This window comes from Salminus brasiliensis, chromosome 18 (genome assembly GCF_030463535.1).
Source record: "Salminus brasiliensis chromosome 18, fSalBra1.hap2, whole genome shotgun sequence".
NCBI lineage: Eukaryota > Metazoa > Chordata > Actinopteri > Characiformes > Bryconidae > Salminus > Salminus brasiliensis.
This window is the reverse complement of record NC_132895.1, coordinates 24,233,013-24,305,101: the sequence shown is the minus strand read 5'-3', so window position 1 is coordinate 24,305,101 and position 72,089 is coordinate 24,233,013. Positions and strand designations below refer to the sequence as shown.

At 41.2% G+C, this 72,089-nt stretch overlaps 1 long non-coding RNA gene across 1 annotated transcript; it reads right to left on the bottom strand.

Moving 5' to 3' along the window:
- Positions 1-35,785: 35,785 nt before the first annotated feature.
- Positions 35,786-70,487, bottom strand: LOC140539839 (uncharacterized). Its single transcript, XR_011977847.1, has 3 exons — positions 70,213-70,487; positions 37,692-37,817; positions 35,786-36,137 (listed from the first exon to the last, which is right to left on the bottom strand). It is a non-coding gene; the product is annotated as an uncharacterized lncRNA (long non-coding RNA).
- Positions 70,488-72,089: the final 1,602 nt, after the last annotated feature.

Below are 72,089 nucleotides of genomic sequence, written 5' to 3'. Positions count from 1 at the left end.
ACTGAAATTTAAAAACAAAACAAAAAAAAAAACAGTAAAAAAATTAATGCAAATGAAAATTGTGATAACCTTTTACTGCATGTGGTTTGACTGCAAAAGACCTTCAGCAAGATTTGGTGGCAGCAGGCACTGTGGTTTTTCGTTTGCACAGTAAAGCAAATACTAAGTGAACTAACTGAAAGGTCTCCAGGTCCATACAACTCTCCGGATGCAAAAGCACAAGAAAAGTAATCTCCAAGCTGCTCAAAGATACCAGATAGCCAAGTGGGATCAGCGATACGTCGGAAGGAGGAAGAATGAAGCAGTCACTGAAAAGAACACCCTGTCTACAGTGAAGCACGCCGGTGGCTCTGTGATGCTCTGTGGTTGCTTTGCTCCCTTTGGCACTGGAAACCTGCAGAGTGTGGAGGGCAAATATCAGGAAATCCATGGAGAAAACCTTATGCCTTTTATTGGGAGGCTAAAGCTTGGGTGTCACTGGACCTTCCAACAGGACAATGATCCCAGGCATACCACCAAGGCTTGGTTTTAGAAGAAGTCTGGGAAGATTCTGGAGTGGGTCCATTGAAAAGTTTTTTGGGATTTGTAGGCAGTCACAACATAAAGTACTAATGACACATAGTACTTTGAAAAGGTTGAATAATTCCAAGACTGCTATCATCCTTAAAAGTGGCATTTTGTGTTGAATTTGGGAAAAAACACTTGTTATATTGGTACTGTTTAAGCTACAAAAAACTGTACTTTTTGTTCAAAAGCATTGAAGAAATGCTTAATTTTCCAAGAAATAGAACGGCACCTTGAATTGATGTCCTCTAAAACAAATTTGTCACTTGAGAACAAGAAGCCATTGCAGGCAATCCTTGTTGCAAGTAACCCCTAATATTTCATTCTTGCATCATCTTCAACTTTCTGGTCAGGGCTGTGCTGGGTCCGAAGATATCTGGAATCACTGAGGGCAGGGCAGGAAAACCCCCTGGGCAGAATGGCAGTCCATTGCGGTGTACCACACGCAACCATTTACTCACACACTCGCGCCTAGGGTGCAATTTAGCATAGCCAATTCACCTACCATGTGTTTTTTGGAGATGGGAGGAAACCAGAGTATCCGGAGGGGAAACAAACCCACATGGACACGGGGGGGAAAAACGCACCAAACGCCTCACCGACAGGGACCAGAGATCAAACCCACAGCCCCAGGCCTCTATGCTTGTAACAAACCATTCTGAGCAATAGGAACTACTTTTCCTTCCACCCTCTTTCTCTGCTGATTATGTTTCACTCCACTAAGTAGTCCTGTGGGGGTTACTGGGGGTATTGTATTTGCAACACCCCGGAAACACATGGAATGCAACAAGATCTCATAACATTCATACATATTTGATGATTCACAAGGAGTTCCTACTCACTGGTGGTGAAATTGTGCCAAATACGCACAATCCAGCCTGTCATGTACTTAAAGAAGAATTGAGAAAACAGCTGCATCACTGCTTTTTCTCTGTAATATAGCTTTTTTCATTTAGTTTTTTTGTAACTAATGAATGAAACTTAACGTTCTACTGAGGTTATGGTTAAGGTTAGGCTTAGGGTTAGGTTAGGTTATGGAAAGGGTGCGGTAAAGTTTAGGATATGGTTAAAGTTATCCATGAGGTTAGGAATAGGTTAAGTTTACGTTATTAGGGTTAGGGTTTGTTTAAGTTTAGGTTAGGGTTAGGTTAAGTTTAACCTGGGTTTAGGTGTATTAGGTCAAGTTTAGGTTAATGTTTGAATTAGTTTGAGGTGTAGTAGGTTGAGTTTAGATTGAGGTAATAAAATTACATTCTTTTTGATTTCTGTGTGTCTGGGTTGCATCATTAATTCATGCATATGCACAAGGGTCTAACTAAATATACTACACATTGTACAAGACCTGAAATGGTATTTTACTCACATTTTGTTCTTATTTATTTTTGAGACCAGACTGTGGGAAGACCAATGACCTATATATAGTGTATTTGGATTCTGTTCTTTAGATTCTATTCACTTTGGACCATGCTGTAGGTCTAAACCTAATGATCTCATAAATACCTTTTTGTTTTTTTTAAACCAGTCTATGGAATTTCAGCTGCTGACCACATCAGTTTCTACATTCACTCTTTGACCACTTTACTAGATACACCCTGTTGGTTGTGCAGTTAGTCTACACTTTTAGAAATACATGTGCAGTCACCATTAGTTCTATTGGCAATGAAATCAGGTCTATTGAACACCGGTGTAAATGTGAGTAAGAAATACAAGCGATTTTGTTCATAAACATACACTATACGTACTATTGCACTGTTCAAATATTCAAGCTATTAATACAAGTTTGGAATATACAGATGTTACACATGGCTATTTACATATCTGCACTAATAGCAGAGTTCCATTTGAGTTCAATAGTACCTCCATGTTTGTAATCCATATGCATGAGCATGTCTTTAAATGAAGCCTTTAGCAGATTCTTTGTTAGACCAAATTTGGTGATTCTATGGCACTGCCTAAAGAAGTATTTGTAGCACCTTTTATTTTAGAAGTATATATCTCATCCATGCATGTGCTAGCAATCCTCTATACCAAAAGTGGTCATTTGGTTTTCCTGATCAGGCACACCTGCTTTAATTCGCCTGTTAATTGCTGGGTTTAGTAGATCTGTTAGAGCAGGGAAATCAGCAAACTGTGCCCATCCATTTCCCACCCCTGCTCTAGACCTTTTATCTCCACTGTACATTGGATGTGTTTGGCTGGTGGACTATAAATAACCCAGCTATATCAGTGAGGAGTACAGAAAAGAACCTCTATGGCAGGAGAACCTGATGAGATGGCTTAATAATATGAGTGTAGACACCAGGTTGGTAAGAAACTGACAGCTCGGAGCGTATTTCTTGTATCCACAGATTTGCAATACTTAGAATTTAACATTTGAAGCTAAGAACTGCCAGAACCGCTTGAGATGTCGCACTGTAAGCACAGTTGTGAAATTTCCGGAGTCTTGAATTCACTGAAATCGCTGTATATCCTCTTTTTTTTTTTTTTTTTTTTTTTTTAAGCCAGCCCGAGCAGGCAGTGTGATGGCTTTCGCTCGAAAGTACAAACCATTCATCTCTGTTTTGTCGAATCGCTTCTGACAGGCGTTCCGGCCTGCTCGGCAGGCGGAGGGAAAAAGTTGGAAGGAGTCACCAGGGACCCGGATCAGATGCTACCTCTCCACCCTCCCCACGCTCCCTGGGGTCCCGTGGCTGTCTGCCGAGCCCTTTTTTTTTTCGTCACTTTTTCTCTCTGCTCCTCAGCCCTCCTTTACTCTGTGCTGCTCTGAGCGCTGCTCCTCTCTCGTTTGCCAGCTGTTATCTAGGTGCCCCAGTTTTTGGGAGATCCAGCATTGCGCACCAAAACAATCACAATATTCCTCCATAGCCTGACCTCCAAACAGGGGTGATTGGGTAAGCCTAGAGAGCTACCAAAGTTGATCTTTTTGGGATTTCTTTGGTCTAAAATAAAGTGAAAAGTCTAAGGCTAAATGTTCTGGTTCTCATCCAACAGAAAATGATCAAATTAAACCCCAAAAGGAAAAAACTAAATGGAAATGAGTAAAAAAAAATTAGCCCCGTTCTCTCAAAACAAACAACTTTTTATTATTATTATTTTTTTTATTCCTAAGGTTTTTTGAGAGTTAATGCAATTATACAATCATGTGAAAAAGTTGATAGCCCATTAAACCATTTCTCTTTTTAATGGATTTACACACATCTAAATTTGTAGTAAATTCTAATAAAGTAAAGTCTAATAATGTAATATAACTAAATCAACAAATCTGAAGAAATATCTTTTACATCATTTATAGAAACATCATTTATAAAATGTAATTAATAAAAATGTGCGGAAAACATTAGGCCCCCTGATGCCCTAATAGCTGGTATTTTCCCTCTTGGCTGAAATAACTTCAGTTAGACATTTCCTATAATTGTCTGACAGTCTCTAAAATCATCTGGGAGAAAGATTTTCCCACTCCTCCATGCAGAATTCTTTCAGCTGTGTGACTTTTTAGCTCTAGTTTAGACAGATGGGACAGTCCTATATAGAACCCCATTGGCTTCTGCCCTCTTCCTCCAGTAATCAAACTTGAGAAAAGTACAAAACTATCAGTACAAACATTTTTCATACTTAACTTCTGAGTAACTTGAAGAACTGCAGTGCAGCAGAACATGTGAATGCATCCTGTGTCTCTCAGTACATGACCAGACTGTTATTAGACTGCAGTCTTGTTGTCGGGACTGAAATGAAATGATTTCACCCCACCATTCAGACGTGTGTCCAACTGCAAAGCAATCCAGATGCTGTCTCTAACTGGAAACTCAGTAAAATCATTCTGGTGTAGGAGTGAAGATAGCATAATCCTTTATTAGCCCCACAGTGGGGACATTCACACTGTCACAGCAGGAAAGAAATAGTAAGACATTCAGTTACAAAAGTAGGTAAATTTAGCAGTGTGTGCTACACTTACAGGTTATTGAAGGAGCTGTATTTCCTGTAAACTATATTGTAAGTGTGTGCGTGTGTGGTCTGCTGGGAGCAGTGCTGGTTGTAGAGTCTGACGGCAGCACACTTTGGGGTGAAGCAGCTTGTCGCTTGGAACTGCCCAGTGCTGGCAGAGTCTCATGCATGGGGTTGGGAGCTGTTCTATTAAAAATACAGATCCAGTAAATTTTTATTTATTTATTTATTTATTTTATTCCCCCCCCCTCAAATTCAAATAAAACAAAACCCTTTTGGACCCCTCCCCCCTCCCCCGAATCTCACCTGCTGTCATTTTTACTTATAAGCGACTTGCAATGGGGAATAGAGAGTGAGGAGTACATATAGACTATTTCTGGTGTAGCGTTGTGTGCTTGCCTGACTGGGAAATTAAACACTAGTGTAAAACAGGGAAGATGGTGGTCTTGGCTATACCACCCACCCAACCAATCAACATTTTTCTAAGTTTGATCCTGGATTTTCTTTTTTTTTTTTTCTTTTTTTTGCCATGTTTGTCATTTGTCAGCATAAAAAGGCCACTCTTTGCATTACTACTAATAATTTATTTAAGTAATTGCACTTATAGTATAGCAAAACCATTAATGATACCTCTGTGGATTGAGGATTGCATGGGTATTGCTACTGGTATACTGATGTGTGAGATACCAGTTTTTCAGTGGAATCGCCCATTGCTAGAAGGAGTGATTGAAATTCTGTTTCCAGCGACAGAGGATCCTACTGCTATCTGTTATCTGCGTCCTCATCCATTAGAAACGAAGAGTGTGTGTGTGTGTGTGTGTGTGTGTGTGTGTGTGTGTGTGTGTGTGTGTGTGTGTGTTAAAGCAGCTCAGTTCTGAACATAAATTTTATAAGAGCGGTGGTGAAAGGCCTGGCCGTGCGTTGCTGTTGGAATGGCGTCACAAAGCAGCTCAGACGCACGCCATTGACTCCTTCATCCCAGTGATTTAAACAGCTAGAGCAGGAGAGGAGAGAAAGGGCTTTCGGGGGTCATATGGAGGACTACATATATCTTGGCTCTCACACACACACACACACACACACACTGGTACTTGGATTTTGCTTTTATTGTAGCTTGGCTGGAGGATAAACTTGATCAACTGATGGCTTAAGCAAGCCTAGAAATTGACTCTAATGTTGGAATTGTGCAGATGTTCATAATATTAAAATATCAATCACGGTATGGAAAAAAAAGACTAATAATAAAAATGCTAGTTTTAGTACTATTTGTTGGCAGTATTGTTAGTAATTGGACAAGGCAGTGGTGGCACAGTGGTTCGAGCATGGGCTATCGATGACAGGGTGGTGGGTTCAATACTGTCACTTGAGCAAGGCCCTTAACCCTCCCTGCTCCCTGGGGTGTGTGTGTGTGTGTGTGTGTGTGTGTGTGTGTGTGTGTGTGTGTGTGTGTGTGTGTGTGTGTGTGTGTGTGTGTGTGTGTGTGTGTTCACAGCACGGATGGTTTAAAGGTGAAGGCCAATTTTCATCTGTGTCCAACATGAATGGTGAAGATTAGAAAAAACAGCCAAACTATGAATCAAACAAGCGACTATCTACTCAAGTCAAAGGCAGCTGAACTCGACAGCGACCCATCCATATTACTAAAGAACCAATGGTCCAATGGACAGTGATGTGTAGCCAGAAAACTCCAGCTAACCGAGGCTCAAATCAAACCCGTTTAAAGGGGTAACGCTTTGTGTCTGAGAGAGATCAGAGAGTCCAGTGAATAGTCTTGGGAGTGTTTTCCACTGTGTTCAGTCATATGTAGGAGACTGGCTCATCCAAGTTTACTAGCTTTCTCTTTTACTTGAACTTGAACAGCTACGGTCGGCTTGTTTCTTCCCACCTGTTTTCAGAGCTTGACTTCACCACTCAGTAAGCTCCCACATGTTTTGGGGCCTGGATTCTAGTTGTCTGTGAATTGCAGCAATATATAAGTTTCTCCTCTCTTCTCTAAAAGGATACTCTGAGTTCCTCTTGAATCTGTTTGTACTGTCAGTACAGAACAGTGCGCTCTCGTTTTTGTGTTGGAGGCATTCACACTGAGCGCCAGCACAGACACCCGGTCTGTCTTTTTGCCACTCAACATCTGTAATGTCACGTGCATACCCTCTATTGACCATTTCTATTGATCTGTTTTTTATTTTACAAAAATGATCACACAGTGTGAAGCTACTAGTAAAACGTGCAAAACATTAAAAGAATAGGAGCAGAAGTAAAAGCATACATTGTTCTCTATTGTATTACCAAAGGTCTTTTTGCTTATAGCAATGGCAAACCATTTTTGGTGCTTTTTATATATATGTAATATGTATTCAGAAAACAGTAAAAGTTCAAAGCTCAAGGTAATTTAAATACAGTTCAGATGTTGAGCAGAGCAGCTGTGTTCTAATGGACTTGGCCGAAAAGGGATCACTGCTCTACACCACTCACATGGAGCCTGTTGTGTGTAACAACGCCCCCGATAAAAAACCTTGAGCTTGCATATCGGATATGACGTGCTGAACATTTAAAAAATTCATGGTTAAAAGCGAAATTAGACCTTCCAGCAGTAAATATTCCCCCAACTTTAAAAGACTCCACTCTAATTTAAAGAAATATCTAAAGGTAAGAATTCATTCAGAGTCGAGCTAGAGCTGCTGTACGATTAGCCGTCTGCTGGATGCGCTGCTGTGTAAACCTTTCTTTCTGCTACTAAACGAGTATCCATGTCTATTCCAGAGTCATATTTTAGTACTAACAGTATTAATCAATCACTATAACTTGTGAGCTAAATCTTCTATATCCTCACTGATATATTGTAAAGCTTATCAAAGCAGACCAGCTGTTTTTCAGCCAGATGTTTCAGTTCATAATTAATAGATTAATATAAATCATCAAAAATCACTTGGAAAAAAACCCACATTTTTACATTCGCTTCATTGATTCACACTGATTTGATTAAAGTTTTTTTTTTTTTTTTCACAGTGAAGTTCCCCGTTTGGAGACAATGGTTTGGTACACTATATTGCCAAAAGTATTCTCACCCAATCAGTTTCATGGCCACAGATGCAGTCTGCTTCTCCAAACATTTGTGAAAGAATGGGTCGCTCTCAGAAGTCCAGTCATGAAATTTCCTCACTACTAAATATTCCACAGTCAGCCGTCAGTGGTATTATAACAAATTCATTGGGGAACGACAGCATGATGACAACTCCGATATGAAGTGCTAAGACGCAGAGGACGCTAACTTTCAAAGACTCCAGCGCTCCAAACTTCATGTGACCTTCAGATTAGCTCAAGAACAGTGCGTAGTGAGCTTCATGGAATGGGTTTCCATGGCTGAGCAGCTGCATCCAAGCCTTGCATCACCAAGCAAAATGCAAAGCATCCAATGCAGTGGTGTAAAGCATGCCACCACTGGCACTGCCAGGAGAACGGTACTTGTCTGACTGCATTATGCCAAGTGTAAAGTTTGGTGGAGGGGGGATCATGGTGTGGGGTTGTTTTTCAGGAGTTGGGTTCGGCCCCTTTGTTCCAGTGAAAGGAACTCCTAATGCTTCAGCATACCTCTCAGCAAGAGATTGGTCAATTTCATGCTCCCAACTTTGCAGGAACAGTTTGGGGACAGCCCCTTCCTGTTTCAACAAAGTAAGGACATAGACGAGCAAGAAGAACTTCCCGGTAGAACACCTTTGGGATGAATTCGAGCGGAGACTGTGAGCAAGGCCTTCTCGTTCAACATCAGTGTCTGACAAATGCGCTTCTGGCAGAATGGTGGTAAATTTCCATAAACACACTTCTAAACCTACATTTTAAACCGTAACCAAATACATTAGTAAAGTAACCCTCCCAACTCCGATCAGCTAATAGGTTATTGCTTTGGTGTGTGTGTGTGTGTGTGTGTGTGTGTGTGTGTGTGTGTGTGTGTGTGTGTGTGTGTGTGTGTGTAAAAATATATAAACTTTTAATGCATTAACCTTTTTTTATGCAAATTATTCTTAGCAAGATCGGCCTAAACTTCCTCCTGTAGGTCACACTCTGTACGGTTTTACAGTGGCGCTACTGTTGAGCTCAGATGGTAGATTACACTTTAATGCTGAAATATGGATTAAATCTCATAACTCAGCTGCACCTCTCTTGGCTCTTAACTTGATCCAGCCCAATGACTGGGCCTGTTCCTTTATCTCTTAAGTTGGTGAAGCATTTTCCCTATTAAAGGTCTGAGCTTCAATCTCTCAAAACTGGGCTGGAATATTAAAAGAACTTATTTTTGATAAGAGAATATTGCTGTGATTAACATGATTAACTTTATAACATATTTACACCACTATCTATCTATCTATCTATATACACATACACATTGTATAAGCCTATGTACAATTTTTCCATGTAGATGATTTAGCTCTTGTTTCAGCTGAGCGCTGATGAGCAAAGCTTTTTGCATATCAAATTTCCAGAATAGTGTGTTTCCTCTTGAGCCTAATAAAGCTTTATACTAAATGTATTAAAACTGTAGTGTAAATATATGCGATTCCATTTTACATTCAGCACTCCCTACACTCTACTGCCAATTTTAACATTTACATACAGTGATGATCTGTGGCAACATTGTTGAGAACAGTCGGCTATTTTTGAATGTCTATTTTTAAATAATCATGGTATTCATAATATGATCAAATCTGTATCATGGGACATCACACTGGTAATCGCACTCCTCCGTCTGCCATGCAGCAGCTTACAGAACGGCGCTGCTGATACACTGTGTTCTGTGTGACGACTTCAAGGTCAGTTTAGTTGTTTAGATGTCAGGTCGTGTTAAACTGCATATTAGAACACATAAGATCATGGGCTCTGTCACATCAAATGTATTTACTGCCTACGTGTGTGATGCCTATAAAAGCAAGAGCTGCATATTTATCACAGATCAGGCCTTGGGTTTTTCCCCACAAGACCCTGCACTGAATGATGAAGCTCATACTCTGTGCTAATACGCTAGGATCTGAAATAGACACGTTTTCTATTTCTTTGACTGAAGACATCTGCGTACAAAATGAGGTCCTAATGAGTGAACAGTCTGTAGGTGACCCAGAACTCAATTCAATGATGCCAAATAGTTTTCCTCTTCAGTAAAATGCTGTTTTCAGAGGTGCATTATCTTATTCTTTGTTTTTTTTCAATGCTGGTTCAGAAAACACAAGGTTTGCTTGAACACTGCTGAAATGTGGTTCCACTATTCATGAATATGTCTGTGGATAAGAAGCCTGGCACGACGAACCTTGAGAACCAAAACTCAGCATTCATTTTTCCCTCTGCCTTACCAGACATACCAGACATGGAAAGTCTGAATGCTTTGGAATACCGCAGCGCCCCCCAGTCCCTTTTTTGTATTATTTTTCCTAATACAGGTACTACAAATACATCTCCTCCACCAATGAGGAAGGTCTTGTGATGCTTTCAGGTGTTCTTGGCAGCTTCTAAAGGAAAATTATAACATCAAATTGTCACTGACTACTTTTTGTTTTGAATGGTCACTGTGTGTACAGAACCCTGTAGCTGACCCCAGCACACTGTAGCTGTTCTGTACACTGTGTGAATAAATCTGGACAAATGGACCAGTAGAAAAGCTCTAAATTACTTGGAATTGACTCTATTCAGGTCAACGTAAAAAGGTTTCTCCTGTAAAATCACCATTTCAGAGATATGTGATTTTCATTGGACAGCAACTATATACACTACGCCAACAAATTCATCTCTGTAATGGTGTAGCATCCCAGCGATTTTACTCTGATTTGCATCAGTCCTAACAACCCATCTTAAATCTGCTAAAATTGCTTTTATTAAAAAAATATATAAAATCTAAATATATCCTGAGCCACTGCCCACAGGCCCAAATAAGGACTTCTACCTCACTTCCTGGTTGTTTATGTTCATTCCGGTTCATTTGTGTTTATCACTGTTCATTTGTTGTTCACGAGTTGCACCTGGGACTGGGAGCATTTAAGGAGCTCCATGACTGCCACTTAAGGAGCTCCAATTCACTGCCGTGAATTGAATCTCCTTGACTCTCTGTGAATCCTCACGCGTTGGTGGCATGTTCAGGTTGGCAAGAGTCCATTCTTAGTCGAGAGATATCGTGGTCTGATTCGAGAGGCAAGCGTGTTACGTTCGCTTCCTGCTCACGCTCCTAGGCGACCCCAGCTCTAGGCAGTCGTTACATACTCCGATTTGGCTTGCCTTGTTTTCTAGTCAGGCTGCTGGCTCTGCTGCTAGTCTATAGTTACTCCTGTGGCCCGAGCTAGGCTCGCGGCTTTACGTTCAACCCCTCTTTAGTTTACCCTCTCTTTATATCCCGCTCAGCTCCCTGCTTCTCCCAGTCCCAGGTTTGTTGTTTTCACCATCTTGTTTGTCACATTCTGTTGTGTTCCCCGTTTTGACCCTTAGTTGCTGCACTTTGTTTCTCTTATCACCTGTTTTTGTGTTTTGTTATTTTAATAAACAATCTTGCTTTGATTCCATCTATGCAAGTGTTCATCCCTTCTTGGTTGGCCGTACATGCCATGACATAAACGGCATAATAACTCAATAACTTGCTGCATTAATACAGAATTCAAGTTTTGCAAATAAAATAATTCAGTTGTATTTACTCAATAATTGGGGAAAATTGCATTTTTTATTTTTAAGTTGACTAAAATAAATAGCATCCTTAGAACATTGTTGGGACAGATGGGACAGGACGTCACACTTGGCCATAAAATAGTGGGGAAATAGTGGGGCTGGGGAGGCATAATTCAGCAGTGTATGAACGCTTGCAACTGTCTAATGATAAACATTGAAATTACAACGATGCTCAAATACACATTCAGTCTAGGACCAAACCGGACATGGAGGGCATGGAGTCTCCAGGAGTGGGATAACCACTACACTTTTAGTGTATTCTCTATTGTACTTTTTCACCATGCATGTCTCAGCTTTGCCAAGTTTGCAATGTCAAACAGACGGCCCCCCCCCCTGACGTGCTGCATTTCTTACACTTGCCTGGGGCAAATTGGAAAAGAGCTGAGCAGTGAAGGAGATGGCAGCTTCTTCTAGCATTTTAGTGCTTAAACACTTGCAGTGCTGACACTCTTTTCAATAATGCATCTTACCAAACAAAAATAAGGCTCCACTTGTTTAGACGTGACTGTATTTGAGCTGTATAAAAGATGCTTAGTGTACAGAACTTTCTGTGGCTAGAAAGTTAAGTGTGACTCCTGAACAATTAACCCTTAGCTTGAGGCCTACACAATTAATTCTGGTAACTTCTGTTACTTGGGCCTTTATATACAGTGTGAGTGTGATGTCCATTGGTACTTGTTTCAGGAGATATCCCAATGGTTACAATTGCACCAGCTGTTAGCCATGCTTTGCAGGAAGCTTCAATCTGCTCTGAACCAGACCCCAGCGCAGTGACCCTTTACCAGTGTCTTTGGAGGTCTGGACCCCCATGTCCAGTGAATGCTTTCTCAGCATGTGAGAAAAGCTAGACACATGTTCAGACTATGACCGACCCTAGCTCTGAGGGTGATTGCGTTTCCGCCGACTAATGAATTAACAAACCCAATAATGGAAAAACTACTGCTGGACCCATGTAGCATTAGGCCTATATGGTAATTAAAAGGATGATAATGCAGAAACATCCCAATACTTAGCCAGTACTTGACCAGTAGTTTGTATTACATGAAAAACATATATTTTGTCCCCCAATTTTGGTTCTATATATTCCTTCTTTATGCAAATGCAGTTCAGCTACTTTACCCAGCCTTAACGTCACATTTTTTGATGGGACAAGTCCAATTTTACCATGCCCTGAGCAACTTCCTCAAAGTTTCTGCACTCCAGGGATGGCCTGCATAAGAACATTTAAGTAAGGAACTTGCCCTCAAAGCGTGAGACTACAGTACCGTAATTGCATATTGATTGGTAAACACCACTGCTGTTTGCAAAAGGCCAGCAGATAATTTAACTGTCTACATTCTATAGTCTACTAACAGCGGACCTCCCTGAGAGGTCGCTCCAGTAGATTCTGGAGTGCATTGCTGCCTGGCCTATTCAACGGCTTTACATTGGAAAGAGTACTCAGCAGCCACCGAAGGCAAGCATTTTTTTATTGAAGCGTATTGGTATTTGAGATGCCATATTTGGTATCAATGGGTCTGGGTAGCAGAAAAACTTCATATCAGAGGGGGAAAAAGTAGCAAATCTGCCCCTAAACAGCACAACACACTGATCTTTTTTATCATTATTATCAAGACCGGATTGTTTTGTCCAGATTTTGTCCAGGCTCTTCGGTTAGGCTTCTTAATGGCTGTGTGGAAAGATTGCTTACACCATTCGAGAGCAAGGCAAGCTTTTTTGGTGGCCCATGAAACAAGTTAATATGCATGCCCTTCACCTCTCTAAAGACCATGTTATTCAGTGCATGGTTGAGGTAAACACACTGTTGGACCTCCAGCAAGAAAATACATCTGTCAAGATGCTGTATTGAATATAACATACTGTAGCATACTGGCAAGCCTTTGCTAGAACCATGTGACTGCTGCAGCTTAGGGTGAACCAATGTGCTGGGAATTTTAATGCCTTGCTCTCTGCCTATAGCTACACCCCACCACCCCCTGCACCCCCACCACACAACATATTTCAAGATCCAGGAGTGAAATTACACCAAAGGCTCTGGCAGCCACCATGATTTGATTTATGATTGGCGTGAACAAATTAGGATTTTGGAATTAGCATAGGATTCCTATAGGTGGTCATGTTTCTGCAAGCAATCTTTCCACACGGCCATGATTTGTGGCCGGGGGATGCTTCGTGATTCACCAGAAGATGTTGCTGTTGCTCTGTGTAATTTTTCTGCACTCTGGTGGGCTCGTCTCTCTCTCTCTCTCTCTCTCTCTCTCCCCCCTCATGATGAAATTGGGGAAGAAAATGAAACTAAGAGGCTGTGGTGCGTCGAGTTTCCCCCCATTACTTTTCCTGGACGTTTGCTGACTATTTGTTTCATTTGGCTGAATGGCAGCATTGGAAAAATGTGAGAATTGGTGCTCTGAGATGGTCTCAGGAGATTCTACATCAATTCAGGTGAAGCAGATGTAATCTAGACAGAAGAGCTGACTAGATTTCTCTAATATGGAGTAAAGAGACTGGTCTCTTCCTTCACGAGGGAAATTCAATAAGTGCTGTAACGTCTCAAGTGTAGCATATTAGTGTGACTAGCGTAAAAGTAACAACACAACAAATTGATTCGCATGTAAAAGGCCTTAGAGAGAAGGATATAACCCTTACGTGAAACCAACGGTGGTTCTTCTAGGTCATCTTTCAAAGAACCATTTGTAGCACCTTTATTTTTAAGCATGTAGGTAAGATTTGTTTCTTGCGGAACATTGAAGATTGCATATTTGGTATCTATGGGTGTCAAGTCCGTATCAGCAGAAACACCTAGAATGGATATCGGGGAGGAAAAAAGAATTAATCTGATCCAATACGATCCAACACACAGTCATGTAATGCTAGCTGTGTGTTTCTTTATTTTGATCATTATTATCAAGTGCTGTCAAGATGGTGACCACTCCTGGTGACCACTTGGATTATTTGTTCAGAATTTACCGTCTGCTTGGATCTTCGGTTAGGCTTCTCAATGGCTTTTCTCCTATTGTATCAATTCATCTGGTTTCTAGCCCTTTCTCTTTTCACCGCAACTGCTCCAAACAGAACTGTCCAAGGTATTCTCAAGGTCTACTTTTGTCATTGTCAAGCTTTCACATTCAACAAGAACCACAGAGAAGGACAATTCAGATATTTCTTTGTAGGGAAAAGTCACTACATTTCAAGCTTCATCCTTATTCTTCAAATGCCAGTTATTTGATTTCTTGGTAGATAAGGTCAGGGAAAGAGTTAGGTTAAGAAAAGGTTATGGTTAAGGTTGGGGATTAGTTTATGTTTAAGGTTAGTGTTAGGGTAAGGGTTAGATTAAGTTAAGGTCATGGGTAAGGGTTAAGGTTAGGGTTAGGTTATGGTAAGGGTTAGGTTATGGTTAGTTTAGATTATGGTAAGGGTTAGATTATGGTTAGTTTAGATTATGGTTACGATTAGCATATGGGTTATGGTTAGGTTTGGGTTAGGTTAAATTTAGATTATAGTTAACATTAGGGTAAGGATTAGGTTATGGTTGGGTTAGATTATGGTTATGATTAGTGTATGGGTTAGGTTATGGTTAGGTTTGGGTTAGGTTAAGTTTAGATTATAGTTAAGATTAGGATAACGGGGTTAGGTTATGGTTAGGGTTGGGTTAGGTTAAGTTTAGATTATAGTTAAGATTAGGATAAGGGTTAGGTTATGGTTAGTTTAGATTATAGTTAAGATTAGGATAAGGGTTAGGTTAAGTTTAGATTGTAGTTAAGATTAGGAGAATGGTTAGGTTATGGTTAGTGTAGATTATGGTTATGGTTAGGGTTGGGTTAGGTTAAGGGTTAGGTTAAGTTTAGATTATAGTTAAGATTAGGGTAAGGGTTAGGTTATGGTTAGTTTAGATTATGGTTAAGATTAGCGTATGGGTTAGGTTATGGTTAGGGTTGGGTTAGGTTAAGGGTTAGGTTAAGTTTAGATTATAGTTAAGATTACGGTAAGGGTTAGGTTATGGTTAGGGTTGGGTTAGGTTAAGTTTAGATTATGGTTAAGATTAGCATAAGGGTTAGGTTATGGTTAGGCTTGGGTTAGGTTAAATTTAGATTATGGTTAAGATTAGCGTAAGGGTTAGGTTATGGTTAGGGTTGGGTTAGGTTAAGGGTTAGGTTAAGTTTAGATTATAGTTAAGATTAGGGTAAGGGTTAGGTTATGGTTAGGGTGAGCGTTAGGTTAAGTGTAGGTTGAAGGTTGGGGTAAGGTGTAGGTTTTGGTGATACATTCAGTGGCTGCTTTGTAACAGTAATGGTTTGCATCAGTAATAAGTGCTCATATTGTACAAGGTTGGATCTATATTTCATTCTATAAAAGTGAAAAATAAACAAACTTATGGCTTTCAAACAATTGTTAGCAGCAGGAAAGTGAAGGAACAGCACTTTCTCCTCCTTCAACCTTCATGACTGCGGTGCACCCCAATTGCTCCCTCAGCACTGAGATGGCTGCCCACTGTTCCGGTTGGGGTGTTCTCACTGCTTTACTCACTAGTGTCTTAATGTGCATGTTCACTGCCCTGGATGGGTTAAATGAGGTTGAAAATGTCCCCCAGTCCTGCCTCTCTCATGATATTTTCACTGTACAGGTTGAACAGGTATGGTGATAATGTGCCAGTCTGTCCAGTTTCTATCATGACAGTAGCTATCATAAACCCTGACGCTGGCCTACAAGGCTAAGAACAGACCAGCCCCTCCATACTTGATGGCAATGGTCAAAAGCCGATCTGAACCAAGAGCCCTTCGAGCTTCAAGTACGGCTCGGCTCGACCCGCCATCCCTTAAGATCCACGGAAGACAAGCGTCCAGGCTTTTTTCTGTCCTGCATCAAAGTGGTGGAACGAACTTCCCCTGGGTGTCCGAACAGCAGAGTCGCTCACTGTCTTCAAACCCAGACTGAAGACCAACCTCTTTCAAGAATACTTGGGCGAATAGTAGAGTGGCACCTTATTGACTTGTGTTTAGTAGTGTCTAAACTTAGAGGTATCTTTGAATGTTTAGCCTATTCAAACTAGCTGAGGTTATTCTTGGGTAAATAGCAAAGCACTTTTGTAAGTCGCTCTGGATAAGAGAATCGGCTAAATGCCTTAAATGTAAATGTAACACTTTCGGTCTGCTGGCAGGGTCATGGGCTGTTTAAGGGGTTTAATGATTGACACGATCAAAGCTTTTGCTGTTAATGAATTTTAGACTTTGTAGTTCAGGTGGCATCAGTATCAGTAGTAGAAAAGGAAAAAGTGGTATGGCGCCGTCTGTGGTTGTTAAACTGCACATTGTCACCTGGCCCCACAATGTAAACAGAAGATTTTACTTTTTCTTGTGAGGGAAATTCACACTCTTTAAAATGAAGTTCAAGGGTCTTACTTGTAAACAACCAAAAACTTGTGTAATCAGGTCTTGTAGCTGGTCAAGGTAGCTTCTGAAAGGCATTATCAAAAGGGATTGATGACATAGAGAGTAATGAATTAATTAAAGAGAAAAAATGATCTGTGGATCTGTCAAGCTAACTCACCACTCTCTTACTCTCTCTTTTTATCTTCAACCCCCCCCAAAAAGCTGTGAAGTACAAAAAGAGAACACTGTAGTCTATTCTTTTCAACATGCAGATAAAGCGAAAATGTCATCTCCCTGCTTTAAGGTCACAGTATTCTGGCAAATTAAGCCAACTTCACAGACACTTTGGGTGCTAAGCAGTAACAAAGATTTCACTTCGATTCAAGCAGATTCACTGAAGTTGAAGTCATTATTTTTCCCCCCCAGAAATGCTTAGGCTTCGCACTCTGTGCCTCATGGGACCTCAACAACTGTCTCACCGCAGCGCGCCCTTCCTTCCGCTCTTAGTTTTGTTTGCGGAGGACGTATATTAAATGCGACGTACCCACACAGAGGTTACGATTGGCACAGCAGGGCGGCTGAGGGCAGGTGTTGAGCTCACACCAACCCCCCCCACACACACACACACCCAGACACACAGTTGAGGAAAGCCGCGGCACAGGAACGCCGATGGTCCGAAGGCGCTTGGCGGGTGTTTTTCGGAGCGAGAATCAGTTTGGAATACTCAGCTGAGCATCAGTCATGCATGCGAAGCAGTCACCGAGGACAATGTTGCCCACTCATGCATGCTGCTCCTGAGGGAGTTGAGGAGCAGAAAGCGGGCGTGTGTGTGTGGTTGAGGTTCAGGGGGCGGGGAGGGGGGTGGGGGTTACAAATAGAGATAAGCTGGAGGGACTCCAAGTATTGCGACAGTGCAATCTCTACCCAGGAGAGCGGTGTCATTAGGAGCATTCTCTTCCCTTGTGAGCCGCTCCCCCTAAGTGTAATCTGCATTACCAAAGGCCCCGACATCGGCCTAATGATCCGATAAGAAATTAGTAATGAACCCCGGCAGTTGTGACTTCTCTCAGTAGTGACTGCTGTAAGGTGGTCTACAGGAGGCCTTGTGTAGATCTGCGGCACTTTGCTAAGATTTACACTTGTTGGGTGCGTAGAGGGCGAGGTTAGTTGGATGCAGGAGTGAGGAAGGACCACAGCTTTACTACATCAAGGATTGGTGCAGAAGATGCATGTTTAACAAGATACTCGTAAGTGTAGAGGACTGTACAGATGGGAGGATAAACATAGGGCCCTATTTTAGTGATCTTGGGCGAGCCTCAACCGTGCACCGCACAGCTTGATTCAGGGCGTGTCGGTGAGTCTTTGCTATCGCAACGGTGGGAAAAGTACGTCTTGCACGGCTCGAAACTCACAAAAAAGGCATGTTCTGAGTGTCTAAATTAATCATGGGTGTGTTTTTGGGCGCAGTGTGCAATAAACCAATCAGTGTGTACGTTGCCATTGTCTTGCCAGGTGTGGTCTGACTTTGGCGGATAGCTATTTCAAAGGCGCAAAGCAGGGGTGTACATCTCTGTTAACATTTCGCTGCCAAGATGACAATGAACATCTGACTGTTGACGTCTGCCTAGGCAGTTTTTTTTTGTCAGTGGTGCACCTGTGTTTTGCGTTGCCAAAATAGCAATGCGCCATAAATTTACCTGAACATATTTCGAGACCACCATGGCCATCAGTGTAGATATATTCGCAAGCACCATTGCTATGTAAACGACGCAGGTGGAAGGCATAAAAATGGAATGTTGGCGGGATGTAAGATGTTAATAAGCATCGCGATAGATAGGGTCCATACAATGAATTGCTAGATTGGTCATTCCAACCCTCTTTAGCATACTTTAGTATGGCATTGTACATGTCCATATATAGTCATTGACGTTCCATTTTTCTAAAAAAAAATAAACATAAATATATAAATAAATACATAAAAAATAAATAAATGTTGCATAAACAGATAAGCTTTGCTATAATTTGGCAATTTGGCAAAGGCCAGAAATGTACTTGCAAATACGCATATACGCAAATGCCACTGCCTGGCCAACGCTCTGCAAACACACAGCCCTGCTGTACAACCTCTGGTTCTTTGGGTGATACCACAAAAGAACCACTTTTGCTTCCATCAAGAACCATGTTTGTCATAGAGTGTTGAGCGTAAAGGAACCTTTAGAAGCTATAAGGAGTAGCTCAATTTCTGGGCCTCCTCCCATCATCAGGGGGAGGCCTAGAGTCACACCAGCCACTAATCAAGCCCAACGCACAACACCTGGACAAAGGGCTTGATTAACTCCCAGATTCAGTCGTCCAGTGCTGGATCTTTTGACTCTCTCTGACCGTAGTGCTTAGTGACTGCCACAGTCTCGAGTAAAGGTTGAGTGGGTCTTACTCTCCTTTGTGTTTCTCGTGTTTTCCTCCTGTCTAAGCTTCAGATTTCCCCCCAGATTTTCCCCTCTTTTCCCTGCTACATTTTAGTTCCCTCATTTCTAATTGAAGGTCCTTTTTAGTTTCCTTTTTTGGGCCGTTTCCATAACTGCTGCTTTAGTGAAGCCTTCAATCCCCGCTCTGAGTGGCACCCCATTACAGAGGTTCACATGATGTAAAGGTTCTTCACACTTACAGATCTCTGTTACAAACATGGTTGTTTATGGAACTAAACATTGATCTACTATGAAAGAACCATTTGAAGCACCTCTATACTGAAGAGTGCACGTTACTGTGATGGTTAAAACACTCCACCATGACAGTTGACTGGTGCAAGACAACTTAGCTTCCCTTCCGACAACATCTCTGAGCGCAACTATGTGTGAAACCCAGTTCACGTAGCTTGAGGTGTCTGCTTTCGCATTTGTGTGTGTTTCAGGCTTACCGTTGGATGGAATTCAGTGTTTTCTAATGACTATAGGTAGCCAAACAAATTGAAGCAGACCTCTGATGTGCATTACATACATCATTTTGTAGTTAGCATCATGTTCATGTTAGGGACTCTGTGGCTAAGCTGAGTCTTTCTGGGAAAAATAGTTGCTGACATGTGCCGTTTACATCTACACATCTGTCACTTAGATCATATGAGTTACAAGGTCTGCAAAAGGGGAAAATAAGAATAATGCTGAATGCCAGCCAACAGTGCTGTGTATCGCACTGACATCGCAAGACCGGCAACCTAATCAGAATATCCCAAACAATCCAGCAGGCTTTGTACAGTGTGGCCGTTAGGTTGCCTGGTAAAGTAGTACAGTTACATTTACATTTACGGCATTTAGCAGACGCTCTTATCCAGAGCGGCTTACAAAGTGCTTTGCTATTTACCCAAGAAAAGCCTTAGCTAGTTAGAATAGACTAATAATACAAAAGATACCTCCAAGCTTAGACATTACTAAACACAATACAATAAGGCGACCATAGAACTATTCGTCCAAGTACTCTCTGAAGAGGTGGGTCTTCAGTCTGCGTTTGAAGACAGCGAGCGACTTGGCCGTTCAGACACCCAGGGGCAGCTCGTTCCACCACTTTGGTGCCAGGACAGAAAAAGCCTGGACGCTTGTCTTCCGCGGATTTTGAGGGATGGGGGGTCGAGCCGAGCCGTACTTGAAGCTCGAAGGGCTCTTGGTGCGGATCGGCTTTTGACCATTGCCATCAGATACGGAGGGGCTGGTCCGTTCTTGGCTTTGTAGGCCAGCGTCAGGGTTTTAAATCTGATGCGGGCAGCTACTGGAAGCCAGTGGAGAGAACGCAGCAGTGGAGTGACATGGCTAAATTTTGGGACATTGAAGACGACCCGTGCCGCTGCATTCTGGATGAGTTGCAGGGGCCTGATGGTGCGCAGAGGGAGACCAGCCAGAAGAGAGTTGCAGTAGTCAAGTCTGGAAGTGACGAGAGACTGAACAAGCACCTGGGTGGCCTCTCTAGAGAGGAGGGGTCTAACTCTCCGGATGTTGTACAGAAGAAATCTGCAGGACCGAGTTACGTTTGCAACATGACTTGAGAACGATAACTGATCATCCATCACTTCACCAAGGCTTCGGGCTTCAGTAGAGGGAGTGACCAGTGAGTTCTCGAAGGTGATGGCAAGATCGTTTCTTGGTCCAGCAGTTCCCGGGATGTACAGCAGCTCCGTCTTGCTGGGGTTGAGTTTGAGGTGGTGAGCTGCCATCCAAGACGAGACGTCGGCGAGGCATGCTGAGATACGGGCAGAAACCTGTGTGTCAGATGGTGGGAAAGAGAGCATGAGTTGAGTGTCGTCGGCGTAACAGTGGTAAGAGAATCCATGGGAGGATATCACTTTACCAAGAGAGCTAGATTACAGTGAGAAAAGAAGAGGACCAAGAACTGAGCCTTGTGGAACGCCAGTGGAGAGACTACAAGGAGCGGACGTGTCGCCCTGCCACGTTACCTGGTATGAGCGTCCCTGCAGGTATGATGCAAACCATTGCCATGCAGAGCCGGTAATTCCAAGACCGGCAAGGATAGACAGGAGGAGACAGTTGGTTGTAGATGGAACGTTTGAGAATCTTTGAGAGGAAAGAGAGAAGAGAGATAGGTCTGTAGTTGCCGATGTCCACGCTGTCTAGAGTTGGTTTCTTTAGGATGGGCATGACTCTGGCAGACTTGAAGGCCGATGGTACCTGACCTGATGACAAAGAGCTGTTTATGATAGAGGAGATGAAGGGGAGGAGGTTTGGAGCGATTGTTTGGAACAGAGGGGATGGAACAGGGTCTAGTGGACAGGTGGTAGGATTATTGGAGGTGAGAAGATGTAGGAGGTCATCTGTGGAAAGAGGAGAGAAGCAGGTCAGAGAAGAGGGAGGAGGAGGGCAGTGTCTAGAGAGCGGGGTAGAGGCGGGGGGGAAAGATCGGCGGATCTTGTCAACCTTTTCTTCAAAGAAGGAGACAAAATCATCTGCAGACAGGGTAGTGGGAGGTGGGGGAGTAGGAGGGTTGAGGAGAGAGGAGAAGATGGTGAATAGTTTGCGTGGGTCAGATGCAGAGGATTCCAATTTCCCCCTGTAGTAAGATGCTTTAGCGGCAGCAACTTCCGTTCTAAACCTGGAGAGAAGAGACTGATAGGAGTGGAGGTTGGAGTCGTGTTGTGACTTCCGCCACTTCCTTTCAGCCAGTCTTAGCTCTCTACGGTTGTTGCGGAGAACATCTGACAGCCACGGGGAAGGTGGAGAAGAATTTGCTGACCTAGGGGAGAAAGGGCAGAGAAGGTCGACAGAGGTGGACATAGAAGAGAGGAGAGTGTCTGTAGCAGTTTCAAGTGGGAGAGAGGAGAAAGATTCAAGATGGGGAAGAGTGGTCAGGACAGTAGAGGCAAGAGCTGAGGGGGAAACAGAGTGAAGATTGCGGTGAAGAGTGGAAGAACTTGCAGAAGTGGTAGTTGAAGGAGCAGAGAGGGGGAGTGAGAAGGAGAGAAAGTGGTGATCAGAGAAGTCCAAAGGAGTCACAGCCACATCCAGAGCAGGGACAGGTCTGCTGAGGATCAGGTCCAGAGTGTTCCCTGCTCTGTGTGTTGGTGCAGACTGGTTGAAGGCACCGAGTAGAATAAGTGGGGCGTCAACAGGGAGTCCACTCAAGAGAACATCCAGTTGATCAATGAAACTGCCCAAAGGACCAGGAGGACGATAGAGAACAATGATGAGAAGTCTAGTGGGAGAAGAGACAGTAACAGCATGGTATTCAAAAGAGGAAATGTCGAGATTAGAAAAAGAGAGCGGGGTGAAGCGCCACAGAGGAGAGAGAGAAGTAAACCGGTGCCGCCGCCCCTGCCAGTCTTTCGTGGAGAGTGGGAAAAGGCAAAGGCAGACGACAAGGCAGCTGGAGTTGCAGAGTTGTCCGGGGTGATCCACGTCTCAGTCAGTGCCAGGAAGTTTAGAGACCGAGCAGAAGCAAAAGCTGAGATGAAATCTGCCTTCTGCACTGCAGACTGGCAATTCCACAGTCCCCCAGTTACCATCACATTGGTATTAGAACAAGGTGGGTAAATGAGGTTACCGGAATTGCGGCGTCTGCATCGGTATCTGCACCTCCGGCTGCTGTCAGAGGTGAGGACAGGAATTGCAAAGCACATCTTCAAGTACAACAGAATAGAGTTGAGTAAAAAAAAGTTGTCGCAGCAGATATTCTAGCTAGAAGTCATGACGTCTAACAAACCGCTCCACACCTAATTTATCAAGATTGGAGGCACTTGGCTCCTCCTCTGCAATTCACACTGCTAGCTGGCCTGAAACTACACCTGAATCAGCACCTCAATCAACTAGTGAGCACCAAGCTTCTATGTTAACCTTAAGACAAGAGTGTTAGCAGAATCTAGTTAGAAGTATATTTAAAACCAGCCTACCTTACAAGCTAAAAATGACCCCAAGTAAAAAAGCAAGCACACAGTTGAGTTTTAGGAGTTTTAGGAGCTTGTTGTTACAGAATAGGATAATAGCTAATAATAGGTGAGAGACTACAGGTCAGTAGAGTCATATAGATGAACAATAGCTTTCACATTGAATCCATACAGCTCATAGAAGTATATTTGGATATACAAATGTAAGATTTCCTGAATGCAGGTTTTCTAAAAGCTGAGAGATTAAAGCACTAGTGGACATTCTACCAGGAGACTCTAAGGCACCGTCACCTTTCTTTGGCCAATTATCAGCCCCCACCTGTGTTAAAAGCCTCTAATTACATAAGTTTTTTTTTTTTTTTCAGCTTTCAGAAGTAACGTCAGGCCTTTGCTTTCTTCCTCACCACCGCCACCAGTTTGTTACCAAGGGCTGCCTGGGGGTAGGCTCTGCCCCCTGCCTCCAACTTTGGTAGAATAGTCCCAATGTTGCAGGAGCTGGGCTGATGACGGGACCCATCAACTAAGAATTTCAACCTTTCAACATTGTTTCCATTTTAATATTAAATTTACACTTTTCTGCTTTCATGTCTCCAGAGTTTTCTGGCAGAACTTTTGGTTCTGAATGTAGAATGTAGTCTGATTTTGAGGAAACTATTTTGAGTCTTTGGGCTGAACATGAGTGAATGTGAATTTACAAAATATGCTGAAATAAACTTATACTGTGTGTTGAGTTTTCGGGCCGGACCAAAGTCATATATGATGATCTATGATGCCAACCTTTATCAGGGATTGATTTTTGGTCTCTTGCCGTTGAACCCAACTGTCCATCAGTGATTGGCTCTAGCAGCCTGACCTGAACACTGCCTTCTGTACAACCGGCCTTTTTACTCCTCAGTTTTACATTTATGCTTTGAAAACCAGCCACTGCTTCACTGCTTTTATTCATTGCTTTAAACTCTCCTTCTCTTTCCATTTCTCTTCCTCCTTGCCAAGGACATTGTACAGCTGTAGTAATTTGCTCCATGAGGGACTCATGTCTTGTCCACAGGACATCTGAGCTTTCCGCTCCACAAATAATCCAAGGTTTACTGTCTCTTGACAGCTGCAGCGGGCTTGGCCACACTGCGGAAAAGACAAACGGCATGATCTTCGTGATTTTTTTTCTTTCATATCTAACCCTTAATGGTTCCGAAAATCATGTTCCTCCATCGATCAAAACTGTAGAACATCAAACTGTGCCAGAAAATGGACATCTCCACAGAGCACGTTTTTGAAATGGACTGGCAGGATGTTCAAGGCTGCCTCGATCCTTTTTAGAACCAATCTCTTCTAGCCCGAAGCATTCAGGATGGCGTGAATATTAGGACGTGATAATTGTGCAGGAAGGAGTTAGCATGGGAAGCTGTGGGCACTTAAGAGCAATCTTTGAGCCAAATTGAGGAAGTCACGAAAAGAAACTGCTGGCCATCACTCTCGGATAATGATCTACCAGCGATTGCGTTTAAGTCACAAACTTCAAAATAATTGGGCGAAATGGCCGTAAAAGCAGGCGAGCAAATAAGCAGCAACTTCAAGCCATTTGTCTTCCTCCACTTTGTCGAGACGTTCTCCAGGCCCTGAGGGACCAATCAGAAACGTGAACAGACACGGCCAGTCCAGGCGCACGAGCGAATTAACAGGCGACGTCTGTGGGATACGATGTGAGCAGCACTTTCTCCTCTCCAGAAATGGAGAAATTTCAGCCCATCTGCTTTAATAAGGGCCTTTTCCTCACACTGTCGGAGATGTGGGCCATAATTGAGCTTCGCAGGGCTGAAGACGTGGTCATGGCCGTGGCTGGAAGTTAGCCGGAGGCCGCAGATAACATATTCCTCACTTGGCGTGGTCTAGAGTCCACTTTTCATGTCGAATCAGGACTCTCCTCCTCTCGCAGTCGCCGGGCTGGAACGCCGATCTGCAGCGCTGTCTCTTAAGTGAGCCGCCACATTCTGAGGTTTGGGATCTCGTCCCGCTTGATGACGACACGGTAGCTGTAATGTGATTCAGGCGATAAATGTGACCCGACAAATCCGGGTCACTTAGACTCGCTATCTTGTGAGAAGGGCTCGCGAGCCATTCCTGCAGTTTGCTCGGAGGCTGGGTGTCAACCACACTTCCTTATAGAAGTCTGACAAAAGGGGGTGCCGTAGGGAAGCCTGAAGCAGCACAACACATGCCTTTTAGAACAAAAAGCCAGATATCGGAGCGAATAAACACTACAACATTTCAGGCATTTTTACATACATGTTTCTTGTTGTGATTGGTTAAAACAAGTGATTTGTCATTTAATAACCATTTCATGCCAATAAATAATACTTTTTAAAATGTATTACACACCTGTTACACACCTGTGGGCAGCCAGCTTCTGAACCTCGATGCTCCCATTCGTGACCTACTAATCAGTAAACCTTCTAACTGGCTCCTTTCTGACCCACCCACTCCCAGCCAAGCCAAGTGCTGAGAGGGCAGGAGACGGGCAGACACTTTTTTACAAATAATTAAGGCAAAAAAACACCACATAGATCTTTTAAAAGGTTGGTTCTCAATAGATCCATGTTTTTAAATGAGGTGTGTGTGTGTGCAGAACCTTTTCAAAGGGCCCATATTCAACCGTACCCTTTTTGTTAAGACATTTAAATGGGTTTATGTACCAAAAACAGTTGTAATTAATTTTCTCATGACCATTTTCTCCCAACCTTTTCATCTTTATCTCTAAGGAATTACAAGCTGGTTTTATAACTGTGCCTTTTAAGATATGAGATGAATGTTGTTTTCTGCAACGTCAGAGTGAAAAAAGAAAAGGAGCACAATGTAAAAGAGATTTCAGCATATATTATACTTATTATACTTTCCAAGATCTTAGACCTTAGAGTATTTGTAAAACTTACTAACAATGTGAACAAGCCACAAATCTAACAAGCTGACTCCTCAAACCCTGTCCTAAGGGCAGCACAAGGCGAACCTGTGCTATACTAGTATTAGGCAGGTGTTTTTAACATTATGGCTGATTAGTGTATATTGACAAATGAGACTCGAGTACGTTTGTGTTTTATGTTTAGATGTTCATTAAATTTGCAGAAATTTTCAGCTTTGACTTTCAGTAAACCAGAAACTTTCAGCACACAAACAGTGGTAGAATATCCACTGAATCATGAATCAAATGAATGGAAGTTTAAGCATGTAGAGTGAAAGTGGGTTATTCCAATTTCATGAATATGAAATGCAAACAAGAACCCTTTGCTCTTTTGTTTGACCATGGAATTGGATATGATTAAACTCAGGTCATTATCAGGTAATAATTATTTACATTTTTCCTAGACTCCACTACAATAATGAACAATCGAGATCTAGTCACTGACTGATCCTCCATCAAAGGCTTTTACTTTGTGTGATTTCATTTTTAAGATTATTGTAGAATATAGTTTTTAATATTAAAACTTTACTGTAGATTTGAACAGAAATGTAAAAATACCCTCTTTTTTTACTAAATATATATTTTAAAAATGCTTTATTTGTGTAAATTATTTGTTTATATATTTGTTTTATTTGTTTTTTTATAAACAATTATCTTATTATTAATTTTTACATTCTACATAGACTACATAGAATAATGAGGAATTGAGATCTGGTCACTGACTTATCCTAAGTCGAGGGTTTATTTATTATTTGTGTATTTATTGAATTGAATGGAATGTTTGTTACTAGTAGATTGAGCACAAATGTATGTCCACATTTTAATTACATTCTAAAGAAAATTATGTAAAATAATTTCAGCTGCATCAATTTAACAGTCATTTTAGAGACTTTTTGCACAACTACCCTTTTAATCAGTTACAGTTAACCATGCATATTGAGTTGCTTCCACTGAATTGTTCACAGTTGTTGGTGCTGGTAACAATATTTGCTTTAATTGGTAGCAGAGATCTTTGTATAAAACAATTGTTTGTAAAAATATTTGTCAAAAACTAAAATTATGAAAAATGAGTTTTAGAATTCCCTCTGTAGATTAAACCTACACTCTTAAAAATGTTGGTTCTTGGCTAGGATATGAAGTTCCATTAATGGATATATAACCTTTAGATCATGTGGAAGTGTTTCAGACCTTTCAAATATTGCTCATAGTTGTATCTCATTTATAAAAATGGATCTTTAAAGAACATTGAAAAGTTCCTTAACCTCCAAAAATGCATATTACACACTAAGGTGTAGTATTTCTGTATGAACAGGTGGGGCTATTCTCTGGTAGTAGACGTTTGTAAAAGTAACACTTTTAGCCCACCGGAGGTCCATAGGAATTTTTAAGGGGTTACGGCACCAAAAGTGCTTCTCCTATGGCATTTTTCCAAAGAACCACTCATGGCGCTTTAATTTTTGACGGGTTTTAAACTGATAGCTTTTACCATCTTATTTGATCTTGATGCCTTTTTCTCATGCTGCCCCACATTAAGAAAATGAAAATGTGGCCAGACTCACCTCCATCCTATTATTGACACCTCACTCACACCACCCTGAGATGTGACAATGTAATTTCCTCTGAGAAACACTTCAATTACGCCGGTCCTTATGAATAATGGCTATCAGTTAAAAGAGTTCCTGAAAAGAGTGTTTGACATATTTCCCATAACTCTGCCTCAAATAGATCTGAGTTTGTCTACATAGTTTAAAGCAGGCAGTCTGCAGGGATTTGGAGTTATCTGCACACTTGTATCTTTGGTCGTCTTATTACTTTGAATGGATCGCTCTGCGGCACATTACCATAATTGATTTGCTTTAATGCTTTCACTGAGGCTTGTGGAGATTGACAGGCTAATCAATTTAGGGTGGCTTGGGCAGACTAAACGGAAGACTCTGTCACACCTCATCCCTAAAGAGACGATATGATGTTAAATCAATGCAACCTGCACTGTGGCATGACTACTTCTACTAATTGAATAGTAATGCATTAGTGCCAAAGTGACAAGCGCTTTCTTGTTGACTTCAACTAGGAAAACATCTGCCAAAACAGCTGTATCGCACAGTAGCTCGCTTTCAGAATCGTTTGATTGCTGATTTTGCTTTGAAAAAAAGTGATGGCTTGATGCTTTGCTCGATTCAAAAAATGTTGGGCGCAAGCTAATGTATGGTAAAATGCAATGTTACTGGTCATCCAACAGGCTATTGACATCATACTTACAGTACTTACAGCTCTAAAATCATATATACAGTACGTGTATAACTGTTACAACAACCCCCTCAGTCTGTTACAGGTAACCTATGGGCTAAGTTATGTAATGTTTGCACAAACTGCACTCACAGCTGAATTGGTCACAAGCAGTAGGTACCAATAGGTACCAGAGGTGTGCAGACTGCTAAATACTTTATCAGTCTATGATGTGGCAGCAGTTTAGCTTCAAATAATGTTCACATAAACCATCAGAATGAGGACAAAACATGCTCTAATCTGATCTGTGATCTGAACATTAGAGGTAGCTGGGCTACAACAGCAGGAGACTACGTCAGGTTCCACTCCTGTCAGCCTAGAACAGAAGGCTGAGGCTGCAGTGGCTCAGCACAGGCTGACCAAAACTAGACAGTTAAAGCCTGGAAAATGCAGCCTGATCTGATGAATCTCAATACCACACAGATGTGGCAGAATTTGGCACCAACAGCATGAATCCATGGACCCAACCTGCTTTGTGTCAACAGTCCAGGCTGGTGTAATGAGGTGGGGAACATTTTCATGGGGCCTGTTTAATACCAGTCATTCATCATTGCCACAGCCTTCTGTTTGAGTATTGTTGCTGACAATGTGCATCCCTATGCATCCCCAACTTTTAATGGCTACTTCCAACATGTCGCAAAGCACAACGTCCTCAAACTGGCTTCAGGAACATCACCATGACTAAAGTGTTTTTTTTAGTGACCTCACCAGTCACCTTTGGGATGTGGTCTTACGGGAGATTCGCAGTATGAAGGGCTCCTGAAAAATAAGCAGAAAGTGTGTGTGTATGACGTGATCATGTCAGCATGGACCAAAATCAATAGCTTGTGGAAGCCATGCCATGATGAATTGGGGTTATTTGGAGAGCAAATGGAGGACCTATGCAGTATAAGTAGTCTTCCTGAGAGTGTTCACGGAGTATGTATTACATTAAGACAGTTGTGTCTTTCTGTCTCTTTTGGAAAATCATTTTCACATGGATAAAACATTATGTTCATGTTTAAATCAACCCAATCCAATGCAACTTTTTTTTGGAGAACTTTTACAAAACTTTGGGTTTCCTGTGGCCCTGTAGAGGATTTTCGTTTTGTCATATATAATGCACTCGCTGCTCTCTTCAGGAACTGCGCATAGTGCAGTTAAGTGTAAGGGAATTTTCTCATATATCACTTTGTTCACTGGAGCAGATCCTGTGCAATTTTCTCAAAGATAGAGGGAACCCAAGGCTCTGTCCATGGTGCTGAAAATGTCTGGCCTCTGTACTCGAACACAGATAACACTCTGGAGAAAAAGCATTCCAGGACACTTTTACTTGCTGCTGCCGTCTGATAGGGTAGCATTAAAAACTGGGGCCAGAGTGAACCAGGGTCAGACTCGAGAGAAAAATATCCAGTCCTCTCCAATTCATTTTCCTCTGATTTAGTGCCATCTAACATGACTTCACTTAGAACCACAGTTTCATATCTACTAAAAAACTCTTCTGGATCTGGTCTCCTGTCCCAAATGTAGACCAGGGCCACAAACAATTTCACGACAGAGTGCAAATTCCAGCTCTCCATAAATCCTGACTTACGCAGCCTGAATATGTCAGTGTAAGAATCATGAAGAATTAGAAACGATGAGGAAAGGTGGTCTCTGATTTGGGGAAAAAAAAAAGAAGCTAGTATCGTGTCAAGCTTGTGTCGTGAGCCGGTGCCAGACTTCATCTGAGGCTTGTTAGCGAAGACGCACGCTGAACCTGATGGCATTCCCAATCCTGTCATTTGCAGTGGTGACTGGCAGGTCTATTTATAGCATCTCCTGGCTTGGTGTACGAAGACAGGTCCAGATGGCACCGCTGTCTTCATTTCCCAATCAAATTAGCAGATTTCATCAGCGCACGGTACACCACCGAGACCCACGCATTGTCTCCCAAGCCTATAAACAAAATCAATTATTCACGTAGAGAAGAGCTGCACGAACCGGACATTCACCATGGGCTATTTAGAGCATTCAGAGACCTTTCAATAGCAGGATTATTATGGGTTTGCGACATCATATGTCATAAAAATGATGTACAGTCTAAATGTGGGCAGACTGCACAAGCACTTACTTGTGGTAGTGGCAGGCGCTAACCAAACACATGTATTTTATGTTTTTTACTCATGTATCAGGAAGGTAACCAGCTAACCAATGAGAGGCTTGGTTGGACTAATAGGGGAAAAGCCAGGAGCTAAGCTAACTGTCAGGGAAAGAGGATTGCTGTCACTTCTCTGAGCTGTGTTTTTAGGTTTTTAGAATATTTAATCTTTTATGTTGGGACTTTAGCTTGGATATTTTACCTGCACACTCCCTAACCCTGTTATACACTTTGTGTTAGGGTACCTTACCTGGAGATTTTAAGAGATTACCTTACCTTGTGTTGGATTGTGTTTTAGGGTGAATTTGGCAAGACAATCCCAGCCTAGTTTGCTGTAAATTTTGCCAGCGCACCCCAGAGAGAGGTCCACCTACACATTTCACACCACATTGGACTCTGTTTTATTTGTTAGGCTAGACTTTGCTGCCACCCATGTACTTTTGATGACTGACCAGTAAAGTTTAAAGTAGTTAGCTTTTGTCTGTTTGATTTACTTTGTAGCTAACATTTACACTAAGGGCATTGTTTTCAGACCTGTAGATGGTTTGCTCATGGTCCGAATTAGTTGTAGAGTTCGTAAACTCTGAGCATTTTCCCTTTTGGTTTGGTTTGTTTTCACACAGAGAAAAATGAACGCATACAAAAATGTGCCACAGCAAACCATGTGAGAACATTCTCTCCGCTTATTGGTCTGACCTGTCTGGGGCGGGAGCAAGAAAGTAAAAACAGGAAGGTCCAGTTTTTTGTGTAATGTGGACCGACGGCAGAAATGGCATCTGTTCATTGCTGTAGTAATTATCTGGGCAGTGTACCAGGTCAACACCTGGCTATGGGAGCCGTTTAGCTCAAACTTGGGGAGTACACCTGGTAGTTGAGTCAGATAGAGATCAGATCACGTTCCTATTACAAACAAACCAACCCAGAGTATGTTTTGGGACTGGACTGAGACCACCTCTTCTCAGGGGTCTAGGTGTGGTTGTTTTGGTCTGCATCAGTGCGATTACTATGTTCACACCTGCCCAAACAAATAACCCTAGGAAAGAAAGTGGATCTGAAAACTTGTCTGATGCAATTAAGTTATCATGGACTAGAGTCTCAAATATTTGCAAAATCGGGTGGAATCCACACTGTATGCTACAGATGTAGTATAAGAGATTCGATTAAACAATGCTGAGGAAGGTTCATTAGGAATCCAGTGTGATTGCATCAAAGACTTGTTTGGCACATTTGCTTTCTGAAATGTGATTAAGATGAAAATAACTACAAAACATTATATTTCTAGTCATTTTCTGTGATCTAGCTTTTAAAAGCATTGACCTCTATAGAGGTCTTGTTTTTATCACTGCAACTATGATCAGTTTTGTCCCTGAATGACCACTCGAAAAATTGTTGTTTACATCTTAACCATTTAATTTTACACAAATGCTGAAAAATCTGTAGAAATCCTCATAAATGTTGCATCACTTTAATGCAACCTGTAAGTAAAAGCTCATCTTTTAGAAGCTTGTCATTTTTTTTGGAGCCTTTGTACCGCACTACTGCTTAAATTGTAATAACGACAAATGGCTGAAACAGTCCCTTTTAAAATGCGCTCCAGAATTATCAACACTTCAGTAGATAAAACAATTCTTATCTAGGTTAAAGGAAACTGCATCGGATTGTGGCGTTTGAGACACAGGGAGTCAGAACTCTCTGTACTTTGGTAAACAACAGTGGTAGACGTGTTTTATCTCTGCCCCAGACGGGCTCGGGTTTGACAAAGTGTTTCAGCTCTCTGGTGATTGCTCTGAGCTTTGCTGATGCTATCACTTAAGAAATAATAACGGCGACAGAGGAAAGGGCCGATGCTATTCGCGACACCTCTCTCAGCTTCTGTGCCTATCTGTGGCCCACTCCATGATGGACCCTAGAGTGGGCACAACAACAGACGCAGTTCTTATCCTGTAAGATTCATATGGAGCTGACAATAACCAGGTGGGAACACCATCTCCGCTCATGCTGAGGCGATGGGGAAACCCAAAAGAAAGACGACATGACTGCCGGGGGGGAAGCAATTAAAGAATACAAAGCCAATCTTGTACTGGAGGGAGTGTTGTTGGGAGGGTCAGCTGAGGTTACCTCAAGGGAATGACTCACATTTCAGAGTTCATCTGTAGTTTATGCTTGTACGCTTGTTTGAGATGAAGAACAATAGTTTACAGCATGGATGGAGTAATGTGATGGACACTGTGATAAAAAAAAAAAACACAAAGCCCCCAAGGCATGATATGAAAGCTTTCAGCTGACCAGCAATTGTTGCAGGTATAAAAACTATCACTATCAAAAACTAGTGGCTAGAATCCCATTGTGGAATATACCTGTCCAATGGTTTGGTATGTATCATAGATTAGTAAATCTATACAGTCTTATGCAAACATTTGGGCACCCTGGGCACGAGACCATACGTGATCCAATGTACAGTTACTGTTCCAGAAGTCTGGGGTTGTTGGTTTGATCCTCACTTTGATCGCTGTCGGTCAGGAGTTCAAAGTGTGTTCTCCCCATGTCTGCACAGGTATCCTCCAGGTACTTCAGCTTCCTCCTGTCTCCCAAAAAGACTAACATGGTAGGTGAAATGGCTAGGCTAGATTGCCCCCAGTTGAGAGTATGTGAGTGAATGTGTGTGTGTGTGTGTGTGTGTGTGTGTGTATGTATGTGTGTGGTACCCTGCAATGGACTGGTGCCCTGTCCAGAGGGTATTCCTGCCTTGCGCCCAATGATCCCAGGTATGCTCTGGGCCTACTGTAACACCGACCAGGTAGAAGTGATGGAGTGGATGATGGAAGGTGAATGGATTAATAGAAACGTATAAAGCCCCCCAGCATTGAGCTGTGAAGCAGTGGAGCGGTGTTCTCTGGAATGATGGTTGGTGCTCCATCCAATACTTTTGGGATGAGTTGGGGTGGTGGTCCTCCAACATTCTGACCTCATTAACACTTATCGCTGAATGCAATCAAATACCACTGCTCCACAGCTCAGCCCCTTTGGGCCATGCCTGGCATTAGGTTCATGTTTATCTGCTCCAACGAGCCCTATATTATTGGCACTACTCTTTTTCTACAGAGACCAGACAAGGTGTGTGTGTGGTTATTTGCACATCTGTTTCAGCAATGGATACAACCTAAAGTGCCTGAGTGCATTCATTAGAAGGGGTGTCCATAAACAATTGGACGTATAGTGTTTATATCGTTCAGCATTTCCAGCTTTAGCTTAAGCATGAATTTACTCAGGCTGCGTCTGAAACGCAAGAAACACTGGATGCATGAAGGCTTCCAGTCTGATCAGAAACCGAGTGAGGTATCATGACCTTCTTAAAAGTTCTGCTTTCTATAGCATTGACTTGTGAGACTGCTGAGATAGCAAGGCATTAAGGCAGCTACCTTCAGTTTCAGACACAGCTATTGTCCAGTGCAATCATATGACCTCATCAAAGGGTGACAATTGCCCATTTATCTTAGTTTTAGAGTAAATTAAACACTATTCATTTGATTTATAGATCATTATTTTAACAGTATTAAAGGTTTACAGTATATTCATGCATAACGTCCCCTTTAAAACCCCTCATATTCATAATATGAGTTGGAAATGTGCCTATGGACTTTTTTCCCATCATTAACTGACTAATTAAAACAATGAATAATTTCTACGAATTGCTAAATGCTTCCAAATGGCCACGGCCCAAGAAAAAGGGTGACCATGGCTTTTTCTGACTGAATCATCATGTTCTGAATCATCCTGTTCTCATCCTGCTTTTAACTGAGTCACCTTCTGTATACCACTGGTCTCTTTACGCTGCCATATGGGGCGCATCTTAAAAGGGCTCATTCGCTGTTTCAATCTCAGGAATATGTTGTCTTAAAACTTGATAGCCACTGGGTACACAGGAGCAGCAAGGACCGTAACCACTGCCAAGGTTTTTAATAATAGAATGGTGGCTTCCAGCATAAAGTTTATTAATGTCAATGTCTCAATAACATCCACTTCCATACCTCTGTTTGCTCTTCTCTGAGGGGAACGGAGCAGGCCGACTCTATTTGGGTATGACGTGGGTCTGCCCACAGGATCCCGAATCTTAAATGATGCTCAGGTTTATGACCTCAGTGAATGTTTTATGAGGACCCCTATATACTCTGCTTTACATCGCTCACCTCAGTCTATGTTGGGCCTCCAGTTCTTAGAGACATTTTACAATTAAGAGAGCACAGCCCATGCAGTTTTTCAAGTGACCCTGAAATGTAGGCAGCATTTGAACTGGACCAAAACACCTAGAATTCCAGGTAATGATATACAGTGAGGGGTGGAAAATCCTTGAGCAATTGTACTCCAAGAGCAGGATGAAATGTTATTTCTTTCCCAGTTATGAAATATCACTTATGAAATCTACTTTTTACATGATAATTTGCCAACCTCTTAACTCTGTAACCAACAGACTATTGCTATGTCTCTAAAACTAATGTTTCTTTACCCAGCTGAAAAAGAGCAGCCTGGTTGACCAGTTTAGCTCTTGATAGGGTAGCTCAGGGTATGTTTTCTGTGAGTTTGATGATTTAGCTGGTCTACAAGTGTAACTAACTTGACAAAGCTAAACCACATGTATGACCTGGTTGACCAGCATGACCAAGCCGGTCGACCAATGTGATCAGGATAACCAGCATGACCAAGCTGGCTGATGAGCAAGACCAAGCTCATCAGCCAGCTTGAGCATCATGACTAATCTGGCTGACCAGCATGACCAGAAAGACCAAGCTCTTCAACCAGCACATATTTTCTGCAAGCCAATCATGAACTGTTCCCACAGTCCACATCACCTGTATTCTATTCACCTGTATATAAGTTTACCTGTTTGTATATTCACCTGTTTGTGTCATTCATTGCAAGTATTGGCACCGCCTTCTCCATGCCTGACTCTTTTTGTCTTTTGGCTTGTTACGTTTTGGTTCATCCCTTTTTGCTCTGCTTGCCAGGTTTTGACACTCTCTTTTTTTGACCTCTTCAGTTTGTTTAGTCCCATGTACTGGTTTCTGCTCTTAATGGTCTTGCATTGCATCTGGCTTATGTACTTCTCTTTAGGATCATCTCTTCGTTATTAAAACCATTTCACCTTTTTACATCCGTAAGCATCTGGTTTGCTTTACCAACGTGCCAGGAAGGCCTCTCTGCAGCAACACCAAGAACCACTTATGGTTCCCTAAAGAATCATTTTATGAATGCTTCATTATTAAGCATTTAATTGCTGCTTATAATACCCTATTAAAACTCAACAACTAGGGTGTAATGTGGACGTAACTTGACTAGAAAGCTAGCATACATTACTACTACAGGAGCTCAGTCTTTATTTCGAGCTATTTCAGGTTGTGTTACTGAGATATTGATCAGATAATCAAACACAAACACCAACAACTAGTGCTTGGAAATAAGCATTGTAATGAATTAGGTGTTTAATTAGAATTCATTCTTAAACACATTCAACATGGAGCCAGTGCTTAGAAGGGGTCATTCACCAGATTATGATGTACTGTATCAAAGAACTTGTCTAAGTCAGTTATTGGTTAATATAGTAATGATCAATCGGTTTCTAAAGCTGCTATTTTAAGGTAAAATTGCTACATATTGTTGCTTTAAGTTATTCAAGAATAGTGAATTCCATCGCTTCCAAGTTAGACACACCTGAAGAGCTGTCCCATAGGCATTCCTCCCTCATGCAGCATGGGGGTAATGATCTCAGCTGGGTAGAAAAAGATATGAGGAATGTCGATGGCCATATCGTCAGAGGCCTCAAGAATCTCCTGAAGCCTGAGGAACACACACACACACACACACACACACACACACACACATGGAGCCAGTGCTTAGAAGGGGTCATTCACCAGATTATGATGTACTGTATTAAAGAACTTGTCTAAGTCAAGCTAGTTATTGGTTAATATAGTAATGATCAATCAGTTAATTAGCAAGAAATTTACAAGGGCATCATGTCCGCCCATTCTGAAGTGTTACCAAACCTTTGAATTTGTGGTCCTTCACCAACTGTTTTTGTAAAGATGTGCCAATGTGGACTACATCTGCCTAAAGAATCTCCAGATAACGTCACTATTCTGCACCAATTAAAGCTGTAGCCAGGAGTCAAGAACTGTTTAGGAAGCCATTTGTTTAAGAGGGCCGAGCACCTGAACTGCAACGTGCCACATGTGACATGTATTTGGCATTGATTCGTCTTCATTGAGTCATGCTTCAGTTGCATGGCCTAGCCTACAGAAAGGAGCGATTAAAAGAGAAGACCCCCGCCCCCTCCCCCTACCACACCATGATTGGCTCTCATGATTCAGCTTTCTTGATTGAACATGTGCTAATTTCATTTTGCATTAGATGAGCCGTAAACCAGAGTTCAGGTGGTGCAACCAGACAATGAAGTGGCTATCTTATGAGCGTCTAGTTAGCCTAGTTAGTTTCAGGCCCCTGGCAGATGTGACACTCCTTTCACCAGCCAATGTTTCGCTCCTCTTTTGTCTTGCTTCCTTTCAGGTAAATTGGTATATAAATGCATATTCTGGTTTGGCAGACATTTCTCGTTAACACTAGAATTGCCAAGTACCAGCATTCAGTTGAGTTATGCTACTTCTCATATGTACTACTTAGCAGCTCTGTGCATGTGCAGACCTGCAATTTTTACTGTTTTATGATGTTTTGAATGATAATACCTTTATTTGCTTGTTTGCTTGTTCCAGAATACCAGTCATTTGACCGCTGTGACGTCTTACTAAATGCACCATATAACTACTTATATTTGCCCTATAATTTATGGACTGTAATGCTCAAAATCCCAGATTCCTCCTTTCATGACTTTTCCTATAATTGTACCTTAAAATATATTTTGGGACGGACATTTAAGTTTTAGTCAGCAATTTTTAGAAAAAATTAATAATGGCCTTATGGCCCAACTCAACAAGAAAGCCCCCCCCCTCCCAAACACACACTTAAATATCAAATAGGCCTGTTGAAGGCTTTGTTGTTTAAATAAAATACTCTTACATGAATTACTCATGCTTTATCCAGTATATTAGTTAGCTGACTTTATAAAATGATATATAAAATATGAATTTATTATAAAGAAAAACAAAGCAATGCTCCAAATACATGAATAGGTAAATGAACAATAACTACAATTAATGAATAGGTAAGTAAATACACAACAAAACAAATTCCATTCACCTGATAATGTAATAGTGAAACCACCGAAACAGCTTATGGCTGGATTCTGAAGCTGCTATTTTAAGGTAAAATTGCTACATATTGTTGCTTTAAGTTATTCAAGAATAGTGAATTCCATCGCTTCCAAGTTAGACACACCTGAAGAGCTGTCCCATGGGCATTCCTCCCTCATGCAGCATGGGGGTAATGATCTCAGCTGGGTAGAAAAAGATATGAGGAATGTCGATGGCCATATCGTCAGAGGCCTCAAGAATCTCCTGAAGCCTAAGGAACACACACACACACACACACACACACACACACACACACACACACACACACATTATTCTAATAGATATCATTTATACTAACATACCACCCCAACAGAAGACTGATTAAAGCTGTATTTTAATATTGCAGACTTCACCACATTGGGGGGAAAACCATACAGTTGCTTTGAACAGTTGGAGCATGGGGATGACTCATGCATTCAACCTCATCCCAGTTATTTCAGGTTGCATGCAGGGGCACAGAGCTGAAGGTGCTGATGTTCCACTGAGTAAACCAAAAGATCTGCTTACAGATGACGATACTGCTCCCTATAACAATTATTCCATTACACCATCATCTAAGGTTCCCCTTAAAAGGCCCATTCCCTACATTTGTCTTATGTTTTATTGCTCCTCCGGCTCTGGAGAGCCACTCATGTTCCCTTTTGGTTGATCCAGCTATAAATTATTACAACCATTTTTAAGCCAAAGACATTCTGTTTTCGTTACTCTGCCTTTAACATTGATATGTAAACGAGCTCTGCTTTGATTGCACCTCATTTAGAAACACTGCTTATAACTTCAGTGTGAGAGGGAGGGGCTAGACTGCAGGAGTATGCAGATATGTATGCAGTGACATCACAAAAAAAGGTGATTTAGAAACTGTTAGACTGTTTCTGCAAAGAACAGCTTCTGGATTAACCATAGAGAAAGAGAAGGACCATGATGGTGGCCACTCAAAACTCACCCAAACACACCAAAACAACACAAATAAAACAAAATGGCTATGCATCATGGACCACACTATGGGTCATACAGGCTCCCCAAATAAAAAAAAATGTCACCTTGCATGTTTGGGGTGGTAGGAACTTTAGGATCCTGCAGATGACGCTGCAAGAGGATGATCAAGCTATAAATGCAGTTCTCTACAGAGTGAACTTTAAAAAAATGGTTTTGAAGGACCTGAGTTGACTTCTCGAAGCAAGTCTTTCCTGGAAGCCAAGTCATTTTCACCCACAAGCCACAAAACCCGCTGGCGGCCCCTCAGTTCCATTAGTTTGATCTTTTAGCCACAATTCTGCCGGGAATTTCCTGTATACTGGGATTTTTGCCACTGCTGGTAGACCCGTATGACCATACGCTTCCATACACCTGCTGATTCAGCTACTTCCTTTACACTATGGTCTTTGGCACACTTGCATGCATTCACGCCAATCATTAGCACCTGCTTTGCGACCCATTGAATGAGACATTCTCTGCACTGTCCCACCTCTTCTCAATCTATGAATCCTGTCGCACACCCAGCGGGTATTTATAGCCTGATCATTCTCATGCACATATGCTTTTACCACATATGTACTGTACATTCTATAAATCAAACATATGAATGACCCATATATGATAGATTATGTCCAACATGCAATACAATACATATACCCAATTGTTGATGATATGTGCATACAGTATATGGCTATACATCAGATATCCTAACGGAGTTCCTTGTTCTTGTTCCTTGTCAAATGTGTATTTTTTTTTATAAATGTGCTCAAAATCATATAAGAAAAAACACTAACTTGTGGTCGATGATATGAAAATGACAGTATATTGCCATGTGATCAAAAGTAAACCCAGAATTTCTGGGAAAATCTGGGAAATTAAACTAGCCTCATACAGATCATACAGTGTTTCTAATATAGGTGTATATAGGTGTATACCTGTTTAGTCTGAATTAGTTTGGACAGCAGTGAATGTAGGTGTAGTTCAGAGGTCCTGCTCATGGTAAGAGGTGCAAATGCTTGTGGTAGAGGGTGGGAGTTGTCCCTGCTGCTGTCGCAAAAAGCTGTAAAAGAGACAGCCACAGTGTAGAAGACAGTGGCCCAGACTTATCAATGCATGAAATGTCTCTCAACTCGAACTATTCACAGTTGCCCTCTGCTAAACTGAGGCTGTGATGTACTTCAGGCTTCTCCACATGTCACATGCACATCTGCTCCAGTTTGGTTTCCATCTTAACTCTGTATTCCTCCATGGCCCCCTTAATCTTTATTTTAGCCTCTTTACCTAGTTTATTTTAAACAACATCTAGAGTAATCCAGAAGTTCACGGAGAACTCAGTAACCAAGCCTGTGTTCTTCTAACTGAAGAAGGCTAAAATGTTCTTAACTCTGAATGGAAGTCAGTGGAAAAGAAGAGTTTATTTCAAGCGATTTAGAGAATTTCTATTGGTCTGTTCATCCGGAGTTATTTACACAGGTGTACAGAGCAGCTACAGGGTTCAATGATGAAGAAAATTTAAAACGGACATAAATGGAGATACATGTTTTTCATTGGACGATATTCTGCGATATTCTGACTACTGACCACTGACTTCATGGCTTTGTGTTTGTTATATTAGCAGTGTTAAACAGGACAGACATCCTCAGTGCTGAGATCAATGCAGTAATTATCGCTGGACTGTCAGTAGAAATATGACCATAATGGCTTATATTTTGTAGGCGGAATTCATTTCTATAATTTAAATTAAAACATATATTTGAAAAATCATCAACTTTGTGTTCATATTGACTACATTTTGTCTATATATGGAGGTATGTACAACTGGTCTGCCATAAATTATACTAATATGCAATTGAGCGGATAGTTAATTTGTTGATGTGATCTTTTGGATAAAGGTGAAGAAAGGCAGGTGAGTGCTGAGGCTGGTTTGTAATCGGAAATGTGGCCTTTAATTAAAATTCCTCGGCTAAAGTGGCTCCTAGAATAATCACCGCGCCCAGTGGTGATAGTTAATCCAGAACGTGCTGTCACTCTCCAGATCAAAGGTGTCGCCTAACGAAAAAATGAGAAAATTATGCAAGATCACTGGACTCGCCTATGCATTTTCCCAAATGTGTCCAGCAATAATTCAGGGAAATAATTAACCATTAGCCAGAGATGCTTCCGAAATGTTAAACAATATTTGGCTGGACGAACTAACGAGGACGTAAGTGAGATGGATTTCGACCAGACGCCGGATTGAATTCTGCTAACAGATGCTTTTGTTCGTTGTCTTCGTGGCAGTTTTTATGAAGCAAATCGTACATGGCCGGAAACAATGCCTCCCATGATTTATTTGGCGTTAAAAGGCATCTGTGAAATATTTGAGGCGTCAGGGAAATATTTCAAAGAGGACACTCCATTTCTCGACACCTCAAAGGGCAAGACAGCAATTAATAAGGGCTTTTCCGTGGCTCAGAAGTGGTCTTTGTCTGCCCCTGGGAAAGCAAAGAGGCGTAAAGAGGCAGGGAGGTTGGGTGAGCATCGGGGTGACTGTCACACCTGCCCTTGACCAAAACGCAGCCTGGGTCTTGTGAAATGGGTCGCCCAAAAGTTTTGTCAGGTATAAAAGTATGGGTCTGGCCTGGATAGGGGTTTCTAAAAAACGATTCCAGGACAGCTAAATGGGTCCACTCTAGAGAGTACGGCTACAGCATGATGAACAAGGCAATGTCATGAACTGTCATATATACAGAGCCTGGAGACCACAGCAACAGGTTGGGCTTTTATGGCTCCAGGAAATGGGACTTTATCCACTGTTACTGTTTATTGTGATGCTTCTTCTCATTAGTCAACATGAGTTTACATATTTATGGGCAAAATAAAAATTCATGTAGAATCTTTAACAGAAGATATTCCATAATTCAGGAAGTTTCTTTTCTTTTCTCCTTTAATAACATGACCTCTCACTGCTGTTTTTGCAGATATTCTGATCTGTGAAAAACACAGTCAAACAAAACTGAAAATTCTGTTTGATTTGGTCAAAAACTACCATCTTTTCATCAAGCAAGCATGGGCAGGCGAGTTTCCAAAGATGTTTACTCCAAATGTAGGTATAGTGTTTTTAGCCTGGCCTTAAGCTTAATCTGTCACCTGTTTTGGGATAAACCTAAAATCTCATTATTTTAAAAGACTCTCATTATCTTAGGATGTTACCTTAGAATTTTTGGAGACACTAATTATTTTGAGATACAGCGCCTTGCAAAAGTATTCTTTAGGTCAACATTGGATCATTCAGAGATCCTCACTGAACTTCTGGAGTGAGTTTGCTGCACTGAAAGTAAAGGGGCCGAATAATATTGCACGCCCCACTTTTCAGTTTTTTATTTCTAAAAAAGGTTTTAAATATCCAATAAATTCCGTTTCACTTCACGATTGTGTCCCACTTGTTGTTGATTCTTCACAAAAAATTACAATTTCATATCTTTATGTTTGAAGCCTGAAATGTGGCAAAAGGTTGAAAAGTTCATACTTTTGCAAGGCACTGTACTTCCTAAAATTCTTCAGGAAAATAAATCCTTTTGTAATACCATCTCATTATCTTGAGATCTATTTATTGTAAAATGCCAGTTGATTAGTTTAAGATACTACATCATTATTTAGAGATAATATAATTATTTTGAGATACTAGCTCATTATTAGGAGAAGCTACATGAACTAAATCTACATGTTTGCAAATCAGATGCGTTTACGTTTTGTCGGATTTGAACAGATCTCTGTCTGGATGCTCGGCTTTACAAGCGTCTTATACGACCACAACACATGCGCGATGCACGACCACCACAGACAACGTTCATGTCAAATCCAGAGCGACCTCCATCTCTTCTGCTTCCATGCATGAAAGCATGCTCGTTAGCACCTACGCCGTTACCACAGCAACCCATGCAGATCGGTTTGTGATGTTCAGACAAGCAAATCCGACCTGATCACTTACAAATAACAAGTGTGGACAGTCTCACCAGATCTGAGTTGAGAAACAAGTCTGATTGCCAGCAGTCTGAACATAGGCTTGGTGTTTGCCCTGCTTCCAGTGCACATGATTAAGCTACTTGGAGAATAACCAAACTTCTTGAGTTAAAAGGAAGTGTGTTACATACACATACATGCAGGGCAGGGGTCCTTCAGAACCAGGGTTTGGAACCACTGATTGGTAATATAGATTATTTTTTGCTGTGGCCACAAAAACTTCCTGTTTACATGACGATTATTACTTTTTAAGTTAACAAATATAGGCTATTCTACTATCTGATATAATGATGGGTTAAAGGAGACCAACCGATCCTCCATCCTTGAAAGCATCGCTGATGATATGCTAGATGAGATCGGATAACTTTTGACCTTCCTCAGCATTTTGGTGGAAGTTATAAGCAGAATCATGCCCACTTGTCCAAGACACTTTCAGCGCAGCCGTTTTGCAGTGTTACATTTCAGATGCTAATCTAATCGTAACCAATTCCTTTTCTTGCAAACACCCACTCAAGCCCTGGAGCACTTTGCTCACACTTGATGACCTTGTTCCCAGAACGGGCCCTCTTTTCCCCCGGCTCAGTCTTTAATACATTTGAACTGATCCCAGTGCGCTCTGCCCCCATAAACCTAATGCATTTTTAAAGCTAGCAGGACTGCGTCAACAGGCGCTGGGTGAGCAGGGGGAGCTGTTCTGAATTCAGACGAGGGCTCGTATCGTTTGCAGCGCTGGGGCCGAAGCTCCAGCCTTATGTCGTGACGCATCGCTCAGACCACTCATCCATTTAGCCCTCTCATGAAAACGCACCTTGAGCACGAACAGCCGTGGCCAAGCGGTGGAACAAAGTTTCTAGCGAGGGAAGGAATGACTAGAAGAAAAGCATAAAAAGGGAGGGTGGAGGGAGGGGTGTTGTCAAGCATTCTGAAGCTCACAGACCTAAAAAGACCTAAAAGAATTACCCCTGAACCTCACTGAACACTCTCTCTCTCTCATCTTAACACTAAGGGCTCTTTCACACCCATTTCATAGTAAACTGTCATGTTTATAGCTACCTACCTATCTAGACATCTGTAGCTATAGCTGTTCAATGCACTGTGAGGCTTCTTCAGTGAGGCTCTGGCACTAATGAAATGAGAGTAAATATGACTTTAATTATTGAAATATGTTGAGGACACAGCTCTAGTTGGTCGATTTTGTAGTGATCAGGTGAAAGACAGCAAAATAGATAAAAACAAAGGGATTGACATGCCAGCACTTGTTCTTAATGATCATCCTGTAGAAACTGTAGTGTTTCAAACACCTGGGAAGCTTTTTTGGGTGATAAGCTCAGCTTCACAACATTTTCAAGCGAGCTAATCCGATTATTTTTTAGCAGCAGACTTAAAGGCTTTGCAGTAAGTAAAACCATATATTTTAAAAGGCCTACATTAGTTGGAGGGAAAGTGTTTGTGTTTTCATATTATATCTTGCTTTGGGACTGTAACTGCTAGAGAAAGAGCAAAATTGCCTGAGATTGTACAGGCAGACAGCAGATACAGATAGATGAGCTGTAAATAACAATACTCTCCAACCTATCCTTTTGTATTTTGCTCTAGCTGTTACTGAATTCCCACTGCCACCGTCCCTCTGAATCATTATTAATTACTCAATCAATGTTATCTTATATCTTGATATATGTTTGAAAGATGTGCGCAACCTGTGACAAAAGGGACACCAAAGACATTTTCCAATACTTTTTGGACCATAAAGTTGCATTCTATTCTGTTTAAGGACTTCTCTTTGAAACAGGAAAGGACCTTTCCCAAACTGTTGCCACCAAATTGAAAGCTTATATGTGTGTAAAATGTCTGTCAACTGTAGCATTCACTTCATTTACAAGCCAAACTCTAAACAGCCACAATCCATAATTCCTGCTCTACCACACTTTACTATTAGCACTATGCAGGCCGGTAGGTATTGTTCTCCTGGCATCCACCAACCCCAAAGTGTCCACATAATTTGGGCCATAAAGTGTACTATGTTTGGTGTGGACAAATGGAATATTTTCTTCTGATTATTACCATTATTTTGACAGGTGTGGATATTCCAAGGATTATTTTTATAATCTGATCATGTTGTTAATGGATACATAATACGTTCATCAAGAATACACTGTACATGAGGAACATACCTGGATCTGAACCTTTGATATGCTGGTGAAAGTTAAAATGAAAAACCTGTGTAAAAAGATCCCACTACTTTTCTGACCAAGAAAACAACACCACAAACAACTAAAAAAGATACACAGCATCTCAAAACACCAAAGAACTGTTGCAGACTAGGGGCTCTAGGTATGAAAACAGTCTAAGAGACAGTCAGAAATCTAGGCCCCTATTATTTGGATCGGGGGTGTTCGAGGAGTGAACACTACAGTGTGCAGAGTAGAACCACTGATGTACTTCAACAGTTACATTTAAAAGACTTAAAAAAACGAAAAACGAAACGTGAAAGACGAATTCACGCAGTAAAGAAACAGAAAGAATAATTCATCAGTCAGTATAGAGTAGTTTCATCAGCTAACATCATATTAGTATATTTAATAAAAACATCAAAATTTAACTTAACCTTGAAAACTTTTATTTTTTTTAATGACTGGGAGCAGTAAACCTGTAAAAGTCTGGTTCACACCATTCTTCAACTCATCAGCTCGAGAGTTGCTGCTCAGTCATAATTTACTGCTGGGCCAGCCGAAGCAATTCCACGTTCAAGGACTGGGTGTTTCAAACTGCAGCTTTTCATAAGCTCTGAGAATTCTGTCTAACCTACAGGGTCGGTTTTACTCATATTTCTTTTCTAGTGATGGCAGGAGTGCCAAACTCGCCTTTACTAAAAAGGATGGGAGTCAGTCATTCAGCCAAAAGGCTCAGTGGTGTATTACTAATGGTCAGATCAAAGTGGGGAATTCAGAGCAAAATACTGGCAACCACTGAGAATAATGATGTGTACTACTTCCACTTTTCAAAATGTCAAAAAAGACATTTACTTTCATTTACTTTTCTTGGGTGAGACAACATTTACTGTGTGACTCAAATATATATTTTTACAGGGTGGCCAAGATGGTACAAAGCAATTACAGCATGGGCAGTGACACGATACTCATTCCTCCTGATCCATCGTATTATGCTAAATGTTAATGTTAAGAATAATGAAGGCCCTGTTAAACCAGTAACATGTCCGTATATGGATATTTGATATGCAAAACATTCTTACATTCTTGGAAACAAAGAATGTAGTTCAATAGTATTATACAAGTATAATTAATATATAAATTCTGTACAGTATAATTATTGTAATACCATATTTGAATTTCTATATTTATTCATTTATTTATTTATTTATTTATGTCAGACCTTCATATTAAACCTTCAAACCTATTCAAACCTATATCAAAGCATTGCAATGTCATTTACTTTGCTTCATTATTTACTGCATTAGTTTTAGACAACAGTGGAAACCTATAGGTACGGTATCATTAAATGCACTTCATTGCCATAAACCTATGAAGCCAAGCCATAAAGCACTGTATTTATAATAAGAAGAACAATGGAATATACTTTTTTACACATATACACAGTATATGTAAGATGGTAACAGATATTATATGTCTTGCCAAGCCTTGGAGGATCACAAAGAGGTAAAAAAAATAACAAATCACACTTGCTATGACTTGTCTCCTTCATTGAGCAGATGCCACTCTCATTGTTTAATTCTGAAAATAACAAAAGAAAAATATTCAAATATGTAATAGTAAGACGTCCACCTCCTTTGTATTTTGTCTCTTGAATAAATGGGTGTCTATGTTCTAATTAATTCTGAAATTTCATCAGAATGATGGCCTTCCTGTTTTTTTCCCACCAGAATTGTTTTGGGTCAGTCAATCAACAGTCTTTTCTAATTGGACTATAATGAACTTTTATATTTGGTACAAGAAAAGTAAGGTGTGTTTTTGTTTAACACTATTTGGGGTTGGAGAGAGAATAAGACTTGGTAATAAGAGAGAAAAGGGTGAAGTAAGACCTTTTGGTGTGGGGTAAAAGGCTGAAAGCTGAGTGTAATGTCACTGATTGGTGCTTGAGATTGTAATGCTAACCATACACTAGAAGCCTTTAAAAAAAACCCACAGAAGTCTGACACTCTCTCACATATAAAGACATTTTGTGTAATTATTTGTCATTATTTGTCATTGTCACAGATGCAAAGACTCACAGAGAATCTTGCAGGGTCACTATTTGCAAGACTGCAGATCATTCATGGTGGAAATTCATAAGAGGCAGCCTTTGCCACAGCTTGTGTGTGCAGTAGTTGGTTTGGAAAAAAAATATATAAAGGCAGCAGAATGTGGGCTCGACCCTGCCTTAATTAAACAGGGACAGCAAGGTGCTTCCTGTTTGGTACTGGTGAGAGCTCAGCTATTAGTTATTCACAAGGTCCATGTCACAATCTGCGTGAGCCAAACTAAAAACTTGTGACAATTTTAAACACAGTTGATTTTATTGGAAAGCCAAGATGGGAAAAAGACTCTAGCAAGACTCCCCTGATTTTATTCTGACATTATAAATTGGCCATTTGGTCTAAGCCCCTATCGTACACCCTGCGCAAAGCATTGCGATGCTCACTGCTATCTTACAGCCTGCCAACAGTCTATTTTCATGCCTTCTGCCTGCATCATTTAAATAGCAACAGTGCTTGGGAATATATCTATGCCGATGGGCGCGGTGGTCTTGATGAGGTGTGTTCAGGTACATTTCTGGCATATTGCCATCTTGTCAACAGAAAACAAAGACTCACCACTGACTGAAAACTGCCTAGGCCACAACATTCATTGCTATCTTGGCCGTGAATTGTCTACGCAGCAGAGCACAAACCCATAGCTGTAAGCAGGCAGAGTGTACCGTCAGCCACCAGCAGGGGGCCTGGCCAGCACAGTAGGAAAGCTGGTGGAGCTGGAGCAAAGAACTCCAAGCCCCAGAATCCTAAGCGGTAATCAACGCTGACCAGACCCACCTGTGTGGCACGTTATAAATACACCCAGCCAAACACGCTTCCCCGTCGCACCTTTGTAGAGGGGTGAACGGCAACAGTGGTTCTAAGTTGTGAACAGTCAGAGGGAGAGAGAGAAAAAAAAATGTATGAAAAAAAATATATATATATATATATGCAAGAGCTGAAAAAGTTCAAATAGTAAAGAAAAGCAAGAGCTAAAAAGAAAGTGTTTAAATTGTGAAAAGCAAGGAAAAGCCGAAGTTAAAAAGGAGAGTTTAAATGGTGAACAGTAAAGAAAAGCTGAAGTTAAAAAGGAGAGTTTAAATGGTGAACAGTAAAGAAAAGCTGAAGTTAAAAAGGAGAGTTTAAATGGTGAACAGTAAAGAAAAGCTGAAGTTAAAAAGGGAGAGTTTAAGTGGTGAACAGCTGAAAAAGTTTGTTGTAATCAGTGGTGAAAAAGAAAACTAGAAAGAAAATGGTTTGGGTTGAAAGGTTTAGATTGACCTTTGTTTGAGTACACACCACTCCTTTGTGTTTTCCTGCCCTTTTTTCTATGTTGCTTTAAAACAGTTTTTATTCTGCCTCCTCTCACAGCTGTGGTGGTGCAGTGAAAACGCACTGGACTCCCATCACCAGGGTTGATAGTTTGAGCCCCACCACAGCCACAGTCTCACCAAGCACCAATCTTGCATTGACTTAAGACATTCACCATCTGTTACATGCACCATAAAATACCCCCCAAAAGGGGTAGTCTCATTAAATAAATTAATAAATAAATTAACTGCACTTGAGTCCAAACCCCACACCACACCATAACAATAGTGTGTGCCAATTGGCAGCTATGCAAGCGTTTGCATCAACAATAAACAGAATACTAAATAAAATAACATTATTCTAGGGGCGAGGTGCTCCACAAGCTCAAGACTTAGCAAACCTTCCCAGATCGCCCGTAGGCGATGCACCACTAAAATTGCAAAAAAGGGAATGGCAAGTGACACGCTTATTGGTTTATTGCACATCATGCCCATTAATAATTAAGAGACTTAGTACATGCCTTTTACGTGTTTGGAGACGTACGAGGCGCAGTCCTGACACTCCCTAAATCAAGCTGCTTAGTACATGCCTTACATGACTTAGTACATGCCTTTTACGTGTTTGGAGACGTACAAGGCGCAGTCCTGACACTCCCTAAATCAAGCTGCATGGTGCACGGTTGACGGATCACCTAAATATTGCCAAATTAGGGCCCTAAAACCTCCCTTATGGAGAAGCAGGGCTCCTAAAAATACAAAAAATGAAAGTATAATGAATGGTTGGAACCAATGTATCATACTCCAAGCACAGCAGTATTACTGTAACTGACCACTGATGAAGGACTAGAGTATGGTCAAAATTGTGATCTACAAATGGCACTGTACACCAGTAAGTTGCATGTAAATCGTACACATTTCTAATTAAGTGGCCAGCGAGAATATAAAAAATAAGATGGATTCACTCATCTCGTGAAAATGACGACTGTGATCTCTTAGTCATATTTCATATGGTCCTTCTACTACCGCTATCCACTATCCAGCACCTTCAACCTTACGAATCCTCTCAAATGTATAGTTGCATTCCTTGTAACTATGCCAACCAAAGGCAGATTTGGAGAGAAGCCAGAAAGTGGCTAAGCCAGATGCTGCATAACTGCCACTAGACCAGGCGAGGTGAACTTTCCATTAATTTAAACTCCCAAACTTTAGTTAATTTACTAAAATTTAATTTCGTCTCCCACAATTTCGATCTTAAAATACATGTTAAAAATAGTACAAATGTCTCTTTTATATGATGTGGACTTTTGTGCATATTTATTTTGTGTGCATATTGTAGTGCACTATGGTGGAGCCAGGGCCAGATTCCGCTCATGGAAGTAGCAGCATGGTGCCCCATACTGGTAACCACTGCAAACGTAATACTCTACACAATCTATCTACACACCACTTATTCATTATTAATCTCCTTAGACCAGATTTAAACTACAGTTAGCTCCTCAGTTAAGATCTTGTCATGTTCTAATGGATATGCTAATGAGAGAGCGAAACATACTGCTACAAACCTGCCAAAACAATCATTTCTTTTTCAGTCAACCAATTGTAAAAGTGAATATTGTGGGGTGTGACATGATTTTAAAGCAAACCAAATAATTCAACACATCATCTGATTGCAGATCATTTAAAACATGGTCCAGTTGTTATGCTTTGTTTTTGAGCAACTTTGTGGTTCCCCTGGATCTTGTCGTCTTTTTCTTGTGATCACAAGAAAAACAACATTTATCTTGAGAAAACAACACTTATTGTTTCAACAATTAATATATCTAGAGAGCACAAGAAAAACAAGTTATTTTGAGAACACTTGTTGTCCCAAAAAAAAACCAGCGTATTTGGAGAGTACAAGAAAAACAATTGTTGACCCAACAAAACAACATATCTAGAGATCAGAAGAAAGACTAGTTATCTTGAGAACATTTGTTGACTTAACAAATCAACATATCTAGGGATCACAAGAAAAACAAATTGTAATTACAAGATAAAGGTATAGGCAAATATATAGGATGCACTTTGCTAGTGTGGACCACACCCTGAGGTGGAACAGGAGGGCGTACTCAGAAGTGTTTTGGCCCTGTGAGGTGTGGGTATATTAAGGGAATGAAGACCTGGAGAATGATGGTGTTTGGTGTTTTCAGTTTAACAGTTTACTCTGCATAGTTGTGTCGGAAATAATTATTGCCTATAACCAGATCATCAGTCTTCACTTACGTAAGAGCACATGACCACTGAAAAATGTATCTGAAAGACATGGTTGTACATGTAATGTACATAACCTCAGTCCCACCAACTTGAAATGCCTTCCTGTGTTCCTCCTCGCATCAGTTGATGCAGATTATGCTGGTGAACACCTTTGCAATGTTGACCTTTAGAAAAACTACACCAAACACGGAAAAGCTTCTACACTATGCTCTCAACTGTGAAACACACTTGGACACCGTTCATTTACATTTGTAGTAGGGCAGTGATAAAGAAGGGCCTGGGAATGTGCAGAACTATAGCACCATCTCTGATTAGTGGACTGTCCATGTTTGCTGTGTTTACTCTTTGCTCTATTCAGACTTTAGTCAACTAGCTTGCCTGATCTAAGCTAGTTACTGCCTGACAAGGCAAATGCTTTTCAAGCAAAAGTGTACTCTAACCAACTAAATAATAAAAAGCTTTAAACTAACGGGGTAAAATGCAACACTGACTTTTGATGTACATTTTTATGGACAAAAGTATTAGGACACCTGCTAATTCATTGTTTCTTCTGAACCTAAGGGTATTAAAAACTGTCTGTACTGTCCAGGGAAGGCTTTTAATAAGAATCTGGAGGAGCACTGCTCTGAGCGACAACGCCACAGCTCATCCCATTAGTACCAGATGGAACATGGCTCAATGAGGGGCTTTATACTACTCTAGTCCATGTCTTAGACATAGTGCCCATAGGTTCTATTGGAAGTTATTCTCTACAGGAAGTACACAAGGGGTGTGTGTGTGTGTGTGTGTGTGTGTGTGTGTGTGTGTGTGTGTGTGTGTGTGTGTGTGCGTGCATATGCACCTCTGTTTCAGCAATGGGTACATCTTAAAGTAGCTGAATGCATTCATTAGAAGTGGTGTCCACAAACATTTGGACATATATTGTAGTTAAACAGTTTCAAGTCAAACAAGTTTCAATCATCTTGTATTCGCAACCTCATCTGTGTTTTTGGACAATTATTGGGCAGATATTTCTCAAGACTCTCTGAAGTGTTATTTCAAGACCCTCTGAAGTGTTATTTCTGAAGTGTTGTGAGCAGAAGTCTTAGAGTTCTGAGTGATTTTGAATTTTTTTTTTTTTATGGAAATAACTCTCAGTGAGCGCTAGCCAGACTAAAGTACAGCCTCCATATGGTATGTTTTATTATTTTCTTTCTTATTAATGCACTCATTGCACTGATATTTCTACCTGATCTGCCTCTGCTGCTGCTACTACAGTTTCACACTCCTGTCACTGTGGCTCCTAGTAATATTTGATCTATAGTCTCACTATATGTCTCCATTAGTGTAATAACACATAGGCGGCTCTTGAACATGCTTTTTCTATCTCTTAATATGTTTTAGTGCAATATCCACATTATCCACCATGGTTGCCCCTCCCCCCATGTTTGTTGTTAATAGCCCATCTGTAACTTAAGTTGTATTTATTCCAATAATGTATTCCCGTGTGCAATATATACAGTACTGTGGGACTTATCTTACAGCTAAGCCTTCACAGAGAAACTTTTTGCTTATGGGCTCCCCCTACAGTTTGGGAGTGTTAGTCCCTTTTACACCACTGCAGTAAATACAAATCCCTCTGAGCTCCCCCTCATGGAGAGCTGTACACATACATTTATTGACAAGCTCAGAGATACAGAATCGGCACGTGATGTAAAAGGACCAACGACAGTAGGTACATGCATTCGACATAGTTTCAGTTATGCCGAAATGAAAGAAGTGTCAGTCTATAGTTTCCGGGTGCAAGAAAACAGCAGCACATTACCTAGGCCTACAAAGAGTGCAGACACACAACAGGACCGTACGTACACAGGGCAGTAAACACCCAAGAAGACATGTGACTCTAACTAGACAGGATAACAATATGTAGTATGCGGATGGGAGTCACACTGGGCCTCAGAGGTTTCGGAGTGGGGAAATGAAGTGTAAAGCTAGACTTTTATTTGTTTTATAGACTCTGAATCACACTCTGTCTGTATTAGCACAGCACTAAGTTGGAGATGATAAGCTGCCACACTCGATCACATGGCAAATTAGTTCAAAGTGCTTCATAAAGGGTCCAGTGTAATATTGGAACTCACCCAATTCTCATGAAATTTTAACACCACCTCAGTAGATATTTTGGGCTACAGCTACTATATTCATGGTATTAGAAATCTGTTTAAAGTTGAAATGAAGCTCTTCAGGGTCTTGTTGGCTGTAGCTATCTCAGAGTGTGGAGCAGTAGCTCTGTGACCTGCCCCAGTGTTCAGAGACGTATGGCATGCATGCTCTTATATCAAGACTGGTGTTTCAATATATGTTACCTATAAAGTGATTTTTAAAAATTATCACATACATACATCCTCTGCACATAAAATCATGACCTATGATATACCTATAATAAAATGTATGTAGTTTGTATCAGGACATAATAATAATAATAATAATAATAATAATAATAATAAACAAATTGACAAAAATTGACAAATTAAGTGCACCCTCTCTACAACCATAGGAATTAAGAGGGTAGGTAGCAGCCAGGTGCTGCTAATCAAATTCCTTTTGATTAACTGACCATTAGCTACTGTGGCCACCTCTATAAAAGCAGTTGTTTTGGCGGTTTGCTGGTCTGGATCATTTTAGGTGTGTCTTAGCACAATGCCAAGGATGTAACATGTCAGCAATGATTTTATAAAGGTAGTTCAATCTGGGAAGGGTTATAAGGCCATTTCCAAACAATTAAAAGTCCATCATTCTACAGTGAGAATCATTCCCAGAAGTGGACATCCCAGCAAATTCCAGGTGTGCAATCCTTGGAGAAATTGCAAAAACCCAAGAGCTTCATTTCAGACTCTGCAGGCCTCAGTTAGTATGTTAAATGTTAAAGTTCATGACAGTACAATCAGAAAAAGACTAAACAAGTATGGCTTGTGTTTACAGAGAATGGACTTCATATGTCATAAGAGTGGTGTCCCACGGGCCATTAATGCCAGAGGGAAATGTAACTCCAGCAATCTGTGGATCACTGTGCACCACTGTGGATCAGTTGTCATCTGATTAGGTAGGAGTTTGTAATATTCTGATATGACTGTATATATGTTTTATGTATTATATGTAATATGCATACATGAACATGCATATTTTTTGTGTGCCATGCCAATGTCAATATATGATCCTGATGGGTTTCATATATAGTTTGCACAAGTTTTTACTTCATCTAAGGTAAAGGTGCACGTATTTGTCACATATGTTTAATATACGGAAATCTCATATGTACATATTACTTTTGCGTATGAGTTGAGTCTTTGTAGAAACAGTTATATTTTTCTACCTCAAAAGAAATATAAAAAAAAAGAGCTATTAATTGCTTTTGGAATGGACTGTTGTGTGCAAGAAGGAAGTAGGGAAGGAGGCAACTTTAACACATCCATTTAACCTATCAATGGCAGTGACACACTTACGTGAACTACAGACTTAGGAAAATACACACAGCCACCTCAGAACCTGGGGCACAATTAAGCATAGGTGCCTTGCTCAAAAGAGAAGGCGCTGTGCCTTCATTCCTCCTTCACCCCTCTAGCCACTCCAGGAGACTGAACCGGTCACCTACAGGTCCCAAGCCCATTTCTCTAGCCACAGCGGCTCCATGAGGTTCAACAGATTCGACATGGTGTACTGCAGGTTTAAAGGTCTGATAAATATGCCATAATATAAAAGTTCAGGATGGTGTCACACCTTTCACACTGTAAATGGTATGACCCTAAAAAAGTGACCTGTCCTGACCTGCCGGGTTATTAGCATAGTGCTAAGCTAACCAGTGTGTTCTTGCTTTTTTTGAGACGCAAAATTTGAGACGCTTTTGTCAGCTTCATGATGGTCTGCTTGTAGCACTTCTTTGTTGTTGATGTTAAAAGACTACAGTAGTGGACTCCAAAGCTATATTTAGATTTGAGTGTAGAGCTAAAGTCGCGGCCGAAGATGCATCTTCGCAGCCAATGGTCCAGTTCCTCTGAAAGGTACTAGGCATAAAAAGAGCTGGTAATGCTAATGTAATGGTTCAACCAGTATAAATGTAAATTTCCTTGAGTTAAGGTGGATACTCTGCACTTTGACCTCTAGCTTTCCTTCTTTTTGAACTCAAAGTACAGGAAAAAAAAAAAAGTGCTACTATCCACGTACTCACTCACTTTGTGCACATCATGGTTACATTTCAGGGCACGTTTGAACAGTTCCGGACGTGAGCGCTTGTCCTTAGTTCAATCAAACAACTGAATGATGACTTTTTAATGACATATTTTCCAGCTAATCCTTTAAATACTCCTGAGAATAGTGCTCGGAGGGTCAATACATCAATGTGAGGAAGCAGTTGCAAGCTGATATAGTAGGACTATTGAACAAAGGGAGTGCACTCCCCGCTACTGGTTCAATAGCATGCTGTGCATGCTTGTACCGGAAAGCAGGCATGTTTGCCTTAGGAATCCCTACTGATACAACACATGGTAAACAGATCGTTTATCACATTAGTTGTCCTAATTAGGTCATTTTTTTGGGGTGAGCTCCGCACTGTCAGCGCTTTGCTCTTATTCCCGCTTTCGGCAGCATAGAAATATAAATAAGAAGAATGTGCAAACTTAATCTGACGCAATGCAGCAAAAGAACAACTCCTGATCTTTTGCTTTTTGTTCTGTTTCCCTGAGATATCTTTGAAAGACAGGGAATAGTGAGCAAGAGAAGTGTGTGTAATGTGCTGCATGTGCTGACTTTGATTAATAACACAGAGACACATGTGTCTGTGTCTGACCAGTGCAGTGTAGTGCTGGGACGTATTGATGGATGTTGGTTCCTACGCTGTGCTGCTTACAGCACACTATTCAAATACATTAAAAAAAAAAAAAAAGCCACCACCGGTTGGTAAAAGCTCCTCAGCACGCTCCAACAGCTTCATTAGTTTGTAAGAGACTCTCTCCACACATACCCACAGTACATCATCCTCTACAGCTACGTGGTGACACGTTCTTATCGGTTATAAGTGTAAGTCTGTCTAGTAAGTATAACTAAACTAATTTATGAACACCATTAGAATGCTGTCCTGAGGGAAAGGAAGGAAGGAATGACAAACTGCTCTGAAGACAAATGCATGCGCTAGATTGGCTAAAAACACATACAATTAGCCCTCGTACGTGTTAAGAACACAAATCCAGTCAATAGAAACTGAATTGATCCATTTTTACATGAACTCAGAGCGCTGGTGTTGAAAGAACACAATTAAGCCGTAAATCAATGAAAGTCAGTCGTGTTAATTAAAGGAGAAAGACTCGGTGTTTTGAGCCTCGACTCCTGGATTCCTAGGCTTGGTGTTGCAAGACGCATGGTCAAATAAATGAAGTCTGTTGTACATAAAGTAGCATATCATACCACACAGCCCTATTTTTGGAGTTAGGAGGAATAACTGGGTGTAATTCTGTACATTCAAATGGGATCTTTGAGTTCTATTAGTGTGTCAGAATGTAGTTTAGGGTGTTGTCATGAATGCGTCCACATAAGTGTCGTAGTGTTTAGCACTGGTTCTAGCTTTCCCAGGGCCCTAAATAAAGAGTCTTTATACCTTTACTCACGTGTGCGCGTGTGCTCGTGTGTGTGTGCGTTTTCACTGCACGGCCAATCAGAGGCCAAATTCCATCTTTATCTAAGACTGATGGTGAATATATATATATATATATATATATATATATATATATATATATATATGCAATTTTTGTAGAAATTCTAATGTCAAGTACTGATTATATCAGATCTACTTTTCTGACATAGACAAACATAGACATGTTGCCATAGGGATGCCATTTCCTTAATGCCATTTTGGCTAGTCATAGTATTTGATTTACATGGATATCTTCAGATATCTACTAGATATCAACTGTAATTATGGCCAGGAACAAATCTAGTTTTGCATTAGAGATTCATTTTAATTTGTAGTGGTGAAAATGAATTTACAGATACAGACATGGACAATTTCTACCAAAATAATTGTAGGTATTTAATTGCACTTTTTACTAGTAAAAGTGTAAGGAGGATGAGATCCAATGTGAATCAGTGGTAACATATATGACTAACCAAAATTGCATTAAGCATATGTTGTCCTGACAATATAACTAGTCGTTGTTGTTTAGTTTAGTTGACTTGAGTTCAGCAAAACTCATTTTATTACTACTAAAAAAATCATAGTTCATATCTGAAATGGGATGTAGAGATTTTGAAGTGAATTTTTACCAGTAAAAATGTATTTAGGTGGCAGTTTAGCATTCAATGGCTTGGCACATGCGAGCTAGGAAACTTCGAAACTCGATGCCTTTATTTTGGAGGTTGCTTTAAAACTGGCCAATCACATGCTTTGTCGCATAGTGTGTTCATCTGAGAGGTTTGCCCAGCTGCTATCTACGTGACATGCATGTAAAACCCTCCATGTGATGTCAATTCAAAGAAAACAAAGAACCGCGGACATCATATCTCATGCCATAAAGCTCCACATAAAGCAAACTGAGGCCTCTTGGCAAATCAGTCATGCTTTCACTACTCACTTTTTCTTTTTTTGTTATTTTATAGAATGGAATAGACTAACAAGCACAACAGCTGTGCATTACATCTACATGTACCACTGTGACTAACAGTCAAGGTACAATGATGAATTAGCTTATTTATATCGGTACAAGCCCTGTTTATGGTTTGTATAAACTTTTAATGTCCCTATATGGCTTCATTAATGTGTGTAACACTGTATCTCCCTTTCTTTCTACGTCCACTAAATCATCATCTGCTGCAACATAATGACAAGTTCTGAACTGTTATTAATGAAAAAGCAAAGGAGAACTCTCTGCTGAGTATTAACTAAATGCAGCAAATTTATGAAATCCATTACTATGTTGTCCTGTGGGTGAAATACAGCACTCAATACAGACACACCAGGACCAACACTGTTAGTGTATACTGTATGCAGTACATTGGGAGTGCCTATAAGCTAGCTAATTTAGCTAATGTACGCTAACATTCACAGTAAATGAATGCATCCTTTTTTTCACGTACAAATCCCTCAGTGGGGCTAGTTCTATGTCTTCATCGGTATGAGACTAGCTTTACATACAAAATCATCATCATCATCATCATCATCCACCACCAGCTGATGGCATATTATCATCATTGTGAATGAAAACCAATAGTAGGCTGTCTGCTAAGCAAATTTATGAATGTCACATGTGGGGAAAGATGGCACCGTATTCCCAGGGCAAATACATCAGAATCGACAGTGTGAACAAACGGCATGACTGCTGGCATCCGTGGTGTGCCATTAAGAAGAGGACATAACTGGGGCAGGCCTTGGAAAAAGAAAATGGTTGTAGTTGATATGTTCCTGCTTTGAACAAGAACCGGCCTGCTTTGGCCCTTCGAGGGTCTTCGGTGTCCGCAAAGCAGATGGAGTCCATTGATTAATGCGTTTCCAAACAGGGCTGTCTGAGCGGGGTGAACGACATGATTGAATCATGACCAAAAACATCAGAAAAGCAGACTGTAGCTGTAGTTGCAGAGGTATTGCACCTGTTTCGTAGCGGCAGGAAAGTCTCCGAGGCATAGAGATAAATAAATGAGTAAGCTGGCGCATTTGGTTCAAATAATTATCGCCTCCTTTGTGCTTCTGTTGCCATTAGCTAACAAGCTAAACGGGTCCTGTGCAGAAGTACGCGCCGGAATGGGTTTTGGGCTGGGATATTAGTCATTCACAGCCCAACACAGGAGGCTGATATTAGGCTTTTTACTGACAACTGTGAAAGTACAGTAGACAGCAGGCTGGAAGTCAGGGATTGTATGAATCATGCAGGAAGCTGATGTAAGTCTTTGCAGTCTTTGTACACTACTTGTAAAAAGCTGTTTTTTGTGGTGTTCTATAAATGTCACTGTGAGACGCTGTGAGGACGCATAATGACTATTTTAAGCAAGTCATCAGGCTAAGAACATAAGCGATTCACTCTTTAAGGCTAATTATGTGTGCTAGGCAAACATCTATTAGTTTGCACATAAATTATGCTAATTTTCTTTGGCTTCATTTACTGATTTTCTTTTTTTTGTTGACAATTTTTTGACCTTTCCACCTTCTGCAGTTCCTACGCTCCCTACATTTGCACATGTTTACTTAACCTCTTAAACTGCAAGCTTATTATTCAGTCTCAAGACTTTAGTCAGTATTAGCTGTGCAAGTTGGGTAATTATGAGAGTGAAAAGTAAGTATGTATGGAAGGAAGTGAAGAACAGGGAAGTATAGATCATTGCAGTTAAAATTCCCTTAAAATCAAGATGGGCCTTTTTATCTGGTTAATCCATGCCTCTGGTGATATGAAGCTTTACATTTACAAGTCGGTTTGATATAGGACGCTACAGGATAAGTACTCCTCATCAAAATATGTGCACTGTTCAAGCTCAAGTGGGTTTTTGTCATTTCAACTACATACATAGTACACAGTTTATGCAGTGTGCAATTAATATTGAATCCAGTGAGGTAGTAAAGTTTATTAGTGCAAAATGCTTCCCATATTGTCTGGGGTAAATGGTTGGTGAGTGAGAGAGAGCGAGAGAGTGTGTGCATGAAACAGAAAAAAACATCAGTTGAGAAGTCTGATGGCTTGGGGGAAGAAGCTATTGCAGAGTCTGGTCGTGTTGGACCGGATGCTGCGGTACCTTCTTCCTGATGGCAGGAGGGAGAACAGTCTGTGTGAAGGGTGGGTGGAGTCATCCACAATGCTGGTTGCTTTGCGGATGCAGTGGGCAGTGTAAATGTCCATGACAGGGGAGAGAGACTCCAATGATCCTCTCAGCTGTCCTCACAATACGTTTGAGGGTCTTGCGATCAGAGGCTGTGCAGGTCCCAAACCAGGCAGTGATGCAGCTGCTCAGGATGCTCTCTATGGTCCCTCTATAGAAGAGGATGAGTGGAGGGAGACGGGCCTTTCTCAGCTTCCGGAGGAAGTAGAGACGCTGCTGGGCTTTCTTGGCTGTAGAGGTGGTGTTCAGGGACCAGGTGAGGTTCTCCGCTAAGTGGACACCAAAGAACTTGGTGCTCTTCACGATCTCCACAGAGGAGCCGTTGATGCTGAGTGGAGAGTGGTCATGTCAACAACCATTTCCTTGGTCTTGTCTACATTCAAGTGAAGGTTGTTGACTGTACACCAGTCTGTCAGCTGCTGCACCTCCTCTCTGTATGCTGACTCGTCGTCCGATGAGACCCAGCACAGTTGTCATCGGCAAACTTTGTTAGAACACAGTCAGAGCAGTCACTGATTACCACAATTGGTGTCCTTGTTCTCCGGTAGTCACTAGCCACACTTCTGTCCAGTCATGAGGTCATATTTAGTTTTGTCAATCAGACACAGTCCGACACATACACAACCACAGTGGCCAAAGCAGCAGGTAATTCTGAGGAAGGCGATTGCTGTAAGTCTCATGTTCAAGACATGCAGGGATTCTCAATACAAATTACGCCAAGTTCTGACTGTTGTACTTTAAAGTACTGCCTTGTCAAGTTCGGCTCACGAGTACACACTACCGAGGATGGGAGGATGCTGTACGGTCATTTTGCAATTGGAACAGCAGCATGGTGTGTAATACTTTCTGGGATATGTGGCTGTGCCAAAGTCACGTCCTGATGCGTGCTCGATAACACAGGCGGAACAAGAACGCATCTAGGTGTTTGCACTGTACTTGGATAGATGTGAACTTTTGAATGGAACAGAACTTGGGCTGCAACAGATGATGTTTCACATAGTCCACAGGAACACAAGTACAGACAAGAACGCAGACTGCGAATGAGCATGTTCTCCATGCAAGCTGCCAAAACCATCAACCACATCAGCACATGTAGCTGAGTTCCCAGAGTTGTAGTAATTCAAAGGGGTAACTTGAGCGCATGGAGAAGGAAAGGAAGTGTTCACATCATCGGTCAAACATGGTGGAGGCACTGTTATTGAGCATGTATGGCTGCCAGTGGAACTGGTGTTTACTGATGAAATGCCTGCTAATAGAGGCAGCAAGGTGAATGTGAATAGAGCTGTTCTATCTGCTCCAATTCAGCATTCTGCAAAGCTGAAAGGACAGCACATTACAGTAGGGATGGATAATGGTCCAAAACATACCACAAAAGAAACTGAAGAGCCTCTTAAGGCAAAGAAGTAGAATGTTCTTAAATAGCTGAGTCAGTCACCTTATCTCAACCCAACTGAGCAGCACTGAATATAGCCAAAACTGAGGCCCACAAATGAGCAGCAACTCAGGGCGAGTGCTCTAAAGGCCTGGCAAAGCACCTCTGGGGAGGAAACTCAGCATTTGGTGATGTCTGGGGGTTCCAGACTTCAGGCAGTCATTGACTGCAAAGGACTTGAATCCATCTTATATTTATAATTATTTAGCTTGATTAATTATAAAAAAAACTGTAATTCATAATGCAATATGTTTGTTGAACCCGTTGAATTCAAGCTGAAAGTCCCCACTTTAGTTATGTCTTGATTTGCTTTATTTCAAATCCACTGTGGTGGTGTACAGAGGCAACATTACAAGCCTACGGTGTTACATTACCAAATACTTTAACACATCTCAGTTAAAAAGTTAAAATAGATTCGATTTGTTTTAAATTGCTTGGTGGATATATGGTAAACATCTGGTCAGTGCCATTAAATTTCACTTCTGCACTGCTGAACAGATTCAGACCATTACATTATTATTATATTATGTACCTTAACTTAACTATTATGTACCTGTAACTTAAGTACATTGTTTGGACTACTCTCTTCCTCCTAAATATGAGAAATATGAAAGTGCTTAGCTCGCTTGGAGGCGCTAAACACAGTCCCTGATACTGTGTGACATTTAAGAACATATCGCAGTATGGAAGGAAAATGCTTCCTTGCGGTCTTGAATTCTGACCAATGGATTAAACACGTCTTGTTTGTCTGAAGGACTAAGGTGAACCAGAGTGGCTCGGCTACGCATTTAAAGCATTGGTGCCGTGAATGTACTAGTGCTCACACTTGCTTGCCCCTAACACACACACACACACACACACACACACACACACACACACACACACATACCATGACCACCACAAAACAAAATCAGCTTTTTGTTGCTTTGTTCCTTGAAAAGCACTCTGTGTAGCCTACGTCACAATCCCAAGAGCACAATGTTGATTAAATGTGACTCCGTAATCAGATGCTAGTTTGTCACTGCTTGCAGGTCGTGACCTGACTGGTTCAAATCAAATCAGTGCAGATTTACACCAATCAATCATGGAAAACATAGTTTTTGTGTTGATTGTGGATGCTCTGTAACAAGTAGTGTTAATCAGTTTTCATGCCAGTTTAAGGAGTTTGCATTTTCCTACTTCACATTATTGGAATAGACTGATTTAACCAATAATTAAGAAAATCAGTGAATACATATGCAAATGTAAAACCAGTAGTTTGATTGATATGTTAGTGACGTGCACACTTTGACTTTGGCGAGGGCAGTAGCTAAGATGTAGGTATTATATGGAGGCCTCTGGAAAAGTTATATGAGGATTTTTACAGTATATTATAATAGCGCTATGATTAACATTTGCAGCGTTTCTTCTATTTTCAACTCCTATATATTTTAAAGCAATAGAATATGAGAGGAAGTGTGTTATCAGGAAGTAACCGCATGGCTGTGATCAAACAGACAAGAGCTGAAGGGTAGCGTGTAGTTCATCCCAGCCGTGCTGTTAATAAATATAATTCATTACATTATATTACAGTTAATGTAACTATTTGAAAAATAAATAAAATAAGAAATTAATTTTTAGTTTTCCTTAACAAGCAGCTTGTTGCCACGTCACAGTAACAAGCTCCACTCTCTCTGAGCCCAGCCTGCAGTTCCTTCTCCAGCTCTTTACACAAACCAACTCAGTTTCTGTCCGTATTGTTGGGCATAACCACCCTTGGCTCGAATAACACAGTAAGGTGTTTATTATAAAGGTTAGCTGCTCCACAGTGACTCGTTGATTGCTCTATACCACCTGCTGGAGTCGTCGGTCCCCTCTGGCCTCAGTGGCTCGTGAGGCACCACTGTTATGCCATTGCAAAAAAGTCCATACTTGGTACACATTTACTACAGTGGCTCTAGAACATCCCACAAAGTTTGCGGTTTTGATGCACTACCACCCTTCACCCGGGTACCGTACTATCATGTCCTTTTAGAAAGCAGTCAAATCTCATCCTGTACCTATGGCAATTGTTTTGCGCTGTCCTACAACTGACTGGTGTGCTCGCTTATTTATACATGCAGTGAACCCTGTCATGTACATCTGTGACATCCCGGGCCGAGTTCATTCCAGTGATTGTCATTAACTAATAATAATAATAATAATACAACCAATAAAACCTATTTGATTAATTAATTAAATTAATAATTATTTTTTTTATTTATTGATTTATATTTTTTAAAAAGAGAAAACTGACTACTAATTCTACTAATTTCTTGTAGCCGGCTTGAGGCAGCCATCTGAAATGGTGCTGCAATTGATCACAAGCATCAAGATGAATCCTGTAAGATCTGTGACTTACCATAATAATAACCATTATAATGTTTAATGCAGGACTGGACCTTGTTTAGTGATAGGCCACCACCCTTGTTCCATGATCCATACAACTACTACTCTGTCCTCTTCTGTTGTCTGTTTGTCTGGGCTCTTTCCCCCAGGAGCATCCGTACAACCACCAACTTAATATGTCAAAGGATGCCCTGTCATGCCCTGTTTTCTCCTCCCTCAAACATCTGTTTTGGTCGAGCGGTGGATTTGGCCTCTGATCCTGATGTGTTCCATTATTAATCACCCTTTGACAGATACCCACCATTGAAACAGACAGCGCCTCAGCTTTCCACGACATCTCTCCATTTCCTGCTCTTCTCCCTCCCCAAACAGACTTCCTTCTCCGTATTCGTGGGGGGTGATTTATGCACGCCTTACAATTCCTGTTAAACCTGGAGCCATTTTAACACGAAGGAGCAAAGCGTCTTGAAATTTTTACACAGCAGCAGGTGTTCGGCTATAGCCTCTCCCAGCCTCCTTCATAATACTACCAAGCACTTTGCATTTGTTACAGCTCGCCTAGGAATAAAATAGTGCCACTAGCATATGTTAATCTGGATGCATTTAAGGACCCATTGAGAACGCTGGTCTTTAAAATTGAAATGCTCGTAAAATGCTCTGTATAAATGCCCTAACCATTCACTGAACCAGCCATTTATGCTGTAAATGCTGGTCTTTCTTGAGGCGAATGAATGGTACTATGATATGAAACGGACTGTAAGCTTTCTCTTTCCCTCAAAGGGATATAATAACTCTGTTTCAGCCCAAGGAACATTCTGTGATAGACCCATGTTCTCCAAAACCAAACATTTTCTGTTTGTGAGGAGTGTAATTTACCGGAGGACAAGAAACAATGATAGGCAGAAGAAACAGATTTGTGTGGCATTAATCTCACACTAATCTCGAACGTCAGAATGTCAGAGAGCCTCTCTCGCTACAGGACTCAATTTAGAGTCTGGATGCAGATCTACAGACACCTCAGTAACTATACCCCTTTTTAATCTCCGACACATTTCCTTTTTTCTAAAGCGTGAACATACATTGCAATTTATGCTATTTTCATGGGTCATACCACATAAGCTCATTAACACAGTCCCATATCTCTGTGTGAAGACTGATTGACTTAAAATCCCTACCTCAGCTACTGTAAAACCTTTCCCAATGGTATGGTGGTATATATGCCCATGTCAATAGTATTCAGGGTGAGCAAAAAAGAATTATATCTGGATAAGGCCAAGTCCCATGAAAACTTGAATGTAAACGAACCCAAGATGCATTTAATGCACATATAAATCCGATCACTCAAACCACTTCAGGAGGTGGTTGGAGACAGATTGGACGTAAAAGTAAACGCATCTGTCGCTTCAAGGTGTGTTCAACAACCGAAACTCCTCCCCATGCAGTTCAAAAATCTTAGTTTTTTTTGTCAGTTTGAAAAACTGCGTGACAGCGTGTAAAATTGCGAATTTCGAGGCAGTAGCCATCTTTAGCACAGCACAGTTTAAGCAGGCAATTAAGCAGGGCCAATTCACCCAACATGTGTTTTTGGGAGGTGAAGGGAAACTGGAACCCAGAGGAAACTCACACTAGAACTAGAACACCCTTACAGATTGTGTAGATGAGAGTAAGAATTAAATCCACTGGTCTACGAAGCTGTCCAGCGCACACACCCCAAATACCGCCCACTACATTAAACAAACCAATAAGTTTATTTTACTGGCCATTCATGCTAATAACCCTATGCATTCAATCATACACATGGCATCGCTTGAAGCAAATATGTGAAAATTAGTTTTTCTTGCTTCTCTGCTCGCGCTTCAGTTAGAAAGTGTAATTCGCTCTTTGAGCCACACCAAAGGACACACTTTGCACATGCATTTTTGGACAAGCTGAGAGATTCCTTGTTGAAGGTAAATTGTAGAGGAATATTGCAGGATTTCAAACAAATGACTCACTTTATCAAAGTTAAATAGTGCAGTTAGTGCAGAAGTAGTGTAGTGTCGAGCCCCGAGCTTCCTTAAACACATAATGAGAAATATGTTCCACTGCCATCCTTTATTACACAAGCTTTTTACTCAGCAATAAATCTAGAGTAAATTGGTTTGAAGATCCTTTGAAAAGAGCAGCACGCCTATCTATACACCACTGCAGCACTGTGCTGGCCTTGTATGACCAGCTTTTATCTCCGTTTTTGTCTTCCAACATATCTAGTCAGGGCCTACACCACTGCACAGGTCTAATAGGACCACCCTCTATCTTCCTTTTTTTTTTTCCTTGTGACATATCCGGTTAGGCCCAAGTGACATATCTGCAGTGCGAGTTTCTGTATTACAGCATGATCACAATTCAGTGAGCCGCAGGAAAGCACCGTGCCTCTTATTTGATTTGGCAAGGCCTGGTGTTACATTTCCCAGAACAATGGCGCTAACATATTCACTCCTATTAATTAGTTTCGGGCTGCCTGCTGTATGCCAACCAGCTGTTGTGGCCGAGCCTTTGGAAGCCCAGCCGAAGATGTTCTACATGGATCTTGTGTCTATCTCAGACCTCCTGTGGGGTTCCAGTCAGTGTGTCATTTCTTTCACCAATCAGGACCCATCAGCTGCCACCGTCTCCTCTGCCTTTGAAATGCAGCAGAGGCGTACAATGACTCCCCCTCCAGCTATTCACCTCAGGGCACATTACCACTGTCTAGGGTAATCACCTACTCCTCATAATAACATTGCAATTTTTTTTCTTTTAACTTTTTTGTTTCCCTCAGGACTGCTCACACTGTCTTGAAAGCCACACTGAAATTAGACACTAAATGAATGGGGAGGAAATTCTAGCCTTTCCACATGACACACAATACAGAAGGCTCACCGAAGGGGAAGAATCGCCAGGTGAATGAATGCATGGCGCGCCTGAATTGCCTCTTTACCACTTTTGTAGGTAGTGGGTTGTGTTGGATATACAGCGGGAGATAGAAGATTTGTGCTATCTGATTATAATATAAGAGTGTAGCTGTCAGGGTGACAAGATCTAGGCCATGTATTTGAAGTGAATGCACAATTGTTCTATTATGTTGTCTGATATTTGTCAAGGGCTGATGACTGTGGTGGAACGAAAAAGTTGAGTTGTCTGTTGGTGAAGACTAACTTGAACTTGTAGCAATTCACCATTAAAGTCACATTAACCTCAACGCAAAACCTAATCCTAACCTAAACCTAACCCCTTTGTATCTTCATTCTTAGGCCCAACTAAACAAAGCCTCTGTAGCTAATCAAACAACAGAATATCCTGAGCAAATCCTAATGCACAGTTACTCTGTCTACAGTCTTTCAGAACATAGAATTTAAAATCATCAGTGTGGCCTGTCCAAATGCTTGACCGCCTTACAGAGTCAGGACCTAATAATAACAGGTCCTTGATGAAATTACAGCTTGCAAATGCTTTTCGTAGCTAGTCTTTTTAAATTCTTTGTCATTTACATATTTTTCCACTCCTCTTTTTAAAAGGCTTCTAATTCTGAGAATTTCTTGGGTAGTCTTGCTGCACAGCTTGCACAGTCTATTCACAAATTTTGTATGATATTTAGGTCAGGGGACTTTAAGAGCCATTTCAAAAGCTTCAGTTTGTGTCTCTTCAAGTCATCTGTGGAGGTTTCAAAATATCTATTTATAAATATCCTGTTGTAGAAGCCACCCTCATATCAGCTTCAGTGTTTTAACAGATTATTCCACATTTAAATCCAGGATTTGTTGGTATTCCATTCGTCCTTTCACCTGTGCAGTATTGCCAATCCCAGAGGAAATAAAATTCAGAAAGGAGATCTCCTTTATCTCTGTAGTTCTTCCTGGACATCTGCTGGACATCTGCTGGAAAAGACAAAGGAGACTTTTGCAGAAGTCTCATACTGCTCAGATGTGTCTGCTCAAATAAAGACCTCACGTATGTCCCCTGGAGTTTTAGAACAGATATCATTAAAGTCACAAAATAATAACACTAATAACTCCAACTATATAACAAATAATTACCTTTTATGTATCTTTTATAGGAATAAAAATCAATAAGCAATTTTGCAGTATCCATGATTCTTAATCAATTCTAAAAGCCGTAATGACTTTAATGTTATATTAAAATGTTAATGTTGAAAAATGTTGGGATGCGCTATTCTAGTTTCAGCTGCACATATTCCCATTGAAAGTGAATGCATTTTAGTAATATCAAATATATTAAAGGAGCATCTATGTGTACTACTGAGCATTTAACGTGTTTCATGGAGCGGAAAATATGATGAGTAGTTGCCTATAAGTTTAGTAATGGTGTAAAAAATCAAACTTCAGAGGAATGTTATCATTAATCTTTACTGGAATGTAAATGTGGGGCTTATTTGGGACATTTCACTCAAGTTCTCTTGAGTCTCTGCCACAGACATCTTCATACTAGGCTACATATGTCTGCTATGTCCTTGCTGGAGTGTGACGTGACGTGTGCAGGTGCAATGGGACGCTTACAAACCAATAGGGTGTTAGAATGGTATATGTTTATACTTCTCATCCAACCATGTGATTTATCTAGTTTTTTTATTTATTTTTTTAACCATGACAAGCCGGAATGAAAACAGAATGAAACAGAAATGAAATGGGAGTAACAAGACTATTTTTAAAATGTAAGGAGTAGAAAGAACAGTTGATCGGGTGAGAATGTAAGGTGTAGAAGTTAAAAGTCGGCTGAAATAATTACAGCAGTATAGATAACCAAGTATTTGTACTTCAATACTTGACATCTCTGGAGATAAAAGTTCTCTGAAAAAAAATCTCAGCTATGGCAAAGCTTTGAGTTTTTACATTTTTTTTTTCACAGACCACAGGAATGATTTTTAAACTTAATCCAAACATGTATATCGTCAAAGTATGCTCACTATACTGGGCCAAAGCTAGCAGTCCTTGAACATGTTGCTTTATGAACAAAGGACACCAAGGACTCCCACGGCATAAAAAGGGAGTCCAAGTGACTTTGTGAACGTGAAATCTTCTACATTTTTAATGAAATTCTTTAACGAGGAGGCGAGAGTGAGCTGTGGCCACGCCCACGGCGCCACCAACACCGCCCTGATGCTGTATACCTGCGTCTGTTCAGTGTAACAAACCCAGGTGAACAGCATAAAAGTGCCTGCTCAGACTTGCCGCCGTTGGCTTGCTCACGGGGGTCTTTGACCCTTCATGTTATTTCTTCTTTCTTCTCTGTCTCTGTCCTTTATTAAGTACTAATTATGTAAAGCTGCTTTGTGACAACAACAGTTGTAAAAAGCGCTATACAAATAAATTTGACTTGACTTGCGCAAAGAGGACAACCGCGGTGAGCATACAATGGCTGAGCTGACAAAGCACTGATAGTCTGGACACGAGTGTAGAGACTAGTAGAGCCCCTACTAGGGCTATTATGTCTTCTCCCGGGGGGCTTGCCACACTACAGAAACTCCATATAATGTAAATATTAAATATTTTTATTTTCCAGAACTGGGCAAACCCCATCTAAGAACCAAAATACACTCTTCTCCAAATTCTCCACACAGAGAAGATGCACTAAACTCACATTTAAACTGCCAGCAGAGGCAAAAAAAGCCTGCTGGGCCTCAACACCCCCCTCTGCAACTGGATCCTGGACCTCCTGACAGGAAGGCCCCAGTTAGTCCGGTTCGGGGACAGCAGCTCCAGCAATATCACCATGAACACTGGGGCACCTCAGGGCAGTGTACTGAGTCCTCTGCTGTTCACCCTGCTGACTCATGACTGTGTTGCGAAACACAGTTCTAACAGCATCATAAAGTTCGCCGATGATACAACTGTGCTGGGTCTCATCAGCAAAGGCGACGAGTCAGCATACAGAGAGGAGGTGCAGCAGCTGACAGACTGGTGTACAGTCAACAACCTTCACTGGAATGTAGAGAAGACCAAGGAAATGGTTGTTGACTTCAGGAAATCAAGACCGGACCACTCTCCGCTTAACATCAACGGCTCCTCTGTGGAGATCGTTAAGAGCACCAAGTTCCTTGGTGTCCACCTAGCGGAGAACCTCACCTGGTCCCTGAACACCAGCTCTACAGCCAAGAAAGCCCAACAGCGTCTCTACTTCCTCCGGAAGCTGAGAAAGGCCCGTCTCCCTCCACCCATCCTCACCCTCTTCTATAGGGGAACCATAGAGAGCATCCTAAGCAGCTGCATCACTGCCTGGTTTGGGACCTGCACAGCCTCTGACCGCAAGTCCCTCCAACGCATTGTGAGGACAGCTGAGAAGATCATCGGAGTCTCTCTCCCCTCTGTCATGGACATTTACACCACCCGCTGCATCCGCAAAGCAACCAGCATTGTGGATGACTCCACCCACCCTTCACACAGACTGTTCTCCCTCCTGCCATCAGGAAGAAGGTACCGCAGCATCCGGTCCAACACGACCAGACTCTGCAACAGCTTCTTCCCCCAAGCCATCAGACTCCTCAACACAACTCAACTTCTGAACTGATGTCTTTCTGGTACATGTACACTCTCCCTCTCTCTCTCTTTCCAACCACTTACCCCAGATAACATGGGAAGCATTTTTTGCACAAGCATTTGCACTAATAACTTTACTACCTCACTGGACTCTATTTTTTGCACATTGCACAACTTGCACACTACCGTCATTATTTATTATCCTCTGTCTGTACTGTGTTGTGTTGTCTGTCCGCACTTGTTTGTTTGTGTTGCACTTGTGTCTTGTATGCACTGTCTATGCTGCACCATGGTCCTGGAGGAACGTTGTTTCGTTTCACTGTGTACTCTGTATGTAGTTGAAATGACAATAAACCCACTTGACTTGACTTGACTTGACTTGAAAAACAAATCAAGAAGCAGAGCAATGACAAATCTTGCTGGTACCTACTGCACATTGAGGCCTATTACCTCAATAAGGGCAGCGTCTGTTACTCCGAGACTTATTAGATGCTTAGAGAGACCTGCTGGGAGTATGAATGGCAAAGAGCAGGCAGATGGTTATGCTAATAGGAGATGGTACTTAAGAAGTTCTCTAATGGACAGGTTAGACAGTGCCACTGCTGAAGTGGCATGCTCCTTCATTGTCTCAGCATGTGACAGCAAGTGAAATCAAAGGCCCCTGGCAGAGCTGGACTTACCGCCTCTTGCTTTCTAGAGTGAGCGATGGGAGGCTTTTGTAGTTGATCGCTGGTCCTGCTGCCTAAACGCGTTTTGCTGCCACGTCAAAGGCGGTTGAGAAGAAAGATTCATCAGAGTTGGGCCCAGGCATCTGCTCTTGAACGGCAGCAGTGTCACCGTTGACTTCTGCTCATTCCCTCCCTCTGGGCATTTTCCTTCAACTAGCTCCTTCAGCTTGCTGTGATGTTCACCTTGAGCCACATGAGAGAGAGAGAGAGAGAGAGAGAGAGAGAGAGAGAGACTGTGAGATGGTACAGCAACAGCAGTGAGGCAAATAATCACATCCTGGGCTTCTTTTGTGCTGTTCCCAGTGACCCAGCGGGAAGCAGAATGCTTCACCCCACCCAGAGAATATGGCCAATCAAAGCGAATCTGGGTTGAAACTCACAGTAAAAAAAAAAAAAAAAAGTTGTTTTGGAGCCATAGCTAGTGCATCCAGTGCTTTCTCTGAGGATAACATTTGGACACAGGCAGTGATCTCATTGACCGCCTGGGTGACTGCTGCTGACACCATACTGCCATTTACTGGGTAATTACCTTCTACAGGGGGAGACATTTGGAACATGAACATATTAAGCATTGCTGTGTAGCCTTGGAGGAGCTTCAGCTGAATGTTTCCCTTTAATGATTTTCTGAAACCTGATGTGTACATAAGCCTTTAGGATAGTGGATGAATGCAGAGGCCGAGGAAACCAAGCAAGTGCTTGGGGTCCCCAGCCAAAGAGGCAAACGGACAACAGGCTGAGAAAGCTTATTTGCATAGGCATTATTGGTGAATGAAGTGTCACTAGTGTTGATGGAGGGCCTACATTTCTCATTACCTGTAGTTATAAACTATTTTCATATGCTATTTCTCCCTGACAGGCTATGGTGGTAATCATTTTAGGTTTATGGTGATACTAATGTCATGACACAGTTCCCCCTGTATGTTAACATTCACCTTGGTGGAACTGCATCTCTTCCCCATTATGCAAAATTCATTTTACGTCAAACAGCACAGTCAGGCTGTGTGTAAAAGCATCGGCATGGCACATATGGGATAATACAGTACAATGAAATGCAAAATTCTGGGTGCCCCTCTCAAATATGGTGTTTTAAATAAATAAATGATTAAATTTTGTACAGATAACGCTCATCAAATAACACAGAATTTGTTGTATTTAACACTGTATCTAACATTGGATTGGATAAACACAAAAAAGTGTGGCATGTACATTTGGAGGTCATAATGTTTAGAATGAATTAGAAATTGCTTTGCAATTTAATGGAAAATGCCACATTTTGGTTTGTTCTCTGTAGATAATTTCCCAAAACTTTTACACTGACTGAATCAACAATTGTCATTTAGAGTGTCTAAAGGTTAGCAAATGACTGTATATTGTAGCATTATAGACTATATATTGCATAACACTGTCTTATTTTATTGTATACAATACTATCCTAAATGTGGTATTTTATTACTGCCATCTATCTCACTTATACTGCCAGCCACATGCATTGTACTCTTGGTATTACTTCTTGTTACTGCATTATGTCATGGCTGGTTAGGCCAGACACAGAGGGATGAACGCTCGCAGAGCAAGAACTTTTTTTTTGCAGAGCAAGTCCAATGCAAGTGCTTTTAATAACATAAAAGGGGAGAAATACACAGTACAAACAAAAGCAAGCAAAGCAGCAACTAAAGGGCTTAAACAGGAAAGCAACGTAAACTCTTGGGAGACTAAGGGGAAAACCAAGGACACGCGTCTACCGCGCAGAGACTACTCTTAACTAGGGAAAGAGAGCTGTATCCATTGATCCAAAGATCCATGGAAGGTCTGCTCGAGGACCTGAATTA